At 34.7% G+C, this 72,089-nt stretch overlaps 1 protein-coding gene across 22 annotated transcripts; it reads left to right on the top strand.

Moving 5' to 3' along the window:
- The first annotated feature begins 12,827 nt into the window (after positions 1–12,827).
- Positions 12,828–71,178, top strand: LOC149774110 (E3 ubiquitin-protein ligase TRIM45-like). Of its 22 annotated transcripts, none has more exons than XM_089945735.1 (13): positions 12,833–14,188; positions 20,077–20,100; positions 22,236–22,259; positions 29,036–29,059; positions 30,172–30,195; positions 40,607–40,649; positions 48,187–48,210; positions 51,779–51,802; positions 54,111–54,134; positions 55,592–55,615; positions 56,499–56,522; positions 59,905–59,922; positions 70,842–71,177. In XM_089945735.1, exons 1-11 carry the CDS (start codon positions 13,145–13,147, stop codon positions 56,516–56,518), a joined length of 1,299 nt encoding a protein of 432 aa, XP_089801861.1. In that variant the 5' UTR covers positions 12,833–13,144; the 3' UTR covers positions 56,519–56,522; positions 59,905–59,922; positions 70,842–71,177. The 22 variants fall into 22 exon arrangements, 18 of the variants coding, with proteins under 18 accessions (XP_089801859.1, XP_089801867.1, XP_089801868.1 ...); XM_089945727.1 differs by having other exon boundaries at positions 40,626–40,649; positions 70,842–71,176; XM_089945734.1 differs by lacking the exon at positions 70,842–71,177 and adding an exon at positions 67,369–67,455 and having other exon boundaries at positions 40,626–40,649.
- The last annotated feature ends 911 nt before the right edge of the window (positions 71,179–72,089 follow it).

Here is a 72,089-nt window from a genome sequence, read left to right as displayed (position 1 = left end):
CATCAATTTGACTGTGCCTGGTCTCTAGCAAGCATGCCGTCATGAACAGGCCCCACCATTTAAATCAAAACACCTGGTCATCCATATTTGACCATGATCTTCCAAAGGCCCTCCCGGCTGCCAGTGTCCAATGCCTTTGTCAGGTCCACGAAGGTGGTGTATAGCTGGACATTTTGTTCAATACACCTTTTTTGCAACTGCCTGGCAGCAAATATCATGTCGATAGTGCCTCTCTCCTTTCTGATCACACTGATTTTATTGCAGTGGACCATGATCAAGGTGCTCTGTGAGCGTTTACTGCAAATGCCTGGCGAGGATCTTGCCTGCGATGCAGAGATGAGCGATTCCTCTATGGCTGTCGCAGGATTGGCGGTTGCCTTTTCATTTGAAAACGTGGATGATGGATGCATCTTTGAATTCCTGGGTTATGCGTTTCATATTCCACATCTCACAGAACATATAAGTTATTCTTTCCATTAGCTTAGGCCAACCAGACTTGTATATCTCAGCTGTGATAGAGCATGTTTCTGGAGCTTTCCCCCTATACATGAGCTTCAGCATTATCAGTCGCTCATTAATTCCCTTTTGGAGAGCCTATTCACCAAACTCGACTTGACCACGGAACCAACTCCAGACTCACAACGTTCATCAGTGATATGTCAATACCAGAAAATGGTGCATCCATTTTCAGGTTCGTTTAAATCGCCCTTGTCAGCCAAGCGAGTTTCACTCAGGGCTGCTATATATATTGGGAGCAAATTCCCATGCAATCAGGGCAGTTCTTCTCGCCGCTCTGTCAGCTTCTGCTTGATCCAGTAGGGTAAGTATGTTCCATGCACCAAGAGTTAGTGGAATCCTTCAGGTTTCACTCCTGTCGCGTTAAACTGGTCGAGGTAGTTGAAGCAGGCTATTTTTAGGGCACCTTGTTTTAGCCTTTTTCTTAGACTATGGAGGCAAGCATCGCTATTCTAAAGAGGTCTGCTTAGTCGTTCAGACGGCTGACTAGATCCATTTCTGCTTCAAATTTAATGGAAGACGACCTAAGGACCTGAGCCGCCTGCATACTGATCCGTCAATACGGCTGCAATTGCATCCACACCTGCTTCATCGCAGCTCGAACATCGCCGCATGACATGGACACGGGTGATAACGATGACATGAATGACTTGAGCGTGATAAACGTGAGGGGAGTTGCGCTGCGTCATCATCTCTCTCTCGTCCAGGCTCCAATTTCTCCAGTGACAAGACGTTGTCAAGACGGCTGGAATGGAAAATGGATGCAGTGGATGACCACGTCGTCATACGTGTCTTGCCATGCCCTGAACGCTTGCCGTGCCGTGCTCTTAGCGCTTCACAACGTTTTGCTGGGCCCGCATTCCTGACCGTTATCCAACTGGTGTTTCCTCCGCGCAGTCGGCCGGGTCCAGTCTTCATTTGCAATGAGTGACAATCCCTATCTCACCGAGGGTTTAAGTCTCGTCGGTTACCTTTAAGCTGCTGTAGCTTCGCAGTCTAAGTCTTGCCAGTTACTGAGTATCAATAAGTTTTGAAAGACCAAAAATGTATTTAAGGGAATTTGAAAGACAGGACATGTGTAATTTATTTTACAAGGAACATATGATTCACTTACGGAACAATTAAATGCTCAACCATTGACGCATGTGTGATGCATATGTGTATCGTTTTACTTGTACAATGTTGCCTATCGCCATCTAGACACGTATTATCAGGATAAGAGGTTTCCATGATTCAGTTCAGCTTGTCTTTGTCTAGTCCTTTCTATCTATTTTCCTTTGTAGAATTACCGAATGAAAAAAATATCTCAATACACACTCTTAGTTTATTTGTGAATTTTGGGACCACATAAAATATATTCTGGTCGACCTAAAATTATTGAAAGTGGTTGCATATTTCTACGTAATATTAAATACATGTTGGGACAGTGTTCTCAATCTACATTTACTGATAATAACATATTTTTACACCCTAATAATACGTTTTGCGATATCCAGTTCACATAAGATACAAATATTAATGACATATTACGTGATGTGATGTGATTTGGATTTTTAACGTAGCTTTAAATATTTTTCAGTCATATTGCTACGATGTCTGCAGTGTGGCAGTTTATAGTGATGTCTAACACTGGGGCATCATGCCGCAGACATGTAGCATGATGTCCATCCCAGTCACATTATCCTGACACCAGGCCGACCAGTCCTAAAACTAACCTCCCAAGCGAGGCAGCTGTTAGTGCCATTTTTGTAAGTCTTTGGTATGACTCGGCCGGGGATCGAACCCACGACCTCCCGCTTCCGAGGCGGACGCTCTAACCGCTAGGCCACCGGAGCGGTACGACCTATTACGCTACGCTACGCTGGATGATATCATCATTTCCATAGCGAATAAAACTAATGAATTATTTAATGTGTGCTATTCTTGTGTCTGAATATGAATTTGTTTGTAATGTTTCCCATTTATTTTTTAATAAACAGGAATCATGCAGGATGATGGATTTATCCAGATATTTACAAGAAAAATCCAGTCCATAGCCTATTCTAAAATAATGCTCCTCTGGATACAATTTTGAAAATAGCGTTTGGAAATTAATTATTATTTACCGTCACGGAATGTTGTGTAAACATGACCTGCATGTCCAATAGCTATAATGTAGAGAATTGGAGCAAAAATGCATAATTTGTTCCTAGTAGTGTCTTACTTAATGTCTTTCTTTGTTCCATATTTGTTTAGGTTTTGTTTTGTTTAATAATGAATACTTACGTTGTAACATCAAAGTTCAACATCTTTTTGGTTTTACCTTTCAAAGGAATACTATAAAGGTAAATAGATTGCAGAAAATTACTGAAAACATGAATGAGGAATATTTTACATATGCTCATAGTTACAAAAATATGATATACCAATCTTCACCTAATTTTAATTCCATAGATCAAGCGGATGTTTCGGGATATGCAGTTTCATACGTTTCTTTATTGCTGTGGATACAACGGCAATCTCCAAAGGTTTAGGTTGGTTGATTATTAGTTAGCAAAAGCAAATTAATGCGTGCTTCCTTCATTACGTGGTGAAAAGTATTGTTGCATATTTCAAATACTGATGTAGAACTGAGTGTAATGTACAGTTATGAAGATAATATGTGTTCCATTTGCTCAGTTCAAACACTATGTGTAGTTATTGTTTACTTTCCATGATGGTTACTCCATTATTTAATATCATGGTGTCGATGATAAATATAAATATGTATGTACAAATAAATATATCACAAATGTTCAGTTTTAAGTAAGCTTTAAAAAATCTGCGTAGAACGATAGTCGAAAATCAAAACTATTTTGATACGATAGTAACACATCGGGTTGGTCATGGCAATGAGGTAATCTTGCGGGAATTGAATGTAGTCCAGTCTGGTATTTTAATATGTTTTGGTCATTTGTCTTGTTTTAAATTTGTATTATCCAACGTCGTAAATAAAAGCCGCACAACAAACAATTTGTTGTAAGATTTAAAATGAAATTTCCCAGGTGGTTGCCTTAATCTCTCTTCAAACTACATGATGTAAAGTTTTAACATGCTTCGATTACATATGTATACTGGCTTATAACATTATGATTATGATGAAGTGTTACACGTGTACGTATGCGATGGACTGAGTATAATACTGAGGAATGTATACAAAGTGTTACACGTGAATCTGATGTTTTATTTTATTTTAGTGAATAATACTATCATGAATGTATAAGCAATGCTCCACGCGTATCTGATAGGCAAAGTAAGGTACTACGAGGGATGTATAAGTGTTACACGTGTATCTGACCAGCAGGGTATACTGCTATTAGGAATGTATAACAAGTCATACTCGTGTATCTGATGGACATACCATAATAATATTATAAGAATCGATATCACGTTTATCTGACTATAACATTTGTTACATGTGTAACTGATTTAAGGAGTATAATACTATACGGAATGTATACGACGTGCTGCATCTGATGGACATATTATATTGGGATGTGTAAGATGTGTCCATTTTGAAAGGCATAACACATGAGTAATGTATAAGGAGTGTCAAACATGCATCTGGTTCGAAGGGTATAATATTGTGAAGAATGTATAAGAAGTGTAGACATATATATATATATATATATATATATATATATATATATATATATATATATATATATATATATATATATATATATATATATATATGATGGCAGAGTATGATACTAGGATGAAAGTACAAAATGTATTGTACGTGCATCTAATGGACAGAGCATTATATATTATTAGGAACGTATAAACAGTCACACGTGTTTAGATGGGTCAAATTATAATATTGTGAAGAAGGTATAACAAGTGTTACAACTTTTTCTCATCAGCAGAGTATAACACTGTTAGGAATGTATAATAATTGTTACACATGTAACAGATGGACAGAGTGTAATACTATTAGGAATGTTTCGGAAGTGATATACGTGTATTTGAGGGACACAGTATCGTGCCATGAATAATGTTTAAGTTATACACTTGTATCTGATGCACAGAGTATAATACTATGACGAACATATAGGAAGAGCTACACATGGGTCTGATGAATATTATACTATTTGGAATATATAATATTTGATACAAGTGTAAGTGATGTGCAAAAAGTAATAACATTATGAATGTATAAGCAGTGACAAAACGTTTATCTGATGGATTATATACCATTAGGAAAATATAAGAAGCACCACATATGTACCGACAGGACAGAGTATAATACAGTTTGGAATGTATCGTTATATTGACTTTTGTTCAATATTTGAAATAACTCATCTCATGGGTGTTACCATGAGTATATATTTTTCAAAAGCTGACAACATATGATACATTCCGTGTGATCGCTGTAAGTTTCACATTTCGTGTGATGGCTGCAATTTTCACATTTCGTTATCCATGAACTTGACTTCTGTGTTAGGCGAACAAATAAACTATTTTGAGCAGAATTTACTATGAGAAAGTTGTGTGTGTGTGTGTAATAGAATATGTATAACAGATGGATGGATAAATGCAATTTATAATCCTGGTTGAGGTGGTTGAGGTCATTAAATAAATATATAGTGATATGCAATGTGCGCGATATGAGAACCAAAATGCCCTTGTATTATAAATGGTCATTTCGCTTTACTGTTTTTGTTTCAGTGTCCTAGATGTCAAGGATGGCTTGCTGACCACTTTCCATGGAGTTTCATTCGTTGCCAATGTCATGGTTACAATAGAAAGTATGCCAATATTGGTTGCGGGAATGGACAGACAGATTAACTTTGCATCTGAGAACGGATTGTCCGAACAGAAGAATATAATATCATTACATGTGTAGATCTATGCATTTTTCATGCAGTTATCCATATAAGTTTGCTCATTTGGTATATAATTTGGTTATGTTTTATCAATGGTTTTAGATAAGTATGTTGTGATAATTTAAGTAACATAAATGAAGTCACTAAAATTAGCCTATTTAGATTTTCAAGTTAGGACTCATTAAGTGTGACAGTCGTAACCTGTGTTAACGTAAATGAAACTTTCCTTGCAAAATTTAAAAATACCTTTCCAAACATAATGTACGGACATATAATGACAAGACATTGATATTGCTCTGTTCTTGTGAAAAAGAACTATCTTTAAAATATTTGTATAGCTCTTGACCTAAATTAAGAAACAAGTTGGCTTGGTGATGAAACGAAGGAAAGCTGGGTAGGATGACGATAAACTAGGTTGATTTACAAAGCTTCGTTTAGCATACACATTTATTGTGAGGCCAAAATAACTGATAATATGGTTGTAGAAGCGTATGCAACCTTCATTAACACCTCACTCATAAATATCACCAGATGTAACGATATTAAGTCTAAAGTACGTGTACACATTGCTTTCCATGATATAATTATTGCTTTCAGTACATAATCGTGATCTTCACCTTTTATAAACATGACCAATTGGAACAGCTCTGTCTTTTTTCTGAGGACTTAATTACAAACTTTAGCAATTATAAATATCGTTCCGTTTTTTTCTTACAATAAGTACACGTAGGAAGTGATACGGATTTCTGATCAGCCGTTCCAGAAGTTTGATTCCTATCAGTTGTGTCAGTTAGAGGTTTGGAAGTACTCGAGTCAAACTGAAATGCTTTTAACAAAAACCTGCTGTAATGAAGATATATTGACAAGTGAAACTTTGTGAGTTATAAAATTGTCAGTATATGTACTAGTTATATTCTCTAAAGCTTCATCCTTGTTCCCATCACGGTAGTTTGTGACATCACTGTGGAAACAATTATTGAACTTTTCTATCAGTATGAGTTGTATTATTTTGTCATAATCTTTGTCAAATTTATCATACGTAAACCACCTATCAAACAGTTGTTTGTGTTCCCATTGAAACCTAACATTAGTCGACTAGCATCTTTTCTACAATTTCAAAAAATTTCACGATATGCCTCACAACCCTTCAAATACATTCCTTGTCCACATCATAATTTCCACTGTGGTCTATTGAGAGTGAAGTGCAGACTTTCTAAGCTCTTCCTAAAGGTACAGTTTTTAATAATCATGTTCAATAATCATTCAGCCATTTCAAATTTTCAGCATTTGTCTCAAACCAATATTTAATTGCCTCCTTTTCTTTAAATGGGCGAACCAACCTAATATGTTTGGTAACACAGAGATCCTAACGTGTGTTAAGAATGCTCATTTTGCTTTTATATATTCAAATTATTTTTTCCCGTCTTCTAATAACTCTGAAAAAAAAATTGCATTTTGAAATGACAAACATAAGTGCCATAAAACTGAGAGCTTTATAGACGTATCAACTATTATTAAATCCTTTGCGGATCATGTCATCTGGCACAAGCTTTTAAAGTGCTTGTTTTTATACGAACGGGTTGCATGTTTCTTAACGTGTTTCTATTGTATTTTTCCGGAAATATCATTTACATAAATGCATTCAATAAATTCACAAATAGTATTTTTGTGACAAATTTTACGTATATCGGGAATGAAACACTTATCTTCTGTAATATAATTATTTGAAAGACATATACATGATCTGAATATAAATACCTTTACATTTTCTGGAAGATGACACAGTTAGACGAAAGTGTTTTTCCATCTTTTCATCATTGTCCGATAAAATTATCTTTATTTCCAGTAAACGTTCACTCATTCCTGATCGCGTGCTTTAAAAACATTGGTGGAATTATGCTGAAATACATCGATCTTTCCATAAGTCGATGTATATGTTATTCGACCTAACTTCAGAGCCATAAAGGCTTAACGGTGTCACCCTTTTTTTACACAAACTGCCTTTGTTATGAAGAGTGGCTCTAAACATGCTTATACAAATATGAACAAGATAAGAAACTGTTTTTCTGCCTTTTGTACAAACATTATCTATTTTGTCAAACATTCTCAAATTGGAGATAACAGAGATTCCAACATGTTCGGTTTCATGTAAAATCTTTTTTATTCCTGATTTCCCACTAAATCTACTCACATATTGTTTGTCTTTTCTGTCAAAAACCTATACATAACATTTATTAACCTTGAAGGTGAAGTTCCATTTCGGGGAGTATATGTTTCATACACCAAACATCTTTTCAAATGGATTGGTGTCTTTGCTAGCAGTTTTATACCATAGGCTAGTTACTCCAGTTTGGGTGAACCCAACAAGTAGCCCGACTTTTGCTCCTGCAACTTTTATAGAAGGTTATTAATGCAAACACTGATAAGAATGTTGATAAAACACCTCCATGCCGAATAACACGTTCTTTTGCACAAAAAGTACAGATTTTGAGTTGTTCATCACTACATTTTTATATATACGTCAGTACGATTATTTTAATACATGTACAATCTTTCCTTGGATGTCGTATGTGTTTTAGGAAAAGTCGGGGAGAGAGCAGAAAAAATCACTCTTGATCCTAGTTCTTAAGTGAAAATAATTGCTTAGGCTGAACGATGTTATTATACTACTCAATCCCTTTTCAAGCCCCCCTTGTTCAATATTAGATTAGTTATATATAATACTATTACCCCATCTTTTCAAACAGTTTAAATAAATCAAGCAACATTTAAACAACTGTACGATTGCCCTGTCATTTTAGGTTCTCGTCCACCAATTAATATGGAAACAATTAATACATCATTTCAATCACAAGGAATGTAACACTATGTATATTGCTATTGCTATTGGTTAATTTTGTCTCGTAACGTAAATGTTGATTTTGAATAACATCATTGTCATGGGTTTTCCTAAGTTTTAACTCTTTTATAACAGAGGCTATTTCTTGATAACTAAATTTTGATCTCAGGACAGGATCATCAGAACCTAACCCGTCCGTTTGTTCATCATTTATAAATATGTCTGTAGACTGAGTATGGAGATGAGAAAAATATTTAGCGAATAGTGGAGTACTCTCATACGTACCAGACGCTAATTCGTCCTTATGTTGTAATTATCGTTATGATCTATGTGGCATGATATTTGTCACATCTTTGGTTGTTAACACACACACACACACAGACACACAGACACACACACACAGACACACACACACACAGATGTACATCAGTTAATCACCTCAATATACTCCCCGAACAACTATACGCACTTTTCCCGCCAGCAAACTCAGTTATTAAATTATTCTTTGTATTCAGTTGTGTGGTTGTTGTCAAACCCTCTAATGGCTTATATATCGTTTGTCACTTAGTAAATGTGTGAGAACAAGTTTCAAACCAACTATCACTTCTAACAAAGTGTGGATACCGTTCTCCTTTGTGAAGGATGTCGCTATGGTTGATTTATGAACCGATGAGTTATAATGTAGCAGAAAGATAACACAGGATCCTCTGCGTGCACAAGTGAATTGGTAACGTTCCGCAACGTCTGGCAACACTTTGCAGGCAACTAAAGGTCCAGCGAAAATAGCGGCGAAAAGCATGAATATCTGGACTATAAGCCATTTGCATCGAACACCGATGCGCACTAGAGTCTCTGGACAGTCCCACTACATCGAGCTATTTGTGGTTTCTCTTTTTTCTTCTCGTAACTAAGCATTATTAGTTTGTCTTCAATGAAAACATGTTTTTTCACCCATGCAAAGCCCACTCAAATGATTCTAGTCACTCCTTTTATATTGGGCGAGAACCTGTTTGGCCATTTCAATATAAGTCTGAGTTTTTGTCAGCTGTTAACACATGTTGGGCCCGTCTTGCACAAACCAAACGAACGTTATAATCAACAGTCGTATTATTATCATTACGACTCGGTCAACACGGACACAGTTAGGTTTCATGATCACTAAGTTTGTTTTTGTCAAAAGTTTATATTATAACTGGGAACAAGCTTATCCAAAACATATACATGAAGATGCGTTAAAACCTATTCGGTTGCAGCAGGTTTTCATTCTCAATTGATGGCGCTTTATTTTCTTCCGTTTTTATTTGTATCGATTGAAACTTTTAAACAAGCCAATAAATTCAAATTGATCAAATTCCATCAACATAGAAAACGCAGCATGTAAAGAACACTGGCACATGCAATATTTAGGAACCTTCGCATCGGTGCATTTTCTTATATAGCTAAGTATTGACTAAACCTGTCTATTGAGGGCAAGATCTATGATCCTTGAGTGTCCAGTATGTACAGATATTGAAGTATCTAGACTTCGTTTACAACAAATCATCTCATCCAACATACAGGTCAGTCATCGCTAAATGTTTAGAGCGTTTCGTTCCTGGTTCTGGAAAGAATGAAAAGGGTTATATGTCGAACTGTGTTCTTGATTTAATGATTTTTTTACCGTTTCTTCTGTTTTTATAAGGGTGGCTGTGGGGTGTGCCAAATAGTATTACCGGGGCCATTCCTATCAATATTTCTTCACCACAAAGACAAAAGGCACACGTTTGTTTTTGTTTTTGTTTACTGATTGTTTGTTGTTGTTTTGTTTTTTGTTTTGTTTGGCCGAAGTAGTTATCTACTTCCATCTCTTTATTTACGAGGATGAATTCAAACCTTACGCCGTTTAGCAGTCATTATCCTGTTAACGCTGAATGTATTAAAATAAAAAATAAAAACCATTTTACATATCCCATGACAAAATTCATAAGTTCGATTTATATGCACATTTTGGTAAATACAGCATACATTTTAGTAATAAGACTTTCATCGTAAGTACTCTATGTATATGTAACACGTAACTTCGAATGCGTAGCGTTAATGATCGCTTTAGTTTGAATGAATGAACACTATGCAAAGAATACAGATCAGCTTTTTCTATACTGTACCTTTAAAAAGATTGTTATAAAATATATTTAAAGTTTATCTCACCATGCCATTTTTAGCGACATTTTATAAACTAAGAAAACAAGTGCCTTTAGTTTCAATATAGATTTATTCCAAAGGTTTACATATTAACAAGTATCATAATCAAGACATATATGTAAGAAATAAATACACTATATCATGTATGCTGTACTCGTTTGAAATATTTGACCTAAATATATGCTGTAATAACCAAACCGGGAACATAACCATTAAGCATTATACCAGTTAAAAGCTAAATATTGTCTTGTGAATAACATAAACAGCAATACTAATCTCCTCCGTATACAGAACACATATATAGCAACTGCATGTATATTTAATTTTCTTCTGTATGGATGCCTGTCATGATTTATGCATTTGTCCTTCCCTTTTAAAATAAATATGATTTTTTTTACCCAAAATAAGTGTAGCTGGGGCATATAGTATTGACTTTGTCTGTACATGTGTACTTGGATCACCATAAGTTTTGTGATCGTTGTGAGTTTCACAGGCACTGTGGTAGAGTGATACAAATAATTTTTAAATTGCCACTGTTCCTATGTCATTCATAGATGTATACTGCGATTTCTTAATAATGTCTATACAGAGTTTAGTAATTGGAATAAAGAGGTTCTGCAATAAAATATAATACATGGGGGTAGTAATGAATCTATGGTGTGCAGTGTCATGATCAGCATGGTGCAGAGCCTGCAGCCCACAGAGGAACTTTGTCAGTGGACAGTTGTTCACAATGTGTGACATGGTCTGTAGAGCTCCATATCAACAGGAAGTGTCAGTGGTCAGGCCGCATCGGACAAGGTTGACTGCACACCGACCCTGTCCTGTCCGAAAGCGATTCAGCGTTGTGCACATAGGATGTGGAAGGTATAAGCCACAGGGCAGACAGCTGTCTGAGCTACGAGGGAGTGGTTTACAAAATATGTTGAAGTCCACTCGACACTCCATTCGGAAACAGCTGTCATATGCTTTGGCAATGAACCTAACCAGAATTGAAGTCTCGAAGTAAAGCGGACTGCTTGATGTGAAGTGACGTCCATGTGCAGTGGAAGTTCCTGATGGCGTGTATCTTAGCACACACGTTTAAACAGAGGGCTAGCGCTGGAATATTGAGTGACTGAGTACTATAACTCCATGTTGAGCAAGCCAGCTAACGGAGAAGGTTGTTTTGAGTGCTACGTTACGCTGTAGATTTCTTCAGGTGGTTGTCGAATGTCAGTGATCTGTGCAGAGTCATACCAAGGTATGTTGGTGTGGGGTCGTGTTTTATTTGCTGTCCGGCTAGCTGGAACATGGTTGTAAGTTCATTGAGACATCAATGTTAAACTGACATCATTCGTACCCCAAATATCTTAGGAAATATTCAGCTGCGCCCATCAGTGTGTGTGTGTGTGTGTGTGTGTGTGTGTGTGTGTATGTGTGTGTGTGTGTGTGTGCGTGTGTGTGTGTAGCTGCCCCACTTGTGGTTGACCACCTTTTCGCTTTTCCTTAATGTATTTATCTGGCATTTACTCACATAAACTTTATGGTCATCCTTTCAGGAATAGCAGCTGGTGCAATATATTCTAAATTGCCACCATGGTGGCTATATTTTGGTCTAGACATATATCATTGGAAATACTCTTGCAAAAAGCCAATGTTATTATGACCTTACATTGAAACTAGACCATGTGTTTGGGGAATATTTCTTCTCTGATTTATTTTAAATTACTCGTGATACATTTACTTTCATGATTAGTAGTGAAAAGAAAATGTCCAAAAAGCGGCCATATATATTGTCGACTCGGTGCCATTTTCATCAAAGAACCAACTAGACGCCATAAATATTGTTTTGGTGAAAGGCCCATGTCGATAAAGCATTCACTCAAAGCGATAGCAAGATTCATACAATTGCCTCAATGACGGCTTTAGTTAATGTTAGGACTTCATCGTTTCGAAGCAGGACGTTGTATACGTCTTAAAATTCAGAGTTACATGACGGGATTATGTTTTCCTCTGTAATAATGTGATGCATATTGCATATGTTTTTAAGTCTTTACCTTTAAAGGAAATGATATTTTAAAACGGTTGTTTTCTTATTTTTTTTTTTTTGTCAGTTGATTTGATGATAATTTACAAAAACATTTACTATGTGGTCGGAGAAAACAGTAAAGATACATTAATACAAATTTTAGTGTCTCGAAAGAGGTATTACTCTTAGAACTTCACTTACACCTTTTTACTACCTGATTTGAATGATCTACAGTTTCATCCGACGCTTTACTTTAACCCATGTCATTTCGGCTCAGAATTAATTATAATTACTGTCGCGAAGAAGAAGATGCTATATTGAATTTTTGACATCAATTCAATAATTTGTACGTTCTACATTACAAATAACCACACACATATATTTAATTCATAAACATAAAGGGAAACAATTCGATCAATACCTTACCTTATACGGTGTTTTCCCCTTGAAAAGTTATTTTTATCTCACATTTTGTCACCTACTTGGGTATCTAGGTCAAGTTTGTCGAACTATAGTATTTAAAGTCACCAATACTTATCATATACGCTGACAAGGTGAGCAATTATTGTAAACACAGTGGAACAAGCTAGCATAACTATTCGTATAAGGCTTTATGTGTGTGATATGTTCCATTATAATGTTAACATTACCGAATAGTCCAACAATGGAATTGATGTGAACAGCATTACAATAAAACCAATACAGCTCAGTTAATATCGGTGGAAGAAAACGAAAATACTGTCATCAAATATGGCGTCGGGACTACATGAGTGCAGTATGTGTATGGATAATTTTAAGAGTCTGAAGCTAATATCATGTCACCATAGCTTTTGTTACAAGTGTCTGGAGGATTATACACGGGTCAATCTTCACAACGGTCGATTTGATTGCCCCTTATGCAGAGCCAGCGTGGAATTACCTAATAGTGGAGTTTCAGGCTTTCAGAGTAAGATTTGCATCGAGGAGACTGACAGCAGTGATAAATTTTATTGTGACCTGTGTGGTCCCAAAAATGCGGCATACAGTAGATGTTTGGATTGTGAGGAGAATTTGTGCCAGTCATGTTGTCATGCCCACGAGAAATCGAAAGTAAGTAGGAATCACAAAATATGTGATTTAGGAACTCTAGATTCTAAAACGAAAGGCAAAATTCGGCAGCGTATATTTTGTGATCAACATCCAGATGACGAAATCAGGCTTTTCTGCAGAGACTGTAAAGTACTTATTTGTTTAATGTGCAGAGTGGATAATCACGCAACTCATGTTACAAAACCTGTATCTGATGTTGCAGCTGACCTGAAAAATACCTTACAAAGTAAACTGAATGAATGCTCAGAGAAGCTGAAACGTATTGATGTTTTTAAGCAAAGGGGATACGAACTTGATAGATGTATTACTGATGCGGAGAGGGAAGAACTGAAAGCTGTAGAAGATCAGGGTTCAGAGCTATATAAAGCCATCGAGCAAGAATTGGCAACAGTGAGAACTAGGATAAAAATGGTTTACCAAAACCTTAGACAGCAAAATGCAGTTTACACAAGAGATATGCAAGATGAACTTAAGACGTGTTCGAACGCGAAGGACAATGTACAAACATTAGTTGATCAAGGGACAGACATTGATATAATAAAGAAAGGCCCCGATCTCGAACAATTAGTTTCTGCCGTCATATCAAAGACTGATAAAACATCTAATACTCGTCTTGAGAGAAAATTATTCTCCCCAGCTGGAATCAGACCAGGTGACCTGATTTCCTTGGTGGGAATGGTGAAGGATTCATCTGAAATAAGCCACGTGAGTATCATTCTCGATTTCGTTTAGTTATAAATCCTTACTTCTTTGGAAAAAAGTAGAATCAGTTTAAAACAGCCACATTCGCTTTCATTTGCTGCTTACCTTCCTGCAAATATATTGTTGAACCTATGTGATGAGTTCTGAAGTTTAGCATACATATATTGCATCGATTTCAGCGTAATGATTCCTCGAACATACACCTCATTGCAACGAAAACATAGTAACAGTAATAACCTACATAAACAAGATTCATTTCTAATAGATACAAAGTAGCATAAAAGGGTGTCCTCTTTTGCCCTTTAAGTAATTTATTAACTTTCCACTCTTCCCATAATTATGGCCTTACAGGAATCACTGTCATCGTGATACTTATATTAAATAATTAGTTGTGTTGATATAAATATAAATATAAATTGACCAAGTACGGTCAGAAGCCATCTGACAGAAACCAATATAATTTGACCAAGTACGGTAAGAAGTCATGGGACAGACACCAATATAACTTGTCTATGTACGGTCAGCAGTCATGGGACATAAACCAAGATAACATGACAAAGTACGGTCAGAGGTCATGAGACAGAAACCAATATAACATGGCCAAGTACGGTCCGAAGTCAAGGGATAGAAACCAACATAGCATGACCAAGTACGGTTAGAGGTCATGAGACAAGAACCAATATAACATGACCAAGTACCGTCAGAAGAAAATGCTTACAAGTTAAAATACTTTTATAATTTCATATCAAGATCCTGTTGTGCGTGTGCATTAATAAAATATGGATAATATTAACTTTATTATATAATCTCCCTACCTCATATCGGATATAAATGACTTATGTAAACATTAAGGTAGAAATATTGATGACTTTGCTGAAATGCTCATATAATCGAATGACTGATTTTGAGATCTTTCAGAATTTTAATTTAGCTCTTTTTCTGGGCATTGTGAACACATTCTAATTCCTTGCATCAAGTCCTTTTATTACAAGCTATAATGCTAATTACAGAAATACAAGTAAACTAGAGCTACGCACATAGCTCGCAATGTATCGTTCCTGCGCCTTTTATTATATATCTCCTTCGTCTTCAACACTATTGTTGGCTGTAATCCCAAACCCGCTACATACATGGAGTCCCGTCATTCTGTGCTGGTATGGTGGTGAATTTCCGTTGATTTTTTTGAATAAATTATTATTAAAGGTTATCAACTTAAAATAATTTGCTTCACATGTAGCGCCATGGTCATTAGGCATATGTTACATTAGACTGGTTCAGAAGCTTTATATATTATACAAATAATGCAAGTTATTGTATGGTGGCCCTAAAATCAGGGCTGACTTAGATAAAAATTCTATGAGCTTTCTTAGTGTATCACAAAACCTTGTTTAGCTAAGGTTTCATGCAATGGCATAAATGTGTGATATTTTCCTGTGCAAAGAGAATCCAACACGCTATACAAATAAACCTAATTTTTTCAATGGGATATAAAAAATAAATATACGTTTAGTACCTTCCATAGATACATACATACATACATACATACATACATACATACATACATACATACATACATACATGGTACACCTAGGTTAGTGTATACGTATTTACATATGCAATGCGTTCATGATAAACAATATGCAATGTTTATATGTTGCTCTGTTTGCTGATCAGTTTATGTCATATTATAGGAAGGTAATGTTGAATGCTCATATCAGAAAGAATACAGTAGCATAAGGATCGCACGACCACCATGATCTACGCCATATTATATATACCTCTAATGTAAACGCTACCTACTGTTGCCACTCACCACCTGTACATTGATATCGTGAAAGCGTTCATGCCCCGACAAGTCTCCCTGGGAGCGCTAAATTGTTCAACAACAACGTAGCCTGTAAAATATGATCCGCCCACTCAAGAAACTGCTGCTAGTCTAACAAACAAGTATTTGAACAGGAGGTAAAGAAAGTGTGTCGAAATCTTGCAATTTACTGTCGGATTTTACCGAACTCAAAAAGCAATATTTAATTAATGCGTGCTAATGTCGAGCTTTTATACCATGAACAAACAAAGGTTTATATACCATTAGAACACATTCAAACGAGCACGCACACACGCACACATATACATACAGTCACACACAATCCGTGAAACACATGCACACCTTACATACACTGATAACAATAAACAAACAATGCCTGTATTCGTAAAGCCACTCATAGTCTTGGCTATAGATTATACTGTGCACGTAGTAATATGACATGTCATCTTATTGACACGTCAACTGTTATATAATGTAAATGGATGACTATATATATGGGTTCATAAAGTTGGATACATATTGTTTCCTACATAATGCTCTTTATATTAGTTATTGTAAGTTCGGTGTGATGAAACGGGATGTTCATGTCTCCACCGGCGTTACACAATTTCATGCTTGCCTCTTCAAATTAGCTGAATATTCTTCATTTCTGGACCGAACGTCTTGTCGCCGTCCAGGGTCGTTTCCTAGTTGTTTTAGTTATGTTGAAAGCATGTTTGTCGGAACGTTGTACAGGTTGGTGATCTCGGCTTGGATTGTCAGATCCAGTTTTCCACGTGTTTGGTTTCACTACATTTCAGCTCTCTCTTCCACTTTGTACCTTTTTGAGTTTCCATGGCGTATTGATTCAGTTTACATGTAGTGTGAAAACTGACTACCTATACATTTTCCAAAAATAATTGGAGAAATCAAACATAGCTTGGAAAAGGTTGATACGATTCTCCAACTTCTGTTGGCAAACCTACTTCAAATTAACTGAAATAATAACTGGGTTATCAAAAGACAAATCGATAGTTGGATTAGCAGCAAACAATAAGCGAAACCCACATTTCGATTAATCATTACTCACAGTATAATCATACTGGTGCCACGACTCAGGCAATCGAACATTCTACTCGAGACTGTTTTCAAACTTCAAATAATGTATTGTGATTTCAATCAGATTCGAGGTTTTCGGACCGCTAAACTACTTCGATTATGGACTGTATTCAAATAATTCATGTTCGGATAATGCATGTGAAAATGATGTGTACTTTGATGAAAGGATTTCCCTTGCACATTAACATTGTATTTCTAAAATATATGTCCATGGCCACATATTGTGTTGTTTAGTGTTGTTGAGTAACATTGCTAGTCTTGACACCTCTACCGTACCCATCGATAGTTCAATTAAAATATAATACAGTAAGTTGACATAGCAAAATAGAGGATCAGACTGTTGCTGGATCGTGCTTAGCTAATAACAACCAGTCATTCACACTGGTCTGTATATTTCCTGAGCATGTATTGTGTACGTATTATCATATACATTGTGTTTGACTTTCATTGCCAAAAAATAAAAAGATAAAAAAAATCACGAGTCTATATTCGATATTAAAAGAAACCAAATGCATTATTTTGGAACATGGGGTTTAAACTAATACATGTCAATCAGCGAGTAATGCCTGTTCATGCATCACCATTTTACACTTATCAAACTGTGAGTTAAATGAAATATTAATTATTAAAAGTGACGAGCCAAACTATATTCAAACTGATTGCGTATATTCTACACTATCGTCAAATAAACATTCAGATGATTGATTGGTTGCTTTGGACGTTTACAGTGTTTGTCAGGTACTAAACTGGTTCAAGAAAAGAGGACTTATGGCCAATCATAGCAACTGAAAGGGGATTACAATAGATGATTTTGTATATAGTATTGTTTAGATCAATATGGGGATTTACCCTTGTAGCTGGCAGAGATATAATGCTGATAACCGATTCGTTCTCTAGTGATAGTTATATCAAAATGGGGTGTATAATTGGGTCTGAAAGTTCAACCATGATGATTCCTGACTCTATGTTTGGTCACATCAATATGGGTTGTATATTTGGGTCGGATAACTCAACCATGGTGATATCCGAATTTATGCTTGTTAACATCAATATGGGGTGTATATTTTGGGTCGGATAGTTCAACCATTATGATACCCGACTCTATTTTGGGTCACATTAATATGAGGTGTATATTTTTGGTCGGATAGTTAAAAAATGATGATACCCGACTTTATATTTGGTAACATCAATATAGGGTGTATATTTGGTTATGATAGTTCAACCATGATGATTCCCGATTATATGATCGGTTACATCAAATTGAGGTGTATACTTTGGGTCTGAGTGTTCAACCATGATGATACCCCACACTCTGCGTGGTTACATCAATATGCGGAATATACCTTGTGTCTGATAGCGGTAATACAATGATGATAAACGACTCATAGTCTGTGCTCGATTGCTACAATGTGTGATGTGTTTTTTCTCTATTATTTTCTTGACCAGCATATAGCTTTATATTATTATTAATTTGTTACATCTTCATATTTCTCTCGCTGTCTATCTCATACGCTCATACACACATACGCAAGTTGCTCTTTTGTGGAAAGAAATTCACTCAGTGCCATTCACAGGGCGAAATCTTATTGGAGTCCCTACACAGACTTAACAAACGGACATTTCAGTTACAATCACTCAAGGTGTTTTTGTTTGTTAATTACAGAAGGTCGTACCTATTGATTTTTCTAATTTTGTTGATTACGAATATTTAAAAGACAAATCTATGCCGATCTTTGTTTGGTGGGTTTATATTTAACATCAGGTGCGGCACGTTCCTTGGGGTATCTTTATATGGATTTGGCGCCAAATACCATTCAAGGGCCGGCCCGGGCTAGCATCACTGCCATAATTCTTGGTTTACTTTTCTTTTAGATTATGTGATTTGGTCAGGCCTCAATTCTAGAAACTTAAAGTAATTTATTGTATAGAGAATTGAAAATAAATATCAACAGCTGATCGTATTTTGTCGATGGCATTATGACAAAAAGAACACATCTTACTAAATGCAAATATTACCAACTGAATACTTGACAAATGAATGATATATCACCTTTTAGCACATGCCAATATAATCAATCCAAATATCTTAACTACTCTTCCGGTGTTTTGTAGTTCCTTAATATTTGTACCTGTTTTACCCAGTCCTATATTATTCAAGTAGAGCATTCCTTAATGTGAAGTCTTTCTTCACGTCAAATCTTAGTCCCACCACAAATTGTACGAACAATGATACCCATTTCCTGTCTAGTCTACATAATAACATTGTTTACAGCATTCATGACGGTGTATTAAACGGGCAACTTTCAAAGTTGTTATTGATGGCGGAAAAACAAAAGAACAACGTTCAAATTCGTTATCGGTGGCAGGGTAATAGGGCGCAAAACAAATCATTATTGATAGATGGCCACTAAAAGGACAATGTTGATGGTCGCCTCTGGCGGTGGGACATTAAAGAGACAATGGTATGGTTTTAATTGATAATAGGGTGTAGTGGGAACAGCATTGAACATCCTTGCTTATAGCGGAGCATTCAAGAACCAACTTTCAAAGTCGTCACTAGGAACGGGGCATTAAAGGGGCAACGTATAAAATCGTAATTAGGTAGAGTGAGCTATTTCAAGTTCAATTTGGTTAGTCCCTTCTTTCCTGTCTCTCTTTATCACTACGGATCGGATGCAAACTTTAATTAAATATTTTGTCGAATTTGATCACTGACAACTGTTATACCTCGTTAATTATTACAACATTAGGATTAAATAGAGATGCAAGTTTCAAACAGGGATTTAGACACGAGATAATCATTGACATAATCAGGATTCAAACAGCATATATTGCCAAATACACATTCTAAATCAATGCATACACTGTGTACGTATGAATATGGTCAGGCGTATATGCCTTCTTTTGAAGACAAATGAAATTAATTTATTTTGTCGTTGTTAATAGTATGTTTATTATATTCTTTTAGGAAGAAAGGAAAAAGCCGCTAAGAGTAAGTATAAATTACATATGAAAGGATGTTTTACTCTGATTCAATCAGTACACATCATGTAATCCAAGAAGTTCTGTACAATTTCTACATGAAGTACATGTGGCAATTTAATATGCATACATGAAACTGTTACTAAATTACTATGTTCTTCCACTACGAAAAATAAAGTTATCTGGTTCGCGTGTTTTTTATACTTAGGATCAAAATGTTAGTAACTCCATTGGTGATTGTGCGTTCTTATAAGGACTTACTTTAGCGCATAAATAATAAATGACATTATACGCTTCTATTGCTTGTCAGGAGATGATAATGAGATTTTGATGATGAAATGTTGAAATAGTGTGAAAAGGATTTTAAAAAATATATGTAGTATGATTAAGCTTCCAGTGATCATTTCAACAAAACCATGTAATTATCTGATAGTACACTCGTTTTTGTTTTGCAATAACATGCATATACGGCATTTTCCCACTTATAAGGCAACACCAATTATATTATTCCCAATTCCTACTAATGTTATTGTTTTGTTTTAAAGTATCTACATCATGTAAAACAGACAAGATCTCTTTTGCTTGTTAGTCCCCATTCCAGCATTGAAGTCGACAAGAATCGGAATGGCTGACATAAGGAAATCCAGTTATTCATACAACTTATCTTTCACCTCATCTATGCTAGTTATTGTTGTAGCATAGGTGCTGATCAACACGGTACTCCTTCTGTTTTCCAGAATAAGTTGTGAAGTCATTAGGCGATCATTGACATCATTGGAAAGGCCGGTAGGCTTGTGCACTACAGTATACTTCACTGCAAATCCGACACATACTTACCAACATTTATCACTGTCGCGATCAATCGAGAGGCACGTATAGCCACTACCAATTTCCGACAGCTAACCCACGTCTGCAAGGCGGACCTCACTCGGCTCTGCTATGTCCCTATTTGTATCTTACCAGTTCTCTAGTAGCCATCGCAGTCTGTTTCTCATGTCCCTATACCCTGGTGTTGTCCAAATTAGTTCGAATATTGATGTGCTGAATTTCAACACCATCTTTTTGTTTTCTTTCTTGTTGATGTTTGACCGTATGGATGTGACCTCCGCCAGCCGTGGTAAACTGGCGTGGGTGGGAAGAACAGGTTATAATTAAGCTCTTCTAGCCCATTATGGTTGCTACGGAGCAGAGCAAAGTAATTTTGAGAAGGGCTACCCTGACACTCAGGGTGATGACGAGTTCCATTGCTACTTCGGTCTATTAGAAAGTGACACTATTCTCCGAGCTACATATGTGCAGGTTCGTGACTGCAGCTTAAGTATTATCCTCACTTGGTGTTTTGTCACATCTCCGTCTCCACCGGACTTGGATGTGTGAGGAACGGGTTTGACGCTATGACATGCGCTTCGCTTGGATTAAAGTGAGATAGAGCTGTTCATTTCGTCATTCTCATTATATCGTCTTGGTCTATCTGGATCAAGTAGAAAGACATAATCGAGACAACTCGAGATAAGTCTGGAAACATTGGATGCTTATGGCGTCTTAAGTGTTTCGCTACGCTCACTTTCCACGACGCGTTGCTGGCTTTGTATTTCTGACATGTGACCGAGTTCGAGGTTTCTTCCGTGCAATCTGCCGTGTCCAGTCTTCACATACGTATATATACATGCTCTAATTCAACTAGGCCTAAGGCCTTACCTGGTTAACTCGCCTCTCAAAGCAATTTGCAGTGATTAGCCATTGTCGCATGGTAACAGCTTCTCGTAGGCACAGATGAGAGCTTAGTGCCAAGTGATGTCTCAAGGTATATAAACAGTCCTGAGAAGGACACACCATGTCATTCAACCTGATGTGCCACCCTCTCTGACACGAAATATATGTACATACAAACACGAACATATAAGCACATATCAACTTTAAAATTAAACATAAGGAGAATTAATAGTGAGAAAATGCATGTTAACACTTACTGAAAATTATATGTAATATGTGGTATTATTGAGAGTTATTCTGAAATAAAGGCATACACTTTTTATATGTGTGAATATGTACATATGTATCCCTATTTCATTAAAACCGAAATTGAAAACTAATAGACTAATACATGTTTGACATTTCTAATTTCATGTTTGTTTGTTCTTTCAGGAAGAAAGAAAAACATTGGAAAGGGTGAGTACAGATCAATCTGAAATTAACATTCTATAGTCAGTAATCAAATGCAAATTAAGCAGTTTGATAATTTTCCTAAATCATTTATAATATATGCCAGCGACAACAATGTTAGTATAATTCAAGTGTTCATTTTGCCACCCACCCACCCATACAAGTACCATGCCATCTCTTATTAAGGATCAACTAACTAAATCATATCAGGTCATACTACGTTAGCTCCGTGGTCTAAGTTAGTGGATAACTAGGGCTGAAACAATTTATCGATATGCCGATGCATGAATACTTTAGCTGTAACGATACATATATATCGATAAATGAGATGGAGAATCGATACAAAGACAAACAATATGTGCAAGTAACTTTAGTCTTCAGCAGTCAGGCATACTTATTATTAATTTCACTTTTTACTTTTGAAATCTAAAATTCATCCTAAACAGCATATGCAGTCACAGGCACTCTTTTTATTGTTAAAAACGAAAACGACCAATGAGAAATGTTGCTCGCCGTCTACAAATTGACATAAAGTGTAATGGTTTTTAATCTGCCCCCCCCCCCATAAAAAAATTCATGCTTAATATCTTAACCCAGTAGCATTTCTAGCATATGCTATACATTCCAAACGTGTTTGACATGTACAACGAAGTACTTTAGAAGTTACAAGTTGACTGTATCATGTCTGCTTTGTTAGATCTGAACGCTATACTACCGGTGTGTCGTACTGTGAATTATGTTAAAATGAATTCATTTTGGTTTTTATTGATCCTTCCGGTCCATGTTAAATAATAACCACCAATCATAAATTAATGTAGCTTATCCCCTGCATGATAAACATGAAGTACTGGCAAGGCAACATGGAAATGTCGCGCAAACATGACTAATTTATAAGTAAAGTAAATAAACAAAGATGCCTTCAGGTTGTGCAATGACACGTGTCATGCAAAATGTGTACGAGTTCGTAAGCTTGAAGAACAGCGATGCGTGAGACCTCCCGCAAATTATTTTAAAGTCCTTCATATAAAACTGTGCTCGGCAATGTATACAGTTTGTATTGAACCATTTTTGTCGCGACATTTCTTTCTCCGGTATGCAACGGTTAACACATATGAGTTCTTCAAGCATGTCATGAATGGTTGTTAAACTGTATTTGATGGTGCCGAATAATAAGCATTATTATGGCGTAATTTGTCCCCTTCATGAAGGAAGTTTTACAAATGCGCATTTAAAATATAGCTACATAGAGAATCCAAAGGGTATGTTTCACGACGTGGTTCAATACGACTTCGTTCGGCTATTACTGTGATAGTAATGACGACAATAAGTTCTTAAGTATATCGATCATTGGATCTGGGAAAATGTTAATGCAAGTGAGTGATTTTGAGCCCTTACATGGTGTTAAATACGAGTGAGATGTAAAAGTTGGATTGATTGAACTAGATGCCATGACTGTAAATCTCCCTTTCAGTGGTATTTTGAAAATAAATGTAGAAAATGCAGAATACTGAGCCTAAATTAAAAAATACCTTCAATTTGAAAGTAATATGCAATATTATTTCTTATGAATCAAATTACCTATGCGGACCATATGCTGTACAACCATATATCAATATCTGGCTTAAGTCAAACTGAACAAATAAGGGGGAAAAAAATTAGGAATTAGAGATATTTATTTTGAATATCTTTTTTCTGTAGAAGCAGCATTGACATTGATAGACTAAAACCATAAAACAACGTTAAAGACCATAGTAGGCACGCAACGACTGGTTCAACAATGTTTATGTTAGAGAAAATCCTATTTTGGAGCAGATCTTCACAAAATATAATATATGTAAACTCCATAAAATTGTGCAAAATAGTCATGAAAGTCAGTTTCCCAACATTTTCAAACTCACAATGCTAGCTATGTATAAGACTCTTCAGAATGAAGCTCAGTAGTTTTCTTTATTCACTAGCAAATACAAGTACCTCTTGCAGCAGCACTTTTTTGTATCTGCGTGAAGTACAATGGGATATATTTTGTTGGTATCATCCTGTTCCCTTGACTGGATTTCCTCAAGATCGGATTTTCTTTGCATGAGGAAACTGCGTTATTAACAGACTAAATGAGACACGAACATGGTAATAAGATGTTTTCAAAGCAATCAAACTGTGAAACATATAGGGCATGGTAGATTAGGTGAGCTAAATGGAGCCACCATTAAATGGCCCCAAAACAAGGAATAAAACTCACTGACAAACATTAGGTAATATGCTTGAAAGTAATTTTGTTATCTTGTCATCGATGAAAATTGATTTATACTATATGATAACTTCATGTCTATATGTAACCTGATATATATAGCACCAGGTCGGCTAATTATGCGAGTCGGGTAATTACTGCGCAACGATACGTCATTTCTGTAAACATTGGATCACGTGTTATTTTGGGTCAAAATATCCATTTTGCATCAGGAAAGAACGATTGTACTTTACGAAACGTGATATTTATAAAGTGTACCAACATTTATCCCACATTTCGACTCGAAATGCATATGAAAATGTAATTTCTAAATGTCAACATAAACACCCACTCCATGACCTTCTTGAACTTGTAACACAGAAAATCATATATATAGTATGTATCTCTTATAATTATACAAATAAATGTATAATATAAAAGGTGGAAATGTATACCTTAAAAGATTCTGCATCATAATCCAAGTTTCCAATTGTGCAAGAAATTGTCCTACACTTACAAAATTGTCTGCTACCCAACATGTCATCTTGTCGCTAGAACGGGATTCTCAAGAATATTCCCCGGCGTATAGTCTGTTTCTAAATTCTTTAGTAATTTACATAACATCCTATTCACTGTTGTTTCTCTTCCACATAATAGCTTAGTATTTATATAAAATGTTGAAATTTACTAATGTTTTTACAAGATCGGTTTAGTTCGCTTAATGTATCTTGCCATTTGTTACCATTGTTACGTTGAATTTTGTCAAACTAGCTATAAACCTGACATTATTAGTCGACCGAATCGCTGATAGAAACAATCCAGAGTAATATATTTCATTTATGTCGCGCGATGTATACACATTTTATCTTTTCAAGGTTGTGCACATAATATTCCGACACATCGCGAATAATGAAAACACGGAGTAATTCTAATTTTTCTTTGCAATTAACATTTCGCGTTTCAAGCATCACCGTTGAACAAAAAATTAAAATAAGGAAATTAAAAAGTCCGAATTAAGAATGGACTATATCAGAAACTGACACACGTTCAACAAATGCAAAAAATAGCAAAAGAAATTAATCCAGTGTATCCAAAATTAATATTATATTGAACAGAATATTATGTAACAATTGCCTCTTTTCAAACGGTAAGCATTGCAGCATTTTAATGTCGTCAATCTATCGAATTCGGTATGCTTTTTTGCTTCAATATTGGTAACGAAAATATTAGGTGAGCAGAAATACCCGATAGTATTGTATACCGATAGATATTGTATCGCTGGATGTGTATTGTGAATAATATCGACACGGGTGCATCGGTGCACCTGTATGAATAACGCTTACATTTCCAACTCCCATGTATATTTACACTGTTTACCTAGCACATTATAAATTTATTCCATAAGCTGTTGTTAAAACTAGACAAGTGAAGTTTTGAAAAAGAAACATGTACATCAATGTCAGTCTGAACTGTTCATTAAAACCATCTCACTTTCTTGAAGTATACTTAACTTGTTGTATTGTAAGCCAAACAAAGGACTATGAAATCTTCCAAATTTTAGATTATGTCCCATTCACCTACGTCATCAAAAATTAAAATCATTTGCTAAAAACAAACAAATACAACATATTAATTTCCTTCGAAACCCATTCTCGCCCAAACTCTTGATGACATATAATTGTTTAATATGTTCTCAAAGTCGGAATAGCAGCAACGTTGTAAGTGTGTGAAAAACCTCATATTATTTTGATGCAGGACATCCTCATAACGAGGAACTGGTTTTAAGCAGTGCATGGCCAGTCTAAAAAAAGCACGAGGATATGACATCTTGACGATTTAACCACATTTTCCAAGTTAACATGCTTAGATCAGAAATAAGAATATGATGATGTTAATCAATCTGAACGAACATTTGCAAAATTACACCCATAAAACCCTTTGTATGCGTGGATCTTTCTCATAGCTTATACTCATCCAATCTATCGAGACCATAAGCCTATATACAAGTTTTGAAAGAAAGCTTAATGAAATCTGATCTCCAGATTTGTAATAATCTCAGTCAGTCACGATCACCTCATTAGCATGTGTGTTTCGCGTACTTTCTAAAGTGTGATAGGTCTTGTCTTAAGATCCGTTAATGGTGAACTTATGTGCATATTTTATATTATATACCGATTTTGAAAGAAAGCTTAATTTTAATATGATCTCCAGATTTGTAACAATATCAGTCAGTCCCGATCAACTCATTAGCATGTGTGTTTCGCGTACTTTTGAAAGTGTGATAGGTCTTGTCTTACGATTCTTTAATGGTGATTGTATGTACATATTTTGATATGCACACATTAACAGTACTAACTGTGTCTTTTTAATTCTACTATTTCATTGCAATTAACATTTCGCGTTTTAAGCATCACCGTTGTACAAAAAGTTAAAATAAGGAAATTAAAAAGTCCGAAATAAGAATGGACTATATCAGAAATTGACACACGTCCAACTAATGCAAACAATAACAAAAGAAATGGCTTACACTTAAAGTATTACAAATATTGCGAAACTCATATGGATATTTGCAGGGACTATACAATAGTCCGTAAAACGTTGGATAATTGTCCCAAACAATACTAAGCACCAAAATTCTAATATTGTACAAGAATTTTAGGAGACAGAAATTAATCCGGGGAAATGTAGAATATTAGTCAATACTAAGATTAGTTATAAAAATCCAAAATTCTTACACGCTTTAGCAGTCTGATACATTGTTGAAAAAATTTGAAAATGATGTAGGGGCGAAACGGAATACTTATATTATAAATTATACTGAATTTAGAAGGAAATTAAAGGCAATTTGCCCCAAAGTTAAAATTCTGTAAAACATTTTTTGGCATATTATCGCAATCATTTATAGTAAAACAAAAATGTTACATATTTTAGAAATGAAAATAAATACATTACTTGAAATTTCGTAATTGCATATCACACATATCATTAATTTACTAAAATTGGTATTGAACGTTTACAGTTCTAATAATGTTTTACATTATTAAAGACATGTATACAAAAGTAAAATTGTAACCAGATTATTATTGACCAACATTCACACTTCCCAGTCAATTAAAAGTGTAAAGTGAACCAAAAAATCGAATCCTCTTCTACCCAACTTTTACATTTACTATCCAGTTCCGACATTCAGCATGCCATATTTAAAACAAATCAATGAAAGTGTATTTTCTGTATAGTATTGAGAACAAAAGTAAAAGTCTAATTAAATATACACTTACGTGGTCATGTGTATTCTCTTGAAATATGAATGCTTTGGGACTTCATATCTCATTACATAAATCAACTGTTTGGCTCTCTTTCTGATTGAAATGTCTTTACTTAAATGTGTTTGTTCGTCTTCTTGTCTTTCGGTTGGCTGCACATTTAAATTTCTTTATTTTAATGGGTATTTAGTGTGTTTATTCTTGATATTTTCTTTTGCTTGTGACACCAAAAGAATAGTACCCGTTTTTTAAACGGATAACATGTCTGACATATTTAAATTTTTCTCTCTTTTTTACTGCGTTTCATTTCCTTTGATGACGTGGGAATTATATAACCCAATGACCCTTGTTTTGGCAGACATAGCCGCTATGTTGACCTTTAACTTGAGTGGAGGAGTCAATAGCCCTGTTGGAAATGTAATTTCCATTTGCGCTTTGTTAGCCTCTGGGACGACAAGTACAATATGTTGTGACTTTGCAATGGTCACAGATGGGGAACTGAATAGATTGATTGTCTTATAACGAAAAGTCCTCTGTTTATACGTTAGAGATATCTAACCAATTAATCTCAAATTTGAAATACTCCAAGGATAAGCAAGACGAAAAGCTACGACAACGCCAATTGTCAATATTCGCTTTTGAACTAAATATAATATTTCATTTGATTGATACATATATTGAACATATTTGTCAATGAATGCCCTAGAAGAGTTTAATCTGAAGTACGCAATCACTATGAAATTTGGAGAAAACGTGACCGGGCTATATCCAACACGATCTACGTCCACTGGGTGGGCGCGGTTAAGGGGGAGAGTTAAGATAAAGCAAGAAATATTTTTGTAATGTTTAATTTTTAGTGACTTTACGACCTCTAAAATGAAACGTAATGTTCAAGAATTTCTTATCCTTAAAATGACGGGTAATTATGATTTTAACATATTATTTAATGTTAAAACTACACATATCTACTAATACACCGTATCAAGAGACCAAAACCTCAACTATATAATATCTATCACGCACTTATGCACTATCCTAAGCCCATATTATACCAGCTTCATCTTGCTGGAGTGGCCAACACCCAGTTATATACCATTCAGTGTCAAGGTGCATATTAGTCAACTCTTACACTATGTAGTGAACGCTGCTATGAAGAATATCCCACACTTACTATTCAATATGCGTACTGAAAGAGCCGCTAACAACAAGTTAGCTTCTATCCAAGATGCTCACATTTGCTAACTAACAAAAGGGGTAGAACAACTTGTACGATTACGTTTCTTATGATCTTTCAGGAAGAAAGGGAAAAGGCACAAAAAGTAAGTACAAATTACGTATGAAAGAAAATTCGAATCTGTCAAAATAAGTACACATCATGTATTTTGTAAGGATCAATAAAGATATTCCTTCTCACTTTCGTTTATGTAAATACAGGATACACTTAATATTACATTTTGTTATTTTTTGTTTGTCTTGCAATAGTATCTTCTCGAATACATGGCTAAAAGTAAATTAGATTTGTTATTATTTAGTGTAGGAATTGAATATAATAAGACAATTTTTAACAACGTGCAGTAATTGCTTTGACATTTTTTGTAATTGCACGCTTGGTACATACTCCGTTTTTTATCGCCTTATCAAAATAAATACAATGTACTTAAACGAATTGTTTCTGCTATAGTGCATGTCGTATCATCTTAAAAAGGGTTAGCTATATAATTAGGTGTCGGAAAAATAACATGCTTGAGTCAATTACTGAATAAAAAACATTGACTTTTGAAGGACAATTGCTTTAAGGAAATAAGCAGATGAACACTCATTGAAAACGTTATAGTATCCTGAACAGTAAAACATTTTGTTTCTCTGCACACCTTCTCGAACAATCTTTATATTGTTCACGGTACATCTTTATTTGTATCAGCTTTAGTGGCCATTAAACGATATCTGATTTATTATATATGCAAGGAGTGAAAGAAGAACAACGTACGAATCGCAGAAAGTGCATATCAACAGGCTTGTATACTATTGTATTTGTTGTAATGCGCATCGAGGTGTACTAGTTGTGGTATATGAAACACGTTATTGGAAATCTGCATTTCTGTCTGCTTATGTGTCTAAGTGCCAAAATATGTAATTTTATGTAAACAATTAAAAGTATTGTGTAGCGAAACACTTTTTGGGTCGTTAATTTCTATTTTTTCAACAACACCAAAATACAAAACGAGAGTGGAAACCCGGAGAGTTAAATACGATACAATCACTATAGTAGATTGGTAGTAACTATATGACTATTGTGGTAAATATTTTTAAACAATGACATGAACTGTCTTTGCAGTTGACAATATCAGCATGCGCAGACACATTCTATTTTGAAAGCAAAGTAGTGTAGTTTACTTTAAGCTCTTTATCATATTTATTACATTCGTTTCAGGAAGAAAGAGAGAAGAAGGAAAGAGTAAGTATTAATATATCTGGTTTCAGAAAATAACTAAGATTGATACATCATATAAGTGAGGTATAAGAAAGGCTTCAGCCAATAAGTATAACAGATGTATTGCATAAGATTTTTATGTTATTGCTTTCAGTCTATAAGTATACATGATGTATTGCATAAAGTTACTATATGTTCGCTATTTCGCATGCATTTACTAAGAATAACTAATTTCAATTATACCTCATCCTCTGCGAATTAAAAAAATGTCGCAAATTCCTGCTTCATGCCTCTATAATATTTAAGTATTATTTTATTGTCTAAAAAGATCTAAATGTTGGAGAAAAATAAATTCTGATGTCATCATCACCATATTCATATCACTTAGCAATTAATTATTAATGATAAATCCTTGTTTTGCATCTGATTCCTTATATCGTGCATTCGTTGTATTTGTCCGAAATGGAAGTAAGATAATACTTATTGACAAAATGGCGATCATTAGTTCAATAAATATGTTAAAACTGACACTCCTATCGATGAATGAAATACAACAGCTTCGCTGCCGGCGTGTTCTGGGCCGATGTATTTGACAATGACTTAATTGCCTGCGACATATCATTTACACAAGCTGATATATTTAAGCCTGCTACACCAGGCATTATTCGTAAACTAATATTGATTTCAGCAGCTGGCATCATAATGGGGGACTTAAGTTTACCTGCTCTAATATCACATACAAAAGTTATGTCCACTGGCTCCCTGAAATATATCGGATTGGATTCTGTTAAATTCCTAAGTTAAACTTTGTTACATCCATGTTTATCGTCTGGATGATCTCCGTAATAAATATCATGACTCATCGCAATGGCACCCACGCCGTCATAATGCTCCAGGCCAGGTAATGACTGATCATTTTAGTCAATATGCTTTTCCAGTGGATTCCACGGTCCGGTATATTTATGTCCTGGTAGCAACCATCTTTCTATTTAACTTGGATGTTCTCCAATACATATATGGATATAACAGCGCCAGCACGTATTTGTCGTTCACCACAACACATACAATCTCCAACACACAGATTTCGTTCTATTTGAAGGTCTTCATTTCCTGCAGTACATTTTTATAGAGAGAGGCACACAAAGCTGTGGACGCTGACATCTGTGTTGCCTGCATCTGTTCTTTCGACAACGAAGCTTTACCATTTATAATGTGTGATTTTGTAGATGCAAAACCCTCATACCTCGATTTAACAATGATGATGTTTCTGGTAACTACCTATATTGTGTGTATAATCCCTCTCTTGTTTCGCACCTGAAGCAAAACGAGTTCATGTCTCAAAAAATATTATGATTATATCCAAAAAATAAATGTTTAGATTTAAGCTGTAAAACAGCCTTAAGATAACGACAACATTGTTTATGAAAGCAATAAAATTACTTGGAAACAAATTATAGCGATGAAATTGCTTTGGAACTGATAAGTTTGCTTCTACAGCTGATATTCCGGTGTATCTCTGTTTGGTTAATCAATGCAATATCATCTGCATGTGCTATCGTTAACATTCCGCGGCTCTAACAAATTACAGCCTGCATTATTTAAATTTTACTTAATTTAACGTATCAAGAGGAGGAAAACCGACAGACTCAACATAATTGAAGTCACTCCATTGTGGACGTTTACACAGCAATCCATCTTAATAATGTTGCAGGTTAATCACACACTTCACGTCGGGTCTTATTTGATCTGGAAAATGATCCTTATAAAATACACCTCTAAAATATTTAAAGCTAAGAATTATTCAAAGTTAGACAGGGGCATCTGTGACTACAAAGCTGACCACAATGGTGTAGTCAGCTCATCTGCCAGACTTGCTTCTGCTAATTTCTTTTTATTTTTCCTGAGGTTATGTCAACTTATTTCCTAGCAACTCTGCTGCCGTGTGTATTTTCTGGAAGTTGGGTTCCGATCAGATATGGAAGTAAAATGCCAGCTGGAATTTCTAACAATGGTGCAAATAATCATTCTGGTTCTGATAGCTATGACGCTGACACAAATTAAGAATAAGCACAAGCATGTTTATACAGTTGTTGGTCAGCATGTGCCTGTCATACCCTATTAATGCTGCTGAGAGAAGGTTTTATGCTGAACCACCTTGGTAATATTGTTCTTTCGCTGCGACGACATCGTTAATCCTGCTGAAATATATCATTGCTTTTATTGTATATTACAATCTATGCTATTATTTTTTTTTTCTTACGTCTGCGGACACCGCGATAGCCACTTGATGATATTATAATATAAGGTCTTTGAAACGAAACACCGTTTCCCCATCACCGTTATTGTGTGGCTCCAGTAATAGCTTCAGGAGCTGCAAGACCCAAATGGAAGTAATAATGATCCATTTAATGTTGGTGCACATTTTTTTAAAGCACAGACATACGATGCAGACAATGGACACTCAATGTGTGGATCGGTGCCAGGATTTATTTCGTAGTCCTTTTCATTACCTCCCTAGCGACCTCGTTGGGGTTGAGGCATGATGTGTAGACGTAATTTAAATATGATATCGTACTGCCTTGCTGCTGAAATTTCTAGCTACGATTACGATTATCTTACCACTGAACATGTCCACCGTCATGAACCGATCTGAAGCCAGCAGGGCGTAACACTCATAATCCGCAACAGGATCGCCAATGGTCTATCGAATCGCATTATCGGCTGGAGACTATTTGATTAGATCGGAATGTTTAGATACATCAAAAGGGAAAATGCGATACAAAGTAGCTAGATAATCCAGCCATACTTGTGTGGTAGTATCCACATCTTGGGATTTGTGCATGGCTTCCATGTGTATCAATAACACACTGGAGTAATTTATTTTGGCAGCAGCATAATAACTCGTTTCTTTATATTATCTAGAATCAATACTAGATAAATTCAGATGTTGGGAAGTGTGCTTCTTCCAGTCTGGTTTGTACACCGTGTCGACAAATAAAACGACACAAAAAAGTCCCTGGGAAGTTCACTGCCTAGATGGTAGCCACTCTCTACCTATATAGTCTGGCTGGGCAAGGGTAAATTGCTGCATGTAAATTCTGTTTTGCTCCAAGCAAAGGTAGATTTTTTTAAAAATCTGGTCAAGATGAATTCTAACTCGAGCATGTGAGCATCGGAGAGTGTAATTTTAGGCATCCACACTGCAAGCCATTTCATAGTAAACGTCAATATCTGGCGCTTTGTCCGCACCTGCTTTGTACATGCACGGTACAGGATAATCTCTTTCCAGTACCAGACCATGTTGAACCTCTCTAACATGATACAGATATCATAGAATATACTAAATATAGTTTTCAGAGGAAGGATGAAGCAAATTTCACGAACGGAATCTGTGAGCGTGCGCCGAGCAGCAAATCCAGCAGTGTGTGCAGCATTACGTGCATAGGAAAATTGGCTCTGAAATTGGCTCTGTTGAAAGCACTGGTGCAACCAACACCAGCCACATGAAGCATGTCCGCCGTAGAAGTAAATACATTATGCGTCGCAGCTCCAGTGCTAATGTCTCGAATCACCACATGTTGTTGGCATACGAACGCATGTAGTCATCGCTGAACACGATCAAATTGAACATAGTTCTAGCTTATGGTAAATAACCATTAATAACTTTTCCACGGTTTGATTGTTCATCGTGTACTGTGCTGATTTAAAAACAACGACTATCCATTGTTATGCAGAGTTGTCTGGGCGTAGGCTGAGTACTTTTCGGCAGCTGCTAACGTCTGTATTTGTCATCGAACTTACAGAAAAGCCTTAGGGGGAAGCAAGTACACGTCTTCATCATGTGATTCTATTTTTAGTGCTACTGGCAGTATTGGCATCCTACTATTCGACATACTCGCACCCTGTCATGGAATCGTAGATGGGAGTGTAATCGTTCGGTCTAAGGTAATCTGGAGTAAATCTCAAGTACATTGCTTTGGTATAATATGTTAGTGTGATAAAGTCACACCGCGATTCAAAGCGATCAACAATTTTTGAAATCACCGAGATTTTAAACAAAAATAATATTCGAAAATGTCACCACAGTCCTTTTAATTTAAATCTTGGAATAATATTACCAAGAGATGGTGCCTCCGCACCAGATACTTATTTTTACTCAAGATCCTGAAAAATCTCTTCAGGCCATGCACTGAGAAATATTTTGAAGATATGTTGCTTTGCCTGCAAAGAACGATCCGGTAACGGTGTAATTGTCGACGGAATTGCAGACAACGGTGCTGAATGACTTGGTGATGTTGACTGCGGCATGATTATAAGAGCTATTGTTAACCCACTACCGTCCCAACAATAACAACACCAACAGCAGCATCGAAAGTAATGATAGTCATTTTAAAATTAACCATGTCCAACACTTTATTGGGAAAGCTCATAGGGACAGGCAGTGCCGATTCTTGCAGCCATAATGAGAATCACGCCATAGATTCCATGCAGGGTAATCTCATCATGAACGCTCACAGTATCACTGATCTCGACGATCTGAGTTTTCCTACATAGATTTAGAATCGTACGGTGACACTAAATTGTCTCTTGCTACAGGAACCATGACTTGAAGAATCTCTATGGGAGGATTTAGAGTGATTGGACTACCCACGACGGTATTACCATCACAGGATGGCTCGTTGAGTTACAATAGATGACTGATTATGTACTGGCAAGCGATGAAGGATGTATGTCGGGAGATCTCAATCTGGATTACAATAATATTTTCATTTACTCGATGCCCATCAACGGAGCTGACGTCGTCAATAAATTATATGCAGACAATACCTCGAGTTAGAATAATGTGGGGCTGATACCATCTCTGACTTCAAATGCGATCAGTCGTTCTGGATTCATTAATAATGCCTCTTCGGACTATTATACGTTATCCGTTGAATTTTATGCATTCACACAACAGTCGATGGCAAGCGAATGGCTCCTCGTCAACGTCAAACTGAGACTGGATTGAGATCCAGTGTCCGGACGAAGTCAGCTTTTAGAAAGGTACAACTTTGATAAGATCCAGTAACGTCAGTTGCCGTATGGACCATCACCACAAGGCACATTGTAGAGGCTATTTTGACTATAATTTACTCTAGCAACACCAGCTTCTTTCAGATTTTAAACGCCGTCGACCTAGTATATATTGTTGCGACCTCGTGTGAGGCCGTTGAGAACTGGTATAGGTCCTAGCGATCTTATTTAGGTTTTATTTTACATTATATCTACTGTAAAATCCATGGAAGAAATCTCAGAGCGCCTATAGAAATTAACCAGCTGTTATTCGACGATATCTACCGAAAGGATACTCCATACGCTTGAAAAAAAAAGCATGCACGTGCTCAAGCAGACAACGGGTTAATATGCAGATATTACAATCGGGTAAGAAATCATGCTGGACAATCCTCGCTGGAAGAGACTCGTGAGATATACAAACACAATGAGGTCAAATTACCTCTCATTTCAGCTGGTCATATGAGACAACAGCAGCGCATATCATCCAGCAACAAGTATTTCGACGTATTTAAATTCTATAACGAGAACAGGATACATCAAAACGTTAACGATTTTCTCGAACGGAAGATGACACAAAAAGAACCATGACAGCATAGATAAAACAAAATAAAATCTTAGTGACGCAATCGACAGAAGAATTTTGTTCAGCACGCCAGATTAGTGTACGAGGATGAGGATGTCATCGTGGAAGTCCTGGCACTCGATTACCGAGCCTTTAATGCTCCGTATGATGAGGCCGTTGTTCCAGAACAACGTGCTCCATAACAACCAGTTCCAGAAGATTTTGCAACGGATCGTGTATTTGAACCAAACAAATCTTTCGATGCGCTGTTGTATATCCATGCGTACAATCATCATGAAACAAAAGAAACTGACTAATTTGCGACTGCGTATCGTTACATGGTGAGTATAATCATCCATTGACTTTAGAATTACGCGTTGAAGCATCACTTGTAAATAAGGTTCCTAATCGAATGTTTATTCGTTACCTTATGACGGAACCTGACAGATAAAAAATATCGGGAGAAGACAACTCGACATATCCAAGTACATGGCTATGATATAGCCTAACTATGGTGAGTTCTTTAGAAAACTTGAAGATGGCATGATGGATTATGAAAAGGACAATATAAACGTGGAAAAACGTTGGTCTGTCATTGTGTTACCTTTCTAGGTATCACCATGAAATTGACAAGGATGATAACAGCTGATTTACGACAAACATACTTGCCGCTTCCAGCTTTCTGGATACAAATAAGCTTAAGGCAACACCAGAAGTGATTAAATATCTCATTAACGTTTATCAGCTTACTAAAATAAACACAAACCCATGTTTCATTATTAGAGATATTACAGGACCAGATACATTTGAAGCAGTGCATATACACTGTATGAGTGAACACCTTACTGATCTTGAATCTGTATTTGAAAGATTAACAGGTACATATGAGACTAATCATCGACTTGAATCACATCGACGAAAATGCACCATAGGAAGATCATCGCGAGCTTGAATACTATTACCACTGCAGAGTCTATGTCTATATAAATGCGTACATGTGCTATAAGTGTGTTTCGAGAATAACATCAGCATCACATATCGCAATAACCCCACCCGCAGTATTATCCACGGGCGCTCTCACTAATCCGTTTATGCTCATTTTTTCCGAAGCATAATTAGTTTTACAAACTATGGCTCAGCAAATGGAGCCAATATTTAAGGCCACAAAATAATTATATTAAAGCCGGCATTGCTGCCTTATCAAAAATGCTCAGCAATATTACATCATACCTTAGTAGAGCTAAATTTATTATGCCTAATTTAATTCGCTGGATGAGATAGAAAGCGTCCTTATCGTCAATATGGCTCCATTGTTCTTGTGCAGATTTGTAAATTCATGCCACAGAAAGTGCTTAAATTCAGGACAAATAAAAACACAACCGATAAATAATTGATATTTTATGCTATTTTACAATCTCTACATTTTCTAATTGATTATTAGATATATGAAAGTTGTAAAGAGTAACCATGTGTCCGATTGGAATAATGTCACGATGAGATTCAAACACTAAACGACGGCTCAACCTCGTGTTTCTCATTTCATCTAAATACAAATTAATAATTGAGTAACCTGTTCTGCTAAATCTTAACACTACTAATATTTTAGTGCAAACGTTAAGTACATCTTCATTCGTAATAGCTTCATAACGAGTAAACACTGAATGAACTTGCCTATTGTCGGCTTGCGATTGCATTTTGTTTTTAAATTTGTGTCAAGTATTCGTCTGCCACCTCTGTGTTTATCTTGCTCTTATTGCTTGTTCTTACTTTTCATAGTAATATTTGGTAACCCTGCTATTTCAAACTCCACATTTTTCACACACGGATAGGTCGCCACGAAGACCTACTCCACATACTATACAAGATCGAAGTCCTGTGCATCCTTGCTGATGATTTGATTATTCTGGGTACGGTACTTATATGACGATTGATTCAGGATGGAAACGGTACTCCCTTGATGAATGCTTTATGCTGGGCACGGTACTCCCCTGATGACTGCTTTCTGTTGGGAACCGTATTCCTCTCTGCAGGTCTTTTTACACCTCTCCGTGGTGCTCTGAAAAAACCTTTGACATATGTTCTTTCTTCGTGATGGCATTCTATATTTTGAGACAGAATGTTAATTTAGCTACAAATATAAATACAAAAAACAAGCAATAAGAGTTATATTAAAACACATATTATATAATATGGATAACAAAAATGATCTGCTATATTATGACAATAATGGATAAATAATCACGCTCAAGTATCCACGATCGAATACAGCACTGTATGAATGTGACGCACGAGTCAGAGATATTATGTAATCTCTCTCTAGAAACACAAGCAGCAGACATACACTCGTCAAGGATTCTAAAAGCCTACTTGTACGATAAATTGTCACCTCATGCGAGAGAAATACGTGATGAGTACAAAAATCTCACTGGGAAAAACAGCTTCGTATCCAGCATCGATAGGAGCACTTCTAGATCTTCAAAACAAGATTGTAAGTCGCTCGAGGGAAGCTCAAATGGGAACACTTCCAAAACCGTTAAAAAGGTTATTCGAAGTCAACGTGTCATGGTCACACCCAAGCATTGACTGATACCACGCAAAAATGAATAAAGCATACGGAGGCTCATTCAAAAGGCTTTGTGTACGATAATCCCAACGTGCTTCATCGAGGTGTTAAATAAATAACTCTTACAACGAGTCCTAACATCTACCGTCGACGCGGAATCACAAGCATTGCTTCCCTGCTAGAGTCAAAGTCGTGCCAAAATTGGTAGCACAAAATCATCAACCAACATATAGACTCGAGGAAAATAAAATCAAGACAAAAATACATTGCAAATCAAAAGCTCATTTCCAAAATAACCTCACAAAGCATGTTACTTTATTAGAAAGACCATTTTGTGTTCATCATGGAATATAGTCGATATTGTCGATGGCAGTACACCCAGCGAACAACGCATTGTTCTGTTAAGAACATAAATACTGGATAGGCATGCCGATTTGGGTTACTGCCAGGGAAACCAAACCATTCAGATGCTAGAGTAAGGAAAATAGCTCAGATTTTGATAATAACAATATAAAATATGCACAGACCTTTCAATAACAACAATCAGGATTTGCTGACAATAGCAGTTATTTCGTTGGAGTCGATTTAATCGAGCCAAAACAATTGCACGTACACACACACACACACACACACACACACACACACACACACATATATATATATATATATATATATATATATATATATATATATATATATATATATATATATATATATATATATATATATATATATATCCTTCCCTCCATTAATTAATGGATCCATCCATCCATGAATCCATTCAGCCATCTATCAATCTAATCATCTATCTATCTGTCTATCTATCTATGTATTTGTCTCTCTCTTTCTTTCTCTATCTATGTATCTAACGGTCGGGACATTAAAGGACCTGCTTACCTGATGGCAAGCTTTGATCGCTCTAAATTATATGCCATTTAGACATCGTAATTGTAGTTTTGAATCTTCTCCATTGGCATCAATATTTCATACAATATAACATGCGTTATCCTAATTCACAGTGATTAGAATTTCGTCTATGGATAAGTTACCATATGTTATAATGTATGCACAACAAATTTTGATTCACATAATGACACATTAATATGTGTTGTACACTTTTACACATATTATATTTTATGTGTCCAAAACCAATTGATGTTTTGTATAATGACAAGTTATCATGTGCTATATTATTCAACACCGATTTGTTTCTCATGAAATTACAAGATTCCATATTTTCCATACTTATTCACACCTGTTCGAGTTTCATGTACTAGCAAATCACAATAGAACGAAAGAAAAGAACTAACAAAAAACAAACAACGTTGCCAAAAAATGGTACAATTTTGTTTTGTTTAAAACGTCAAGTGAAATACACTCATATTGTGCTGAAATTTGCATAGATAAACAGGTGTAAGATGTTCATAAAAAATCTCATATAATATCCACTGGTGCTCATGGCTTTGCAACTGTATCACGTTTGCAATATGCATTTAATTAATTTGACGAATATCGTCGTTGTATAATTCCCTACTTACTACCTCTAGCTTTCTTGTATAACAACATTGAGAGATAGGTGACACAATACTAGTATATTCCTTACACGCTACCTCTAGCTTTCTTGTATGCCAACATTGAGAGATAGGTGACACAATACTAGTATATTCCTTACACGCTACCTCTAGCTTTCTTGTATGTCAACATTGAGAGATAGGTGACACAATACTAGTATATTCCTTACACGCTACCTCTAGCTTTCTTGTATGCCAACATTGAGAGATAGGTGACACAATACTAGTATATTCCCTACTTACTACCTCTAGCTTTCTTGTATGCCAACATTGAGAGATAGGTGACACAATACTAGTATATGCTAGATATGAGGGCTAAATGAATAAACAAAAATACAACTTGCAAGTGCAGATTTGATGGTTGGCTGTCTGCCATTGCATCTGTTGCTTTATCAGCAAAGGATTATATGTTTTGCTTAAACAATTACACGTACTTTATGGAAGATAACTTTGCACTTTATTAATGTATGTTCAATATAGAGAAGGTACAGAGAAGATGAAATTCAGAAATATGTATGCGTATAACCAGTATAGTAGGTTTACTTCAAAAAAATGACATCTATTTTGGGATACTCTGTTGAAGAAATGACATACACTGTATTCTGTTTGCAAATATGGGTGTGCGTGTCTATTGCTACTTTAGCAGCAAATCAGAGGCATTTACTTCATGTTGTCTGTTATCAGATTTATTATATTCTTTCAGAAGGAAAGAGAGCAAAAAGAAAGAGTAAGTATTAATCATGTTGCTTTCCGTAAACAAATTTACAAATCAGGCATGGCATAAAATTGATGTATGATTGTTACAATTTTTATATTTCAAAGCATTTTTATGCGTGAAATACGGTTCACATTTTTACCAAGACTTATAATTTACTCAGTTCATCTGCAGTGAGATGGTTTATTACTTAGGCTAATCATTTCGATTCGTATCTGGTTTCTTAATGATGACGAAATCGTCAAGGCATAAGTCGGGACGAAATGATGATGTTGATTGATTATTGATTGATTACATTTTTAAGGAATTTCGCTCACTCAACACATTACACTTTAAACTTATATCAAGCACTTGGACAAAAGCGATTCATCATTGACCACATATTTGAGATAGGGCATCATGAACATTTATAATTTACGCTGTCTTAATTACCAGAGAGCTTTCAAAATACAGTAGCACCACATGTTAATGTTTATAAACAAAAGCAGCACATTTATCTTGATAAACAGGCATGATACTAGAATCATAAATCTTTCAAAATTTTCTTTAATAATCTGAATCGTCATTATTTTGAGTAATATTGAAATCAAGGATTCCCAATGTGTTTATAATACTTCTTTAATCATTTGACATGTGTGGTTGTTTGCCTGGCTCAACCTTGAGGAGATGGTTTACAGTCGTCTATAATATTTTCTACTTTTCCCTCTTCCTCTAATTTTTAAATATCATAATATGTACATCCGTTATTCGTAATCAGCATTATGTAAGTTTAATAGTGTTATATATATATATATATATATATATATATATATATATATATATATATATATATATATATATGATTGAAAATGTGTGTTCCATGAGTCAGGTTAGTGTTCTATAGTGGGATGGATGGATGCATCACTATGATTAAATGCTTTTAAAGTGGATTTGAACAACAGAGAAGAATGTATGTTTATCTATCACGGTTTTCCTAGTCATATCTGATGTGTATTGTCTGTAGTTCTCAAATTTCAAACTGGAATAGCTCACATGTGTGGTCACTGCATTGCTAACGGGACCTACTCTCTTGGCTGACGAGGCATCCTGCTTTTAATTTATTTGCATATTATGTTATGACATTGGTCATCTACCGCTCGGTCAACATATGATTTGCTGTCCAATTACTTTGCAGTAGTCTTTATATTGTATATTGAACCGATGGTGTGGTTAATATGACAGTTGTGCCTCCTTCTTCAGTTCAGGGTCAAGAACAACCAATATCCAGACTAGACTAAAACGTTAGAACCACTGAGATTTGAAAATTACTCTAGCTAATTGAATATCATATTTTTATAGAAAGTTTGTTACATCCCACCGATGCGGCCAAAACGTAATAAACACTGTAAGGGCGATTGTAACTCTCATTTGCATCATTGTCTGCAGTATCACTTTGAATCAAGTTTGAATTTGTAATGAAACATTGCTCGGTTGTATATCATGACGAAGTGTCACATATCATGGTTATCCCCTGTGCCTCTACATTATGGTCATGGTAAAGGTAACTATAAATAAGCGATTTCTGTATATGTATTGATGAAACAATTAAATAATTGGAAGTAGATTATTTAAACTAGTGTTTGTTTTATATATATATATATATATATATATATATATATATATATATATATATATATATATATATATATATATATATATATATATATATATATATATTTGACAGCTTCTTGAGCATTCACAGTAATACCTCCATCCTCAGGTACAATGTAGAAAGTAAAGAGTAATGCAAACCAGTGACATGGTCATTTATCCAGACTATCACACGTATTTGTTACAGATAATTTGATGAAACAGAGTATGGAAATAATAAACAGGCAGGTGTACCATGTTCATTACATGTTCATCTGAAGACCATATTCCCCCTACACCTGCCAATAATTGGTTTTGACACCAAGCGCCCAGTGCATATATAATTATATCAATTGCAGTTTTTGTATACTTTACATTTGCCCCATCCCACAGACCCAACGGAAGGATATCCGATCCCACTAAATCATAGCACATGCATGAAATATCTACCAGTTTTGGCGACATTCCACAAGGTGTTTTAAGAGTATATAAGGTTAGAGGCAGATGATGGACAGTAAGACACAGTGATTAACAAATAGTATTTCTTTACCGATTTGTTAACTCATGGGGATCAAGTTTTGAAATGTTGATAATAACTTCAACATGTGTTTGTCTTTCGACTGAATACATTCATGTCCAAAGTTTTGACACTTGCCATTTTTGTAGTGTTATTGTGGCACGAAAAAACAATTTGGGTCCAAACTTGCATAATGAAAATGGTTTTTGCAAAACTGTGCAATCGATATGTACGTTTGATTACATCTGTGTACTTATGGACAATGTTTTAGGACCATGCTAACACTAAAATAGTAAAACCAGTATACGTTGCTTTGTAGTAGTTCACAGAAGTTTGAGAATGTGTATTCACCCCTGGAAGTGAAACGCATCATTTGGGTATAGCATTAAAACGATCACTGGATAACATAAAAGTCAAAGAGTGTTATTCTTTCCACAGTTTTTATTTCATGTGGTGCAAAATATCAATTTGACAATTACTTCAAAATTCAATGCGCCAAATATGCATCTTTATGCTTCTTACCTGCATCTTTTAACGAAATGTGTTCTTTCTAGCACGTATATTAGAACATTTTAATATTTTAATATTTTGAGCCTTTTTTTTTTTTTTTTTTTTTTTTTTTTTTTTGTTTAATTACATTTGGTGGAGAGTAAAAGATGCAAGTGCTTTGGCACTTTAAAGGGTATTATAGCATATGCATGAGATTGTAGTCTCAAGTATGGGCCACATATTCAGAAATACAATTCATGACTGATGTATTAATCAGAGTGTTTTGTGTTTTGCCAACAAAAGGGATTTTAGTAATATTTGAGAAAGTTTCGTTAAGTGTGTTGAATGTATAGACGTTCTCTACTAACCTTTAATTCTAAAGGTTTTTTCCTGTTGATCTTTTGAATATACTCTTTCAATATTGCAGGTAAAATTTGATTGAAATAAAATAATTTTTTGTTTTTGCAGAGGTGTAATGAAACAAACTTTGTTGTTCTCTTCAACATAAATTTGAATGGCAAATTCATATTCTGGTATAGTATCCACATCATAAACGTCTTCAGTATTACAGCTGCAGGCGGTTTGCCGTTGTTGCGTAGACGTCAATGCGACATGTACCCAGCATTTCTGGAGAATGCAATTTTAGTGTCCTTAAGTCATTTTAACTTAAGTCACTATGAAGTGTATGCATGTATGAGAGACAGACAAACAGACAAACAAATAGGCATTCGGACAGATTGTGATTTTTGTGTCGCCCATTGCAGCCACTTTAAATGAAATCATTGCATTTTTCGGTTGCAGTTTTTCGGAAAAAAATGATTGTATACAATAAACATTTTAAACAGAATGTCACTCTCGTCCTATTTTGCATTTATTTAATTATTTCTAGATCCTGTGAAGAACGTATAACGAAATACATTCACTGTGTCTAAACATGAACTGCTCTATGCTTAATGAATATGTTGACCATATAAATTTTTGAAATGCAGTTCAGATTCTTAATTCATAGGGCTATCTTTAACATTTAAAACAATAAAACACACATTACAAATGTTATATAGGTATATTTTCTTGTATCTTCCACACATGAAGAATTTTAGCATTGCTTTTAAGACTCCTTTTTTTCTATTTTTTTTATATTCTGATTCTGATCAATGTAATTATTTGCTAACATTTACAAGATTTTGGATGAGAAAAATTTGCACTTTTAATGGATTTTATATTAATGTCTGAATACAAACTTACTCCATGCTAAGAAAAGATATAAAAATATCTTGCATTCATATTTGTTCTATGTTATATCTGTATTAATAAGTGTAGTGTAAACACATTTAGTAAATTAAAAAATACAGAAACAATGTGACAAATGTAGACTTGCATAAAAAATAATATAAAAATCGCAATTGTTATTAATAGTGGTGTATGCTGGTGTGACATTACCTTAATACAGTTTGTCTCAGATTGCTTGGATAAGGACAACACGTTACAGTCCTTTGATAATTATATTTCAGCCAAGCGTTGAATATCTGATTAATTTCAACTTTGAAAATAGGCAAAATAGCTTTGAATCTGATATGGAATTTCACACAGTTCACTAGATGGAAGGCTGGACTTTCTATTTAACCCAAACCCTATTTGAAGATGAAGTGCAGTAGTAAACGTGTTTGATAATTGGATACTTACAATTGGCCCAAATTAAATTAGACTTGTTGATAAGTCAGTGTACCGGACTACATATGTTATGCACCCATATTCTTCACCAGAGCAAGTACCATGTTCTTCACATTATATGGAATTGAAATGAACAATATTGATCTTAATTTAATTTTCAGGCCGATCTTTGTAAATGCTAACTTTAGTTGGGCACGCATTCAAACATTTAGGGCGTACCATGTGTAATTGGTTATAAGATGAAACCGATCGCGACCCAGATACGTCGCCACAAAATGTGCCAGTATATCTGGATTTATATGACATGTTATGAGTAATCAATACAGCAAACAACATAGACCCTAATTTGTCAGCACATTGTGCAACAAAAGAGTCTGTTTTGCTTGCTGTAGCACTATACTTGTAAGTGGGTTTATTAGTTTTAAACAGTGGATCAAAATTCTTTCGGCCGATATTCTGTATGCAAGTTCAGTCTATGTTTCCACGTTGCCCACACAGACCGGAGATATATAAACATTTCCATTGGCATATGCATGCAGATATTCTTAAGAACACAGAACAAAACTGTTTTAAATAATAACATGTTTAATAGTATGAACATTATATATTAAAATGATACGTGTAAAAGATATAACAGGGTGTACATATTATAATACTACATTCGCGTTTGATATAAATTAGATGATTTATGTTATACACTACACAATATTCATGCATAACTGTAATCATGGTGTGTGTAATATACAGTACTACATCAATGTTTAATGTTAATCAGAATGAAATAACAAGTTGAATATACGGTTCATCGGGATAGATACCAAATCTAAATCAAGTTTGGTGAGCAAAACTAGTCGTTTTTATATACAAGAGCATTTGAAATAATTTGCAAAATGTCAAGTGGCGATCAATTGCTTAGACGACGTAATAAACATCAATCTCATTCAGTTTCACATAGTTATTTACTTTTTTATTTACAATGTAAAAATTTGAAAATAATATTTTGCAACTAAAATCAAATTCTTCTAACACCATATTAACATATCAATTACATTTATTTTATTATTTCATGCAGAAAGATATAATGAAGAAATAGCAAGTAAAATATCTCCCCTTTTAGCCAAAAGTACAAGATTATGCATCTTATATATTTGCTTAGTGATTGCTTGATCTGTACATTTATCACAAACTGTTGCACGAATGTAGCACACCATTTTACTACACACTACAAACTACAAAACTTGCAGTTCATTTCTAGTGCAGGTTTTCTTATTTAGGATCATATATTAGTATCACAGTGTCAGATCACACCATCAGCGATAATACTTTAGTTGAGAATACAGTGAGATATTATTTTGTTTGTGCCACATAACACCAGGTAAATGATTTACTACACCTTGAAATTTGATGCAAGCAAAAGGAAGATGTTAATTGATATAAAAAGTGTGAATCAATACTCGAATGTACAGTTTATATTTCAAGTTCCCTTACTGCTACTAAAGTAACGATCAGTGTATCGGCATTACCATATAAATATCAAAGCTTATATATATATATATATATATATATATATATATATATATATATATATATATATATATATATATATATATATATATATATCTTTGGAAAGCCAATAACTTCTTAACTATTCATGTATTTGCCAATAATCTGGCGATACTGTTTTCAGTAAGAACGTGCAAACTGGCACTTTTATCGGCTATTGAATTATTCCTTTGTGTGAAGACCAGGGTTATTATTATATAGCATTGAACTCTAAGATGTCCATCACGTCCCCTTGTATACTATCCGGTCCATTGCATTACAAACCTTTGACAGTTTACTTTATATGTTGCTGTTTTTTCTTCTCAACATGTGTTTCATGACTAGGTTTCCTTTACACTGGTATTGAGGAGGACAAGAACAATACATAAAAAAATGCAAACTGTGGAAAGTGCAGATTTCATTACGGGCTTTTCTGCCATTATATATGCCGAATGTATCAGCTGCACATTGTCAATTGTACGAGATGATTGACGTGTTGAAATTATATTTATGTGATTAATGACATACTATATTTGTATTTGCCAATATGCGCAAGTTCATCTATCAATTTTGTTTAAATTAAATAAGCAAAGTTAACTTTAGGGTTTCTAATATCACACGTATATAATCATTTCAAGAAGAAAGAGATGAAACAGAAAAAGAGCGTAGCAATATGTAAAAATGTCAAAATGTAAACATTATGTATTGTATCAAGTTATTATTTGATTCCTAAAGCGGGTACATGTATTAATAGTAATTAGTCTTCAAATTTACTACATCTTTGAACATGTAATGTTATCGGTTCACCTATGTAGTATTATTTTGTATGCTTAAGATAAAATGTCCGTAACACCATTTCAAGTCACATTAGGTTGACTTAAACATTTACTTCTGTTGTCACCTATAGCACATAAATTGAAGTTATCAAATATATAATGGAAAATATCGTTCAATCATATGAGATCGTCTCAAAGTACGTAATATTCTTTTTCGTTTTACAGCCCAACATGTATGACAAAGCAATTAGTCCTTACATTATTTAGTTCATCTGCTTTCCATTGCTCTGCATGTATCAAGTGTATCTGAAAAAGGAACAAATCTCCCCTAGTTGTAGAATCGAGATACTACTTTCAATAAATACGTACAAACTGAGACTTTTTCGGTTATTAAATTATACATGTGTGTGAAGACCAGCGTTATTATAGCATTGTATTATATGCTGTATATCCGGCCCATTACACTACAAAACTTTGATAGCTGTTGATGTGGCTTTCATTCACCGGATGTATTAAATGACTAGGTTGGCTATACATAGGTACTGAGGACGAAAGGAATTAAACATTAACACAGAATAAAAGGTGGAAAGTGCAGAATTGATGATGTGCTTGTCTGCTATTTTATTCTCTGTATTAATTAACAGCATATTATACACGTTTTGAAATCTTAAATCTGCGCTATAACTGTGTAATATTATGATTTGCTCAGTATAGAAGAGATAGGAATGTCGAGATGTTGCAATTTTAATACTACACAAACTTTATAGAAAAATTCGATTAAACGAAACCTATTATGGACTAATCGGATTAAGTAGTGACATTTGTATTTGCCAATATGAGTATGATTTTCTATATCGGCTGTTGAGAGCAAATAAGCAAAGTTTACTTCACGGTTTCTAATATCACAGTGACATAATCATTTCAGAAGGAAAGAGAGAAAAAAGAAAAGGTAGGTAGCAATTTGCATAGTTTTCAGCCAATAATTACACATTGTGTACTGCATCAAGTTATAATCTGATTGCTAAAACACGTACATTGTTTAAAGTAATTATTGTTCAAATTTACTTCATCTCAGATGTACACTTTTGTTTTAATTTATAGCTAAATGGCAGTTTTATCAATTCAGGTCATATTAGGTTGACTTAATCATTTACATTAGCCCACAGTGAGACATATATCTTAATATTTTGGTCAAGGTAAAGAAATAATATTCTGATCGAATTGGGCTACACGGTACATAAATGTCCGACATATCATGATGTATTTTATGACTCGAAACCCTACTTCATTTCCCAAAGGATTAGTGTGAATATGTATAAAAAATAAAATCAGTTTCATTATTAGAACGGCATAAAAACTACCCGTTCCTCAATTCATTAAAGATTTTTTCCGCATTGAAAACAGGTATTTCGCCGCATGAGTGCACACATACACAGACACACACACATACAATTTATATAAATTTATGGCGGTCTGTGCATGTATGTAAAACATTCATTATCTAGTTCATATGTTGTCCTCTAATCTGCTTTTTTCATTTACATCTGAAAACAGAGCAACTTTTTCTTACTGGTAAAATAGCGATACCTTTAGGTAAATAACTACAATCTAACACTTGCCTCGACTATTGAATTATACATTTAAGTGAAGACCAAACTGATTCTGATTTAGCATCAGACCCTCAGTTGTCAATCTCGTCAACTTGTATATTACTCGGTCCATAACTTTACAAACCTTTGATATATATTGATAAGGTGTATGTTCTCCAGATTAATAACATGACTGGGCTCCTTTGACAATTGAGGACAGTGGTACAGATTTAATTACATAATATGCAATTGTGATTGCTTTAGTAATCAGCAGCACATTGTACAGTTATAGGAGATGATACTAGTATTGATGCTATGTTTATCTGGTTGCTTGCCTGAATCTCTGCGTCTAAGAATGCAATAATCTCTAAGAAGTATAATGCTGTATGCTGGAGAACTTTGCAGTTCGTTTGTTAAAAGCTTGATCGTCTACATTCATAACGCAATAAATTAATGTGGAATAACACCCACATAAAACATTCCTCGGTGATTTGTCATAGAGGCGCCATTTGTGATGCAGACCCTCACCATGCTCGTCAGGTAATTTACCAACGCCCGTATCGGTCATATTTTCACCAGTATATTCTAGAGATGTAATTACGTGTCGGTGATGGTATATGCTTGTCATCTGAAGTGTTCATGTTACCAATCAACGGTTCGTCGAGGAAATATTCATTGAGTTTCACAACATTTACAGTTTAAGTAACAATAACATGTTGACTCGATTGACAACAACTGGACACACTCAATACTATATCAAATCGGGCAATCAGTTATGATTATTGTTGCCGCGAAATGAGTTGGTTCTAACTATTCTCAAGCCTCCTCTTGTTGGTCTGGCAATCGTATCTACCTTTCATTGAGATTACGACCAGTTAGCCCTGTTAGAAATAGTGACCGATGTCTCCTTCATGATTTTAACTACCAATATATACGCAGTCATATGCGCTATTTATATAGACATTCTAGTAAATGATACTTATGCATCGAAATAGACCGCGAAAGTATATATCGAGGGAGATATATGCAAATGCACTTTAAACCGAAGTATGCCGAATAACCACCATTGCGTAATGTGGCAGCTACTGAACTACGATTATTTTTGTTTTGTTGTCATTCATTAATCCAAAGTAGGTTCAAGCGGTTGAACTGTCGGTTGAGAATCCCGTATAAAAAGCAATCTCCGTGTCGGTTAGTAGATGTATGATGCAAAATGCCCTTGATACAGTTACATCGGGTGTTCATGATGAAACACAGGAAACATCTCAGTGTTCGTGCCCCTAAGTTGTTTATATATGCATATTAATACCATGTGTTGCCTCATTAATCTCGCATCAAGATCCATGAAGGAAATTATCTTTGATTGTTCTCAAGTCTATCACAAGTGATTATTTATTCAGGTAAAACCATCTAGTACCATCGGGAGCACTTATATTAGCAAGTTTCTCTCAGTTGAATAAAGTTGATTAGGAACACACTCGATTGCCGTTGATGCGATCGATCAATGGATTGTATTAAGTTGCAGTATCTCAGCTAAACGTTATATTCCTCGCGCGTGTTCATCAGCTGTCTTCTGGGATCAAGACGATGGCTTTTCGTGGCTCTTCCAAGAGTTAAGTTGCATGCGATGTCGGATATATTGTGTGTTATTGATCTCTGATCAATTACTATACAAAAAGGATTTCACAATGCGTCGGCACAAGCCGCATTAGCGGTTTCCGCAGTGATCACTCTGCTTGCGTTTCTAATACGTCTCCAGTGGATGTCGTCCTTCGTTTCTGCAGTTATTACTTGATTAACAACCTTAGCTCGTTCATATGAAGTCATCAGTATACACTAAAAGAGGTCAAAATGTCTTTCTTGTCAGCAGATTGTATTTACATGCCTTTGAAGGTATAACAATGCGTTTGGATGATAACCTGCCCGATGTTGTTAACTTCACGTATGTCGCTGTCGACCGCCGGTGTCATTCCGAAATCAACCGAGACAATTTTGGATGATAAGCGAGTTTATCCGGACGAATAAAGTCATACGCTCCGAGGTTAGGAAATCTTAAAGTGAGTAGCTGAGTTTGGAGAATTGGGTTTAAATTATATGTGGATCCAGTCGCACTAGCTGTTGTGACCCGGACATATCTTTGAAGAATACTCCGTGCTGTAGGTATTGGTAATACGGGCGGCCCTGGGGGTGTTCATCAAAACCGACAGTATTTCGGATATAGATCGTCGACTAGATCCAAAAAGAACCGTACCAGATACTCCACAGGACGCAGTGGAAACAATAGTTGTTAGGAAGAAAAGTAAAGGTTATATTACAAAATAACGAAGTTAAAGAAAATTAGAAACATAACCAACAGTATATGTAAAATGCAACGAACAATTTATTTCCCTACGAACACAAAGTGAAAATTCAAAAAACACGTGGAGTATTACGAATTAAATTCCATATAATCATCAATGTCCTATCAATTCGCCAAAATTATAGAATGTTCTACTTAAATTACAAAAGTGTTTACTGTGCTGATTGTGCTGCTGAACCTAAATTATTGAATCAGTGATATACCAATAGACTTTAAAATTTTGAAATACCAATGGTTTCAATGTGATGCTCAATGTACCACAATGATACGATCAAGTATACTTCGAAAGAGTTCTCAATATCAGAAAATAAAATTTAGTGAATGAGCACATTGCGATTTCAATCGATAATATAAGTGAATGATTTCTCCCAATGTGTATATGATCATATCTCAAAATGATTCTTCAGACTGATATTACAATATGGATCAAGATTGTTTACAAAACCTCTTTTGTATATGGACTGTCACCAGACCTATGATGCAGCGTCATGTTTAGGGACACTTATCATTTCCATTGGAAACAAAGTTTACTACACGTTCTTCACATCACATTTATTATATTCATTCAGGAGGAAAAGCTACAGAAAGAAAAAGTAAGTGTTAATGTGTATACTTTCAGTCAAAGGTAAACAGCTCACATTCAAAAAGTAAAAAATCCACGCAATTCATTGTAACATTCATGTATTAGTAGCAATGCGTCTAATTTAAAATTAATTTAACTCACCTATTGTCTCTAACTCTAAAGTTAACAGGTAATTAATCGTGCAGTTTTTCCTTCATTCAAATATCACTAACACTGCTTCACATCGTATTAGGTTAATCGAAGTGTTTATTTCAGTGCATAATGAGGTAATAATCTGTTTGAGTCTAATAACACCTGATGAATTTTGTACCACATTTCGAAATTTGATACAACGAAAGGAAGACGTAAATTAGTATTACAATTGCAAAATAATAGCCCAAGGTGCCTATCATATTTAGAATTTCCTTACGATTACCTGATTATTAAATTAACAATCAGCGTGTGGGCAGTATTGACTGGAAACGTACATATCGACGAATCCAAAGGCTACGAAGCCAATTGCTTTGCTGTGAGTATTCTCACAGTCCTTCGTTTGCAAATCAGTGATTACTTTAACTCGCTGGTCTTTTAAATTAGTGGAAACACACTATTAGTATGTTTTATGTTGGTCCCGTAACCCAAAGTTAGTTAGTAAGTTAGCATATATGTTATAAGTTTTAACTGGATATTCTTACTGTAACAATAAATATTTACAAATATCGCATCGCTTGTGTGGGAACAAGATTATCGCTCTGTCTGTCTCTGTCTGTCTCGCGCTTTCTTTATATATATGCTCGTATCTGCTTATATTTCTGTATATTATGTGCTCATGTTTTATCCATGAGTGCAGGTTGTGCATAACTGACTTTTGTCAGAGCCTCCAAAATTGAAAACGTGCCCCCTTTTCATTTTTCATTGAACGTATTGCTAACATGTACAACAAACACACTGATTCCATTATTAGCTTTGTAAACAAAAAACAAGCGTTTTCACTTATTATAGTATTCTACCAGCCTCGTAAGCACGTGATTCGCTGTCTCGTGTCGATAAACACTGAAATCCCTGGTCTGTACTTAAATAATAAGCTTCGTATTGTGAGTCATTTTGTCATCAGGAATATACACATAATACATCAAAATAAAAATGTATTCTATACTTTAAATTCTAGCATTTAAACTTAAGTTTATGAAATGTACAATGAATAAAAATGAATTTAAAATCCGATGGATGCATCTCAAAATAATATTTTATTTGTTATTCCTCCCACCGGAAGACTGGATATCTTGCTGTAAAATAAATATAGGTCCAGTCGCTATATCGACCATCAATCTTTTTACATTTCTTCGCATTTATTTCGTTAGATACAAATTATGCAATGTGCTAATTGGAGTGATTTAACCCCAAAATGCAATTATAATAATCAACATGTATGTAATGCCGACGGATGATAAAAAATTATTTTGATTAACAAGACAAGTTTACATCTTCATACATTACAAATGTAGCCAATTAATGGAAAGCAGAAATTTTTATAATTGGTCTCATGGTTTTCTTAAATGATATCTTGTTCGCAATTATCATGTATATGCATGAAATATGCATTCATGGGCATAATGTAATAAAATGCACGAAATTTTACAACCTCATGTTTTCAACAATTTATTTTGCAAATATTATAAAACATTATTAATTCGAGGTTTTTTCTTCTTATCTTTTCTTTGTTAAATCATATGTTTAGAAGGGATTATTGCAGGCAAGACAGTTTGCTTGGCATCGCTTGTCACATAAAAGCCACATGACTGTATGAGTCTAAAACCAAACACTAAAAATAGATGAACCAGATTGACAGCTGATAGAAACTCCCCTTGATGAAATCAAATATACTAAACAGTGCAAACTAAACTATTCATAAACTATTTTTATATTACAGTATCAAAAATTACAAACGTAAATCTTCGCATTCGGTTTGTGTTTGACAATGAGCCTTCCATCAAAGACCTCACGTGGCTCAAATGACTGGTCTCCACTCAGTCTAGCCAGCTTGTCCCTAATAAAATGAACGCGGATTCACAACCGAAGAGTCTTTATCAGTTTCTCTAAACACAACGTTATTTCTGAGCTTAAATACGTGTTTCTCAAATTCGATAATTACGACTGTGCGCATTTAAACATACGACGCCAGAAAATATTATTCCTCTCTGTCAACGTCCATGAGACCAACATACTAAACTTCCATTTGCGAATATATGCCTGCGTATGCACTCTCTCTCTTGCTTGAGAGCAAAGAAGTGGAATTTATTTCACCTTGTCTAATGTCAGATTTGTTCTATTTTTTTCAGGACGAAAAAGAGAAAAAACAAAGCGTTAAGTATTGATATCACTATTTTTAGTAAGAATACATCATGAATAGTCCAATGTTATTTTATGATTGCTATGACACATATATTTTTTATAAATAATTATTTGCCGAATTCACCTCATTTTTCACCAACTAAATAGTTTTAAACCCTGTTCTAGCTTATGACAAACAAACACTGATATATATATATTTGTGGATTACGATTCAAACAAGAGTATTTCAATGATAAAGATGATTTTCTGGCTGTAATGATCTTTTATATTCTTCAGCGACAACAATATTGTCCAGTTACCTGTTGCAGTGAATATACCATTGATGCCAACGTGGTGCCATTTTCCTTTAGTTCCAACAAGGCATCATAAGAAGTCTTCTTGTGGAAATCTCATATTAATATGACTTTACATTTTGGAGAAGCAGTGCTTTGTATATTTATTTGCATTGTGTACTTTAACTATTTCCGTGATTGAATGTAGAATATTACACTATGTCTACCTGATTTTGTCATGTTTATATGTGATAAAATGTTCACTCAACCTAAGTTCCAGGCATGAAACTGTTTACAAATTATTGAAATTTTCCATAAGGAATAATCGGTTTTCAATTTCTTTTGTGTTTTAGGTCAGGGGAAAATTTGTATATTAACAGAGGTTCTATAAACAGTCTTCTTCCCTGTTCTGAGCTCAGTACAAACAATCATTTTAAGCTGTGTTTCAATATAATTGTATAGGATTAATTTATATAAATTTATTCATTGGAATTACAAAGTGCTAATTAATATTTTGAACTAAATCGCTAATTTCATGTGTGTATATCCAGGAGCGCATGAACTGGGTCGGAACACCAACATGTCGTTGTTTGCTTCATCTTTGCGTTACTGGCTCTTGTTAGAACAAAAAGTAACATTTACTTAGTTCTCCTATGGGGATACTGCTTTAAGCACCGACAAGTTTATAGACTAAATAATTATATATTTGTTTCACGACCGGCTTATTATGATATAGCGTTGTCTGCCAAGCTGTCCATTGTGTTCTTTCCTTTGTGTTGTCTTACTGACTCTCCTGCCAATGTCATTGCATGCTTGTGTCATTTATCGGTCCAGGTGACAACTGACCGTTGGTTGGCTTGATTACATGATATGCACATTTTGACGGCGATATGGGCGAAGCAAAAGCAAAACAAAAGCTTTACAAATGCAAAATTGATAATGGGGATGTCTGCTGGTTTTATTGTCTGTACTAATCATCTGCGACAAGGTAGAAAATTTGAAATTTAGAGACCTAAATGCGAGACAACCACTGTGGTAGAGTAGTTCAAACGACAACTATTGTGGACCACCCAGGTAAAGACATGTGCTCTATTTTCCATTGCGAATTGCGCATGCGTATCTTCCCTTTCTGTTGAGAGCAAATACATGATGTTTTCTTCACCATTTTTATTATCTCACTGATTATATTCTTTCAGGAAGAAAGGGCGAAAAACGTCAGAGTAAGAATCGATATTTCTGCTTTCAGCAATTATGTGTAACTTTGGCTTATTACATGCTATCATCTACTCTATCGTGTACTTAAAAATAATTATTTGTAAAAGTTACCTCATCGGTAAACACGAAAATGTAATCTCTCTTTCATACTTTTTATATATATTTAGGCTTAACTATTAATACCACCATTTCATGTCACATTGATTATCTTAATGATTTAGTTTAGCCCGTTAATAAATTATCTCATGTTTGAATCAATAAAACTACATTGTATAATGTTGATGTCTACTACAAAGCAATAAGTAATTTAGAAAGAAAACTAAAGAAAAGTAGTTTGTGCAGATTATATTTCTATATTCCCCACCATTACTAAACGAAGAATCAGCCTGTAAGCAGTTTCGTCTGGAAAGGTCTATATATCAAGGCCTCATCAAGGATGCAAAGCCTTTTTCATGTTGTCCTCCCCATAGTCAGATCTCTTACTAATGAAGGAATTGTTTCAAACCCTTGTCTATTACCTCTATGTTCATATATCGTATATTTATCGCTTTCATCAGAAGGAGACATGACATGTTATAGTTGCAGAACAACGATGCTTGTTTGAATTAATTCGTGCAAACATTTATTTATGTTGTTTAATCGTTTATACATTTGTTTTAAGACGAGTTTCTTATGAAATGATATTGTCCATGAAAACTGCACATCTTCTTTACATGTGAACTATGACATTACAAGATAAGTTAATTTGTTTTTTGTATTTTTTTGTCTGATATATATATATATATATATATATATATATATATATATATATATATATATATATATTGACTTGCAAGTAAGCCTGGTTTGTTTCACGGATTTTGATATCGGTTTTTTATATTCTTTCAGGAAAAACAACAAATAGCTGAATATGTAAGTATTGGTATATATTGTGTCAGTCATTAAGAAGTATTGATATATATATATATATATATATATATATATATATATATATATATATATATATATATATATATATATATATATATTGTGTCAGTCATTAAGAAGTATTGATATACCTCGCGTCAGTCATTAAGAAGTATTGATATATCTCGTGTCAGTCATTAACACCAAGTCATATATAGTCCTTTAGGCCTGCTAAACTTTATTCAAGGTTATAGGAAAGCAACATTTTTAATTGTTTTAATAGTTTAAGCTGGAAAGATTACTTTCAGTCATGCAACAGATAAAATCAAAACGATCCTATTGTACGTGCATAGATATGCCTGTTGTATCTAATTATGTTAACAAACTCATGACAAGTGTGTTTTTGGATAAATTAGATAAATACTGAAATAGGTCTTGGTAGCATCTGTTAAATTTAGTGCTGCCACATTACAACCTTATTAAAATCTTAGTTATTTTACTTTCCTTTGTTATTTATTGTATACATATTAAATGGCAGAATTACACAGATTATGTTCGGTACTTTAGTAAATAAGGCATATTCATGTTATTTACGGAATACAAAACATTTGAAATTGAGGTGTTGAAGGACGCTACGAATACCATATCCCATGCTATATTCCATATCCATTATAGTATTCGTTATTTATATATCTTTAAGGTTTTCCTACACTCATTTTGAAGAAAAAAGACCATTCTATGAGATATGCTATCTGCACCTTCTATGTAGATTTATAACATGGAATACACTTCAAACATATGCATCCATAATTTGTTTTAGGCAGTTCATTCCACTGTGTCAAAGGTCAGAAAACCAAAGCAAAAGCAGTCTACACGTTGCCATATACTCAGAGGTCGTAACCCAGTGCCCAGTGAATATAATATCTATCTGACAAAATTGTATCTCTTTTCCCTATAGGTATCATACGCATGGGCAGTATATACACTTTGGTGAATATATTGCCAGTAGGAGCAAAGGTGGTTACAGAGAGATAGGCTGAACAATCATACCGAAATAAAATCAAATGTACTAATTTATCATGGGTATCAGATTTATCAAGCCTCTACTAGTTTTTAGAGTGATAAGTCATGCCAGTTGGCACTGACTTGTTTTACAAGAAAGGAACCAATCCCATATTAAATGTATCCGGTACTAAAATGGACACATGCAGCAGCATACAAATAAAATTAAATGTGACACCCACACTATATATCTGGTCCACTTGTTCCCATTTTGTGTCTCAGTACGCAGTACTGGTGAACAGTCTTTAAACAACTAAAATTACCCATAAATGAATATGTTTAGCAAAACATAATATAGTTTACAATTTATCATAATGGAGATACCTATGTGATGAATGTGCTTTGTATCCATTTAGAAGATGCTAAAAAAAAATAGTTTTACTATAGAAGTTTCTTGTGTAGGGTTTACGCAAAGAAACCTATAATGGAGATATGTTTTAATATTCTAGAAAATCAAAATAAAATACACATTTCCGTTTTGAAGCAACAGTTACATAATAAATGTTATCCTTAATTATACCGAACGTTTTATATGCCCATTATATATGAGAGTTTATAATTAACTACATTCCTATTAGTACCAAGTACCAAATTAAATTACCTAGCCGACATGATGTACAAATACAATCTATGAAAATAATGATTGAGTTTAGGCATAAAGGAAACGTATTCAACAAAGTTCTAAGTCGTGCTTAGCCTCTCAGTTAACGTTACAGCAGAACCATATATAGGCAAATGATTATAAAATAAAGCTTGTTTATCGTATGTAAATCAGACATATCATGATCATAACAAGGCCTTAGAAGAACACAAATCAAAGGAACACATTCAGTTCATTGAAAAGTACAATTTGTTAGGTGTGGTGGATCTTTTTTGGAACGTGTCAGACGGAAAGAATGTTCACATTTTGGAACAGCTGTTTGTTATTGGAATGTGTCGGCGTAATACAAAAGTATATGTGCATGTTTTGAGTGTGCTGTTTTTATTTGAATATGTCAGATGGATCAAATCTATATCTAAATTTTGGATGTAATCCTTCTCATTGGAATGTGTCGATCGGAAAAACCGCTGTCAACATTTTGGGTGTAGTATTTCTTATTGGATTTTGTCAACAATTTGGTTGTGGTGTATCATTATTGGAATCTGTCGGACGAAACAAATTATGCTCACATATTTGGTTTGGGGTTCTTTTTTTTGAATGTATGGGACGGAAACAATATATGTTCATAGTTTGGGTGCGGTGTTTTGTAACGGAATGAGTATTGCGAAAGAAAATCTAATTCCAAGTTGTATGTCTTGTCCATCTTATTGAAAAGGGTCGGGAAGAACAAATTTCTGTCCATATTTTGAGTGCGCTGTTTGTTATTGTAATGTTTCAGGTGTGTTGTTTGTTCTTTGAATGTGTGGTATTGGAACAATCTATATGCAGATTTTAGTGTGGTGTTGTGTTATTGGAATGCGTCGGACAGAAAATGTCTATATCTACATTTTGATCCTTGTTTCTTTTTGATCTGAGTTCGTACACATTTTCGGTGTGATGTTTCTAATTCGAATATGTGGACGGAAAACATCTACTTCCACAGTTTTGGTTGTGCTATATGTTGCTGTAATATGTTGGGTGTGATGTTTCTTATTGCACCATGTTGGAAGGAAAATAAGATTTGTCTACATTTTGGGTATACGGTTTCTTACTAATATTTGTCAAACTGAGACACAAGTTATGATTACATTGTGATTTTTCTGTTCCACATTTCAGCTTGTCGGTCAGACACAAAAATGTATGTCTATATTGTGTGTGTACTGTTTGTTATTGCAATGTGTCTGAGTCTGACGTAAATAAAATATACGTCCACATTTTGGATGTGCTGTTTCCTTTTGGAATCTATCGGAAGGAAATAATAATATGAAAAACATTATTTGATGTGGTGTTACTTATTGCAGTGTGTCGAAAGGAAAAGAAAATATATTCCTGCATCTTAGGTGTAGTCTTTATTCTTTGAGTGTGTTGGACGGCAACAAAAATATCTGTCCATATTCTGCCTGTGATGTTTCTTATTAGAATATGTCGGACGTGAAACATGTGTTCATATGTTTTGTGTAAGGTTTCTTATTGCAATGTGTCGGAAGGAATACATTTATTTTTAATTTCTGTGTGTATTTTTTTTCTAATTGGGATATTGGGAAGATAATGGAAGTTTTGTTTTTCTCCAATTAAAAAGATATTGTCCAGATGTCAAATTTCTTTACAAATGAAATAAGCTTTATTTGCATTAAACGAAGTAAATTTCGCCTTTTATAGTATCATGTTTATTATGTTTTTTTTCAGCGAGAGAGGTACGGATATGTAAGTATTATTATTTTGTAAGTACATGCATTGTCAAATAAATGTAACATTAATATAGACGCTCTGTTAGAACTAATCATAATACAGAAGAATGATCATTTCATTTATAATGTAAATATTTTTCTATTTTAGGATCATATGTCAATAAAAATTTTTGCATCACATTAGGTTATCCTAGTGGTTTTTCTATATTTATAACGAAGTTATCAGTTGTTTGACTTAATGACATAATACGTGTATATAACTTCTACAGCGGGAAAAAGGAGTAAACTATAATAACAAAAATATAAATAATAAGATATAGAGATTGGATTGCAAGTATGTCAATGGCCGCCTGTATATCTAGTGAAGGAAGAACCTGGGAAAAAACAGGAATAACTACCAACCCGGCTGGCAAGTTTTCTTACATACTCATGTTAGCCAGTCTGAGACTCGAACCCACGCGGATAGATATGATATGTAGTGGTTTGTAAAGGTCAGCGCCTTAGAAAAATATGTCACTCACACGGGGTCTCATGTATGTATGTATGTATGTATGTATGTATGTATGTATGTATGTATGTAAGCATCTCTATATTCTCTTTAGCGGAGATAACATTCGGATAACACCATACATGATTATTAAAGATACTAAAATACAGCTGAGAATCGTGTGAAAAGATCAATCAATATATATAGAACATAAAATGTTTTAATACATATAATGATATAATTATATGTTGCATATTGTGGAGCTCAATATCGCTTAGCTTACAACGGCACACATCTTTAAACAATTAAATGATTATGTTGACATTAAAGTTCGTCTTGCTTCATCTGGTATAGACTGATACATGATAACAATGATTATAGAATAGGAAAGAGGATCGTTATACACGTTACAGATCATGTTTGAGATTTCTGCCGTAATCATTATCCAGTCTCCTGTTATGGTTGTTCTAGACATAGTATAGAATTTTATTTGAACAAGCATCGTAGGAAAGTATCAGCAATACTTTATCAGATTGTATCCTTTTGCAAATTATGTCGTATTTAAAACTGATTAAAATAACACAGTTGACCTAAACAACGGCACGGAGCTTACAACTGAAAGCTTCTTGAACACTTAAACACCATAAACTACTTAGAACTTAATATAGATGAGTATTGTCTCGAAGTGTTCGTATGTTGCAGTTTTTGTGATGAGTGTGGTTTACAATTAGCTTATACAAACCAATCCATATACTGTCGGAATAATGATATAGTACTTCAGACTTTTAATTTCGAAACACCTGGTCATTCCCGTCGTTCCACCGATATCAGAACAAAAAGGCTACATTTCTGGTGAAATATCTTGAAAACGTTAGTTCCGTCTATTACAAATGTCCACACGTAATAACTGTTTTATATAGTTTTACATAATATGAGGTAAAAAGCGTAGGGTGAATAAATGTGGTTTTGTATATGGAAAAACAACTCCGAATGTAGAGGTGATAGACAACGCCACACTGATATCGTTGCTAAAAAATCGATTTAGTTGTACAATAGTTTTAAAGACGTGTATTAGCCCATATTCATTAACTTTTAATAACAACTTCAATACAGCCAGTGGCCTACCTATGGACATATTGGCCAATACTCAATGAAATGAATGCATACTTGAACACTGCTGCTGTACATACTCACTGTATACGTAAGAGTCAACTAATATAGTTATTATCGACGATAATGCTGCCGTTTGACTAAATTGCTTCATTTTCTTGGAAAATGTGTTGGCAAAACACACTTTCCCCCATATATCCAGTATATCCTAAAGAAAGATTGTAAATGGATACAAACGATATGTTACGGGCCTCATTTTGGAAATACATGCTTTTAAAATGCTTGCGATAAAACTATGCAAATTCGGCCAAATGAACTCTCCTGATTTACGTCCGGTAGTATCTGTGGGACTACAGCGATACAGTTAAAATAGTTTGAATTTGTAAGTAAACTATTTTACACACTCTACCCAATTATGTTCCGTTCTTTGTGTGTGTGTGTGTGTGTGTGTGTGTGTGTGTGTGATTTAGATTTTTAAAGTAGCTTTAACAATTTTCCAGTGAGATCGCTTTGATGTCTGCAGTGTGGCAGTTTAAAGTGAAGTCAAGCATTTGGGCATCATGCCGCAGGGAAGTATCATCATGCCCCACCCAGTCATGTTATCCTGACACACGGCCGACCAGTCATGACAATAACCTCTTAATGCTGAGCGCCTAGTGAGGCAGCTGTTAGCACCATTTTTTGAAGTATTTGGTATAACTCGGCCGGGGATCGAACCCATGACCTCCCGCACCCGGGGCGGACACTCAAACCACTAGGCCACCGGAGCGATAGAGTATTCAGTTCTTTAAGAAAGGATTAGTTAGCATGGAACATCATTATTTTCATACCTATGGCGATTTTGCTCGTCCGAAGCATACGATTGGTCTGGAAATAAATTATGAATTATCTCTGAAGTACCAGGTAACACCCAGTATTATTGAATATTTTAGAGACTTTTGACACCTATTAATACCGTAGTGGTATAATGAATCACAAATCTTATAACATAATCTTTGATAACTTCTGCTTCAAATTATTATAAAAAATACTAGATGGCGAGCTGCGATATAGAAAGCTACTGTTCAGATTTGATAGCGTTTTTGTCAAATTTATAAACTATTGCCTGCAAGTTAATCCTGATTAGCAATGCAACAATGATTGTTTTAAGCTACTGTATGGTAAACAAGAATCATCATGAATAACCAACGATATAATCGTTCCCAAAGCGAATTTCAATGCAAGTACTATTTACAGTGCAAGGCTCAATTAAAGATGATTAAAATGTACACACCAGTAATCAAAATAAACCGAAATAAGCAGAACATAGAAAAATGGCGCATTTGGCATTAAAATTGAATCGTATGCTAGATAAATTAATAAACAGCATTGTATGGATAATAACTGTACAATCCGGTATAATCATTTAAACATGGCATAAAGGAACTGTTTAATAAAGGATGAAAAACTTTAGCATTATGTATGCAGAACAGTGCCGTTTATAATAATAATAATAATAATAATAATAATAATAATTATTATTATTATTAATATTATTATTAGTATTATTAGCATTAATATTATTATTGCTAGTAGCATTAGTATCAGTAGTAGTTGTGTTTACTCATGTATTTACCTATATATTTAACAAGAATAATGCATTTTAGTCATTAATGACTTGTTGGTTACTTGTTCCGCCACATATTAACCGATTATTAAATTCGATTCGATAGTCACTGACATATAATCAAGTATAATAATGACAATATATACATGTGCTACTAAAAAACCTAGCTTAAAATCTAAACAATAACAAGTTCACAGAAACATTAACCAATTTGTGGATCTTAATGTTTTATAAATTATATTCCTTTACATATAAATGCATATACGCACTTTAAAGATTTAATGAAACAAAACTTCAAAAGGAGAAAATGTACTGACCAATCATTATATCACGATGTATGGAAGATAATTGCCACAGTGTAACAAGGTGCTATGAAACATTTCAACTGCGTAAAGATATATACGTGAATTGAATGTGATATTTTTAAAGACGTCCAATGTGTTTGCTATTTTCTTAGAGAGTTACAAAGTATAGTCTGTACATTACGGTGATGTATCATAACTAGCTAGCTATGGTTGACTAAATAGTAAGGTAGAATAAACAATGCTGACATAGTGAACTTGGAAGAAGATTATATATATATATATATATATATATATATATATATATATATATATATATATATATATATATATATATATATATATGTGTGTGTGTGTGTGTGTGTGTGTGTGTGTAAGAGCAGTAGCTAGAATCATATACCAAACTAAAGACGTGTTTGAGACAAAATGATTATAACAAAACTCGCTACGAAAGGTTTCAGATTTATTTTCATGTTTTCCTTTACAACACAGTTGGAAATTTTAATAAAGAGAAAATTGAAACATCGTATTGACATACAGAAATATTTTGAACCTTAGAAGTGTATCCATTTGCAAGAAAAACATAACTGAATGAAGATATGATATTAACTACTTAAAAAAAACAAGACTATACAATTGTCCACACTGAAAGAGCTATACGGTGTTCTTATAGATTGCTTATTATAACTTCTGCTAAAAAGATATGGAAGCGATTTGGTGTCAAAAGAAAACGTTTTATCAGAGATACATATTATATGTGAATTAATCTTGAAACAGACAACCTAAATATTTCTGTTCTGTAAATAAAACAGAGGTAAAGGTCACAAATGAATAACACCAACGCACATAGCATAATACATTTGACATTGTATGTTGGCACTTGTGATTATGTGTTTTCTACTGAATAGCCCAGATGGTGGAAATGCAATGATCATACGTTTGTCTTTTTCACACGGGATAGGATGCTTGTGGGTATATATGATATATACATTTTCTAGACTTGAGACAATAATTACTGTATTTGGTACTTGAATTTCTGGGTATGAGACAGGCTGCATATTTGTCCCATATTGACTTGACCTCATCCAAACTAATCATTGCTGCTGAGAAAAGAAATATCTATATTCTGTCCTTATCGATAATTCGCAAAACTAAACGTACCTTACGTGTACAGAATTCAGCTTTTCTTCATTCAGTGTAATTTTTTTATCGCTGGTTAATGTGAATATTAAATTTACAGTATTTTATATTATATTATTGTATATATTATAGCTTCGTTTATGGTTAAAGATTTTTAAAAAATGTAATGTGCTTATTGTTTTAAAAAAGCTGTTTGAGTTTGTTGGTCAGAAGTATGTTTATTTTATTACAAAATCTTATTTTCTGGGAAATTCTCAACAACGATTTACATTATTTGTACAGGATAATCCTGACATATAGTTATTTTCTAGCTAGTATATGTTACTTTACATCGCCACTAAGTTGTGAAGAATCAATAATGCTTAACGTTTAATTTGTATACCCCCGTCGCATATATAATATTCGTTAAATCTGAATCGCGCTATATCTTCAACATGTCTAATTGTTAAAATATAGTAGATACAGCCAGAAGCAGCACAAGAAATGTATTTAATAGGAAATGTGTTATACATGAGAAGTCGGATGAAGTACGAGGGTTTTTTGCTTTTATGGATATGCTTGACCAACATAACGAGTGTAGCAGCATAGTTCAGATGGATATAGGGAAATGTGCCATAAAGAATCTTATGAGCAGATACGCTTCCTATTATATCCTTCATATTTCTCCCTGCTTCAGTCTGCAATGTTTGTTCCTAATTTGAGACTAAGTTATTATTTAATGTAAAATAAGTTACGATGATTGTTGCAAATATCTTGAGGTTTCTTGTCCCATGCATAGCAGAGTAATAGTGGCAATTGTTCTAGGTTATTTTTGAGGTAGAGCTTAAATGAATGTGTGCATGAAAGTTTGTATGATTGTATAAAAAAGAAACATTATATACAGTAACATACTTAAGGTTAGATCTCTCACTGTGTGGTACACTATTTACCTGCTGGGCATATGGTAAAACAAAGGCTATCGGGTTACAAATAAATATACCATAGCACATTTTCAAAACTTTTACATTCTATGTTCGTAACGTCTTAGTAACTGTGTTCCTTATTTACTTTCATGTCGAAGTCTAGCACAGAACAATTCTAGTCTTTATTAGCCAATAAACGGTTCTTTTCAAGTCATCTTCTTTGTTTACTTTCGACTCGAGTTAAACCCATATTGTTATTAGATCTGATATTTTTAATAAACTGGTCATTCAATAAATGTGGAAGATGATAGTGCTTTTTAGTTTGTTTGAATAGTTTTATTGATTTTATTTCTTTTGAATTATCTCTACTAAGTCCTAACCAGGCCCCCAAAGTGATTTTATGTAGGTTCTTGACCTCAACACCAGTAAGTAAAAATATATACTGAAGGGGGTTTCAGTGACATGTTCGGAAATATAACTTAAAATAACAGTGGCAAAGGCATTGAACTTTGAGGCACTTTAGTTTTGACATGTTAACTCAATCACCCCTAGCGCCGCGTTTACATGGCAATAGGTAGTAGCGTACTGCCGAGCTTTGTAGCGTCAAGGTCATGTATTATGCACTAAAGAGGGTGGTATTATAGAAAGGTGACAGATGCAGCTCTACAATGCTACCAAATAATCTGGACGTTGTAGCTTCATTACAATACAGAGGGAAAATCATAATTTTTTTGATTCGTTTTTCTTTTCCCCCAAAATTCGCCCGTGGTCGGAATCCGATTTTCTGTCAGGATTTTATACTTTTTGGCCTAATATCTAAGGCAGACCGGTCTAAACTGCACACAGACAGGTGCACCTTTGCAAAAAGTAGGATTAGGTGGGCATTTGGAATAAAGAGTGGTCTCCATACGAAAAGTAAGGGTCCGTTAAGGAAAAGAAAAATCCAACTTTTACCCTTCTGCTGATGCGCGAGCAAAACAACCAACAGACAACGACGTTTCTAACACAATTATGCATTAGGCTAATGGAAAATCTCTTGGAAGTTGGTGTATTAGGATGTATCCAGAAACAGTCCCCAAAATGTGTTTCCTACTCGCATTTAAGGCAAAAAACACAACCTACAGGGGTTAATGAGTTAATATGATATGTTCTTACTCTGTAATGAGCCTGTCATAGATCGTGTCTTAATTTTTAAATATGAACATATATATTCTTCTCTTCAAGTATTTTGTTTAATGGAAAATGCAGTACTAAATCAAACGCAAAAGACGCAAACAAGCACTTTTTCTTACCTGAAAATGATTACGTTAGCACAGAGATAGAGATAGAGAGAGAGAGAGAGAGAGAGAGAGAGTCTCATGTGGACAACAAATAAACGTTCCATTGTAAAATCACAATGAACGCTGTAATATTGGAGATTATAACATACGCTCTTGGTTAGAGCGTCCACGTTGGATGCGGGAGGTCTCGGGTTCGAACCCCACCAGAGTCATACCAAAGGCTTATACAAATGGTACTGATCAGCTGACTCGCTAGGCTCGCATGATTAACAGGTTAGTGTTAGGGCTGGTCGGCCTGGTGTCAAGATAATGTGACTGGATGGGACATGATGCTGTATGTCTGCGGCATGATGCCTCAGTGTTAGACATCACTATAAAATAACTGTTACACTGTAGACATAATAGCGATATGACTGTAAATTTGTTAAAGCTACGTTAAAATCTCAAAACACAGAAACGCAGATTGTGTTATTAATTAAAGGAATCAAACATATCCTGCACATGTAATAATTTTGGTACGTGTCATGAAAGAGCTTAACATTTTGTTGTAATATACGAAACCCCTTTTTAGTAAAGTGTCTGAATTGTGATGCAAGAGTAAAGTTATGTTATCTTTCTTTTCATCCTTCGGTAAGTGACAATTTTATGCTTTTTGGCATCATATCCGTTAAGCAAATATGCACCATGACTAACAGCAGGCAAGATATTTTCCCACAAATATTATTGCTTTTTTCGTAAATTATGAATTATCTCTGCAGTTGCACGTAACCCAATACCATATTTATCACAACGACTGACTTTTGTTTATATGATGATGTGAAAATGGACGATAATAAAAAATAATCTTCATCTTTACGTGCTCTTGATTTGCACGCGTACAAGCATACTTGGTGGCGATCAATGGAATATTATAGTGTTGTTTTATATTTATGATGACATTGTTAACTTTATATATTGCAGCCTGCGTTTAATGCTCATCATTAAATACGGCAAAGATTATTACATGTCAATGCTTTGTGCACACGAATCATATTGAATGCCCAAATTTAAACGGTCCTTTCCCAAATGAGCCATGTATTTATATTACTTATGATCAATTATGCCAGGTATAAGATAATTCATGTGTGTCAGGTCACAAAAAGCACGAAATAAAGAAAATGAATGCAATATAGATATAACAGTGAATGTAATGTGATATTTATTAAACTTAAATCATTTACAATATAAAATAAGTAATATATTTTGGAACAATCCACAACCAGCATGTACATTGTTTTAGATATGGAACAATGTACATATTAATAAAGGATGCTTTCAATTAGATTTAATCTATACGGAATTTGCATGCACTTGGTGTCCTGGAGGAATTTTTTGAGCCATACGACACTTGGTTACTCTGGTCCGTTTGGTTTTATTCTTGTTACGAACTTCCTTACACTTACTCAAATACGTCAGATGGGGAGGGACATGTTTAGTACAGGCGATAATCACATCTGGGACAATGACAAACGAAGAATACACACATAATGTTAGATGTATTGTCATATAACGATAATAATGCACACACTCACATAATTCCACTTACACTACCTCTCGTGATGATAATAAAATATATAATGAAGTAAGATTAATAGAATCTGATTCAAGTCCAATTATTCAGCTCTCTTTTAATTGTACAGTGCTATCATTGCACTAGATTAGGAACTCAACGAAGTCAATGTTCACACTTGTATCCTGATTGAAATACAACTACAAAGTTTGTCTCCACGTATTGACAGTAAATTATCTACAATTCACCAATATAATTATATACGTTTTCTTTACAACAAAGCAGCTTAAAGTGGCCTAAAATTGAACACTATTCACTGTTCAAGAATGCAACACTATATCTGTTTTCCTACTTCTACTTCTAATATTCCCTCCACCTACTGGACGCTTGGTGCGACCGTTATGGAGACGCGTACTCCCTCAATTTCAATGTAAGCTTAAAAGCCAAAATGCTCGACAATGTCTGTGGAGTCACGGACGCCCTTCCTGAAATTCGAAATCCACGATTTACCATCACAAGCGCCTGATGAGAGAAATGTGATCATACACCGTTCCTGCCTGCCTGCTTGCTCCACTTATATCTCTGTCTGACTGCTTTATATTCTTAAAACTCTTATGTATGCAAATTTGCTTGCCACCCAGCACAAGCATCTTGCAGGAACACGTTTGTCCTTCTAAACACAACGTCAGTTTAGCTCGGTGAGTATATCATATGTTCACGCTTGATAATATACTATGCTCAAGCTGTCGATTTGATGGGTTTGTATGACACTTCAATCAAATGAGGCAGAATATATATTAAGTATTATTCCGAATAGACTTCAGACATAATTCATCCAGGTTATTCCACCGTATGCAAGTTTATGTTTTTAATAGTAAATAAATTGTCCCTTGCAAACAAATGCTTAAGGAGTTGATACAAATCAGACTGAATAAGAGTTTTCCTTATCAAACAATATTCACCATTATTTGCACATGCAAATGGTCTGTTAATAATGAATCGGGTTCTACATGTGATCGATCCAGACCAATTACATTTGTAGTTTTTCTGTCACCGAACATGTTCTGGTACTATTTAATAAGAAGCGACTTAAATTAATTCGATATCAGCGAATATCACGTGAGTAGTACAAATTAACATTTTCTATCTTTGATTAGCATGTGAATAGTACAAACTATTTTTATATCAGTATCATGTGGGTATTACAACTAATTTTGATCAGTGAGTTGTGAGTAGAACAAACCAATTTGTTATATCAGTGAAAAGTTTGCTTGTAGTATAAACTAACATTATCTACCAGTGAGTAGCATGTGAATAGTACAAACTAATTTTTATCAGCGAGTTGTATGTGAGTAGAACAAACTAATGTTATATTAGTGAGTAGTTTGTGAGTACTACTAACATTATCTATCTGTTAGTAGCGTGTTATTAGTACAAACTATCATTTTCTATCAGTCAGTACCATGCGAGTAATGCAGATGCTGCACAGTCTCCAAATGTGTCTGAATTAGTTACTTAGTACAGGTTTAAACAATTCAATTTCCAGATTGTTAAATAATGTACCTACCGCTCTGTGGCCTAGTGGGTAGAGCTTCCGCCTCGGGTGCGGGAGGTTGCGGGTTCGAACCCCGGCCAAGTCATACCAAAGACTTTAAAAAATGGAACTAACAGCTGCCTCACTTGGCGCTCAGCATTAAGAGATTAGTGTTAGGACTGGTCGGCCGGGTGTCAGGATAATGTGACTGGGTGGGACATCATTCTACATATATGTGGCTTGATGCCTGAGTGCTAGACATCATTATACACTGTCACACTGCAGACATCGCAGCTATATGACTGAAATATTGTTAAAGCTATGTTAAAAATCCAAATCACACACACACACATACTGTACCAATTGCATATCATGTTTCATGAAAATATATTTTATGTGGTTTTATTAGCCATCTTCAAAATCCCAACAACTTAGTCGTATTGATGCTGTGTCAAATGGAATACGTTTTGACATCTCACTGATTTTCAAATAAAGCGGAAACAACAGCGTAGTCTTCGTATAAATACATAAGCATATCGATATAATGAAATGCAAATGCGTACTCATTATTAATATGTATATATGGAACAATATACGGTATACATATTAAGCAAAACAAAGTCGATAATGGATCACCCTGTTTGACACCAGCATGTTGCTAAAATTAATTTGAACATCAGTTTGTATCTCGTTTGCAAGTTTTAACTGAGTCACTTGTTTTGTATTCAAGATCACTTTCGTGCCTACATACCATAATTACGTCTAATTAAATGGACTTTAAAGCACTTGCTGCATATATTAATGCGCTTTCAGTTCGGTTCAGTATAGTGCTGTATGTGACCTAATCTACAAAATTGGATTACTATGTTACTAACATTGTGTCCAAAATCCGAATTCGTTTACTGTGTTTTCGATCTTTGTGAAGAAAGCTCATGAGGATTGGTTGCAAAATATAAAACATGGTTTAATTATAGTGTGTCCTGTAAAAAGATATAGCACTAAATGTATGCTTTCTTTCATTTCAGAATATGGTAAGTGTTTACATTAAAGATGAACATTGATCATGATTTTGCGTAAGTAAATGTGTGTGATGATTGTATGGTGTTCTACCTGCATCATAATAAAAAAGACGAAATTCACTGTTTTACACGAGGTTTAATTTGTCCGGAAAATAGTATCACCTTGGTTGCAAAGTTTTGAGTTCTCTCTGCTGTTTTGCATAACAATTTTAGACTCCCTGTTAATGTGACCATTTCTTAAGTTTTATGTGAAGAGAGCACTATTCTTGTACTACTATTATATCCTTTTAAACTTCCGGATATTTATGCAGATCCAGTATATTTTTGATAATTAAGCAACCCTCCTGGAGGGAAGCGTATATTCCGACCAGCTATAACCCCCAGTACTTTGCAATCTGCATTACGATATCTGCTTTCGCACCAGTCCTGCTAAATGTGAACTGGGCCTTGAAGAGCTCAAGGAGCACCTTAGAATAAGATGATGCAAAAGGAGCTGCATTGAGGAGGCTATTAACAAAACCAGACTTATTTACAGAAAACCCCAAACCTGTCACCTTAGTGATAACGTTCTATCCGATGCCCTAAACATGTAGCAATAGTAGAACATTGAATCGGCTGAACGTATGAGATATATATAATTCCAAAAGATCATTTGGTTGCATAGACCTAGCTATCTTAAGGACCATCTAGCGCGTGTGAAGGTACCGTCGAACAAGGCTACTAATCTTGGCAGATACCGCTGCAAGGGCACGCGTTGCCGAGTTTCCAATCATATGCCCTAGACAGTGGTTTGAAAAGTTAGACAACAGGAGTTAGCTACACAACCAATTAGAAGCTAGCATGTATACATACAAATCAGTTCAATCTACTAGTATATTCTGACTTGTGAGATATGTGCCATTTTAAATGTTGGCGGAACAGTTAATTTCAGAACTCTAAAAATACTATATTCGCAATCAAATGAACTCGAAAGTCGCCAAGTACTATAACTAGATGGGACATTCGATAGAGTTCCTTGAACTACTTCCGTTTTCAAAAACCTGGGGTAGACCGACATTGAATGCACACGTTACGTACGATACTGGATAACGCAACTGAAAACACATGGAGAGTTCGATCTAAATACAAACTTCTAACAGGCCAGTAGCAGTCTTATGCAATTTATAGCCGCTTATCAGTTTTTCACCCGTACGCAATTTCTAAAGTATCATTTATGCAGTGGATAACTATTGTTATTACAGTGGTCTACATTTG

This window comes from Sinohyriopsis cumingii, unplaced genomic scaffold, assembly GCF_028554795.1.
Source record: "Sinohyriopsis cumingii isolate HCF-2022 unplaced genomic scaffold, ASM2855479v2 utg000426l, whole genome shotgun sequence".
NCBI classification, from domain to species: Eukaryota; Metazoa; Mollusca; class Bivalvia; order Unionida; family Unionidae; genus Sinohyriopsis; species Sinohyriopsis cumingii.
Note: the sequence above shows the minus strand (reverse complement) of the source record. Positions and strands in the feature narration are given on the sequence as shown.

Excerpts from the sequence above, each read along its gene's own strand:
- LOC149774110 (XM_089945727.1), top strand. The coding sequence starts at position 13,145 with ATGGCGTCGGGACTACATGAGTGCAGTATGTGTATGGATAATTTTAAG. Across the intron at positions 20,101-22,235 it reads AAAGGAAAAAGCCGCTAAGA|GAAGAAAGAAAAACATTGGA; the intron begins GTAAGTATAAAT and ends TTGTTCTTTCAG. Across the intron at positions 51,803-54,110 it reads AAAAGCTACAGAAAGAAAAA|GACGAAAAAGAGAAAAAACA; the intron begins GTAAGTGTTAAT and ends TATTTTTTTCAG.